General features: G+C 44.0%; 4 protein-coding genes across 5 annotated transcripts; 1 reads left to right on the top strand and 3 right to left on the bottom strand.

Moving 5' to 3' along the window:
* Positions 1–9837: 9837 nt before the first annotated feature.
* On the bottom strand, positions 9838–23576 carry LOC112571141. The gene is made up of 9 exons (XM_025249956.1): positions 21963–23576; positions 21382–21575; positions 20657–21189; positions 17686–19061; positions 17295–17488; positions 16579–17109; positions 12831–14355; positions 11182–11375; positions 9838–10980 (listed from the first exon to the last, which is right to left on the bottom strand). The coding sequence occupies exons 1-9, from the start codon at positions 23352–23354 to the stop codon at positions 10458–10460; spliced, it is 6462 nt and encodes a 2153-aa protein (XP_025105741.1). The 5' UTR covers positions 23355–23576; the 3' UTR covers positions 9838–10457.
* On the bottom strand, positions 15896–19145 carry LOC112570726 (toll-like receptor 2). 2 transcript variants are annotated; one of them, XM_025249306.1, is made up of 3 exons: positions 17686–19145; positions 17295–17488; positions 15896–17109 (listed from the first exon to the last, which is right to left on the bottom strand). In XM_025249306.1, the coding sequence occupies exons 1-3, from the start codon at positions 19075–19077 to the stop codon at positions 16575–16577; spliced, it is 2121 nt and encodes a 706-aa protein (XP_025105091.1). In that variant the 5' UTR covers positions 19078–19145; the 3' UTR covers positions 15896–16574. The 2 variants fall into 2 exon arrangements, with proteins under 2 accessions (XP_025105091.1, XP_025105092.1); XM_025249307.1 differs by having other exon boundaries at positions 16972–17477.
* Positions 23577–23898: 322 nt separating the features above from the next.
* On the bottom strand, positions 23899–27157 carry LOC112570725 (toll-like receptor 2). The gene is made up of 3 exons (XM_025249305.1): positions 25355–27157; positions 24759–24952; positions 23899–24563 (listed from the first exon to the last, which is right to left on the bottom strand). Exons 1-3 carry the CDS (start codon positions 26744–26746, stop codon positions 24029–24031), a joined length of 2121 nt encoding a protein of 706 aa, XP_025105090.1. The 5' UTR covers positions 26747–27157; the 3' UTR covers positions 23899–24028.
* A 1874-nt stretch (positions 27158–29031) lies between these two features.
* Positions 29032–58622, top strand: LOC112570647. The gene is made up of 25 exons (XM_025249186.1): positions 29032–29659; positions 36580–36660; positions 37225–37346; positions 37467–37575; positions 38780–38866; positions 39254–39361; positions 39588–39659; positions 43503–43575; positions 44690–44784; positions 45139–45303; positions 45491–45575; positions 45708–45844; positions 46783–46884; positions 47098–47176; positions 47307–47578; positions 47947–48090; positions 48383–48542; positions 48899–49053; positions 49425–49586; positions 50109–50142; positions 50414–50562; positions 53157–53255; positions 54819–54894; positions 56953–57065; positions 57407–58622. The coding sequence occupies exons 1-25, from the start codon at positions 29573–29575 to the stop codon at positions 57530–57532; spliced, it is 2892 nt and encodes a 963-aa protein (XP_025104971.1). The 5' UTR covers positions 29032–29572; the 3' UTR covers positions 57533–58622.
* Positions 58623–70407: the final 11785 nt, after the last annotated feature.

Below are 70407 nucleotides of genomic sequence, written 5' to 3'. Positions count from 1 at the left end.
GAGTGCCAATGCCAGAATCCCCAGCCCTGCCTTCCAGCCAGGTGGTGCTCTGGACCTGGCGAGGGTGGCGGTGACCACATGCCAGAAATCCCCAAGCCCTGCCTTCCAGCCAGAGGCTGGTCTCTGACCTGCGAGGGTGCGTGCCATGCAGCAATCCCCCAGCCCTGCCTTCAGCCAGGGGTATCTCTGACCTGGCGAATGGGTGCGCGTGCCATGCCAGCAAATCCAGCCCTGCCTTGAACAGCCAGAAGGTAGGGCTCTGGACCTTGCGAGGGTGCGGGTGCCCATGCGCAGAAATCCCCAGCCATCAGACTTCCTAGCCAAGAGGTTGGTGCTCCTGGAACCTGGCGAGGAAGTGCGGTACGATGCCAGAGACACGCCCAGTACCTGAAGCTTACCAGACAGGGAGGTCGTCTCATGGACCTGCGCGAGGGTAGCGGTTGCCATTGCAGAATCCCCAGCCCTGCCTTCCAGCCAGGGTGGTGCTCTGGACCTGGCGAGGGCGTGCGAGTGCATCCAGAATCCCATAGCCCTGCCTTCCAGCCAGGGTGGTGCTCTGGACCTAGGCGAGGCGGGCGGTCCATGCCAGAATCCCAGCCCTGCCTTATCCAGCCAGAGGTGGTTGCTCTGGACTGGCGACGGTGCGTGCCATGCCAGAATCCCCAAGCCTGCTCCCAGACACAGGGTGGTGCTCTGGACCTGGCAGGGTGCGGTGCATGCCAGAATCCCCTCAGCCCTGCCTTCCAGCCAGGTGGTGCTCTGGACCTGGCGAGGGTGCGGTGCCATGCCAGAATCCCCAAGCCCTAGCTTCCAGCCAAGGGTGGTCTCTCTTGACTGGTCGAGAAGGTGCCGGTGTCATTGCCGAATCCAGCCCTAGCCTTCAGCCGGGTGGGTAAGCTCTGGACCTGGCAGGAGAGCGGTCCAGGCCAGGTTGCCATGTCCAATCCCCCTGCTTGCCACCAGAGGGTGTGCTTGGACTCCGTGCAATGCATCCAGCCCTGCTTCCCAGCGTGCGTCTGCCAGGGTGTGCTAACCTGGCGAGCGTGCAAGGTGCCATTCCGATCCCGCTGCTTCCTTGAGCCTGCGAGGTGCGTGCCATCCAGTGCGCTTCGCAGTGGACCTGCGGTCCGGTGCATGGCGGTGCTTAGACCTGCGAGCGTCGCCGTTGCCATCCAATCCCCACCCATCCTTCCAGCCGTGGTGCTCTGGACCTGGCCCGAGGGTGCAATGCAGCAGACTTCCCCAGCCCTGCCTTCCAGCCAGGGTGGGCTGGAAACCTGGCGCAGGTGCGGTGATGCCTTGACGATCAGCCCGCCTTCCCTGCCAGGGTGGTGCTCTGGACCTGGCGAGGGTGCGGTGCCTATGCCAGAATCCAGCCCTGCCTATCCAGCCAGGGGTGGTAGCTCTGGACCTGGCGAGGGTGCGGAGTGCCATGCCAGATCCCGCCCTGCTTCCAGCCAGGTTGTTCTCTGGACTTGTGCGAGCTGTGCATGCCAGAATCCACCCTGCCTTTCCACCAGGTAGTGATCTGACCTGCGAGGTGCTCGTGCCATTGTCCAGAATCCCCAGCCCTGGCCAGGGCCTGGTCTCGACCTGCCAGAATCCAACAGCCCTGAGCTTCCAGCCAGGGGTGCCTGGACTGGCGAAGGGTGGCGGGCCATGCAGAATCCCCAGCCTGCCTTCCAGGCCAGGTGTGCTCTGGACTGGCGAGGGTGCCATGCCAGCCCTGCTTCCAAAATGCCAGAATTCCCCAGCCCTGCCTTCCCAGCCAGGGTGTGCTCTGGACCCTTGGGCGAGGGTGACGGTCGCCATGCCAGAATCCCAAGCCGCTTTGCCTTCCAGCCAGGGTGAGTTGCTCTGGACCCTTGCGAGGGGGGCGGGCCATGCCAGAATCCCCAGCCCTGTCCTTCCAGCCAGGTGTGGTGCTGGAACATGACCTGGGAGGGGCGGTGCCATGCGGAATCCCCAGCCTGCCTTCCACCAGGGTGGTTGTGCTCTCCTGGCGAGGGTGCCGAGTGCCAAAGGCCAAGAATCCCCAGCCCTGCCTTTCAGCCAGGTGTCTCTGACTGCGAGTGCGGTCATCCGATCCCCACCTGTCAACAGGTGGCTCTGGACCTGGCGAGGTGCGGTGCCATGCCAGAATCCCCACAGCCCTGCCTTCCAGCCAGGGTGGTGCTCTGGACTGGCGAGGGTGCGGTGCATGCCAGAATCCCAGCCTCTGCCTGTCCAGCCAGGGTGTGCCCTGGACTGGCGTGATGCGTGTCATTGCCAGATCCCCAGCCTGCCTCCAGCCAGGGTGGTAACTCTTGGAACCTGGCGATGGAGGTGGCGGTCTACCGCCAGAATCCCATCCCCCGCTTCCACCAGGGGTGGTGAATCTGACCTGGCGAGGTGCGGTGCCTGCCAGAATCCGCCAGCCTGCCTGTCCAAGCCTAGGTGTTGTGGTGCTGGACCTGGCGAGGGGCGTGCATGCCAGATATCCAGCCCGCCTGCTTCAGGCCAGGGTGGTGCCTGGACCTGGCGAGGGTCGCTGCGAACAGAGATCGGGCTCGGGAGCCTTCGCCGCGTCGGCTGAGCGCGCGGCCCCCGCCCCCCAAAAAGGGTGGAGATCCGACCCCACCCCCCTATACATAATAAAAAAACTAACAATAGGGACCCCCCCCCGCCCCCCTGCATTTACCTAGTTCAACATCCCAGCAGGGTGGTGCTTCCTGACCTCGAGGGTGCGGTGCCATGCCAGAATCCCAGCCCTGCCTTCCATGCCAGGTGGTGCTCTGGACCTGCCTGGCGAGGGTTGCGGTGCCCATGCCAGAATCCCCAGCCCTGCCTTCCAGCCAGGTAGGTGCTCTGGCCTGGCGAGGGCGGTGCCATGCCATAAAGATCCCCAAGCCCTGCCTCTCCAGCCAGGGTGGTCTGCTGGACCTGGCGAGGGTGCGGTGCGGTGCCATGCCAGAACAGCCCCCCAGCCCCTCAGCCAGGGTGGGTCGTGGACCTGGCGAGGGTGCGGTGCATCCAAGATCCCAGCCCTGCCTTCCAGCCCAGTGTGGTCTGGACTGGCGACGTGGTGCCGTGGCATGCCAGAATCCCAGCCCTGCTTCCCATGCGGTGGTGCTCTCGAGGGCGGTGCCATGCCAAGAGATCCCAGCCCTGCTTCCAGCCAGTCTCCGACTGGCGGGCTCGTTTCCATGGACACAGATCCCAGCCTGCTTGCAGGTGGGTGCGGTGATGCATGCCAGATCCCCAGCCCTGCCTTCCAGCCAGGGTGGTGCTGGCTGGACCTGGCGAGGGTGCCTGCCATGCGAAGAAATCCCCAGCCCTGCCTTCCCACCAGGTGGTGCCTCTTGCCAGCGATCCCCGGGTGCGGCCCAGGTGCGTATGCAGAAACCCAGATCCCACCCTTGACCTTCCAGCCAGGTGGCCATCAAAGTCCCCAGCCATTGTTTCAGCCGACTGACCTGGCGAGGGTGCGGTGCCATGGTCAGACATCCCCAGCCCTGGCCTTCCAGCCAGCTGGTGCTCTGGAATGCGAGGGTGCGTCCATGCCCAGAATCCCCAGCCCTGCTTCCAGCCAGGGGTGGCTAAACCTGGAGAGTCTGGAAACGAGAGGGCATCCGAATCCAGTGCCTTCCAGCCAGGCGTGTGCTCTGGACCTGGCCAGAATGCGGTGTTCTCCCCATGCCGATCCCCAGCCCGCCTCCAGCCAGCCCAAGTGGTTCTCTGGACCTGGCGAGGGTGCGGGCCATGTCATTGCCAGAATCCCCAGCCCTGCCTTCCAGATCCTGGCGATGGGTGGGTGCCTGCCAGAATCCACCATGCCTTCAGCCAGGGTTGTGCTCTGGGACCTGGCAGGATGCCGGTCATGCCAGAAATCCCCACTTGCTTCCATGCCAGGAACCATGGGCTACGCGTTAGTGCCATGCCCCCCAGCCGCCTGCCTTCCAGCCAGTGGTGCTCTGGAACTGGCGAGGTGCCCGGGTGCCATGCCAGAATTCCCAGGCCTGCCTTCAGCCAGGGTGTGCTCGGGACCTGGCGAGGGTGCGGTGCCATGCCAGAATCCCAGCCCTGCTTCAGCCAGGTGGTGCTCTGGACTGGCGAGGGTGCGGTGACAAGCCAGCCTGTTGCCAGAATGCCCAGCCCTGCCTTCCAGCCAGGGTGGTGCTCTGACCTAAAAGGGTGCGTGCCACCTGCCCAAGGAAGGTGCTCCCCAGAGCCCGCCTTCAGCCGGTTGCCTGGACCTGGCGAGGTGCGGTGCCATGCCAGAATTCCAGCCCTGCCTTCCAGCCAGGTGGTGCTCTGGACCTGGCGAGGGTGCGGTGCCATGCCAGAATCCCCAGCCCTGCCTTTATGCCCCCCCTTGCCATCAGCCCTTCCTCGCATTGGTAGGACTGTGCCATCATGGGCTGGTAGGAAGCCGGTGACCGATCTGACTTACCATACGTGGTCTGAGGTGAAGGGTGTTAGATTCGGGTTAGTCTATGCGATGATATACACATATATACGCATATACACATACCTCTGTACAATATTTTTGATTATACCTTAATAAGAAATAGCATTGCAGCCAGGGTTTTGCTCTTGCCCAGTGGTAAAGCTAGGCCGACCCACCCACCCTGCCTTCTTATGCCGATTCGCTGCGTTGACAGTCTGGGCCATCAGTGGTGTTTGTGTATTACAATTGAAAACTAGTGTTGATGTGACGGCCATCCCTTGCACAATCATTGCAAATGAGCGATTAGATATCGAAAATAGAAAATAGAAAATAGAAAAAAAAATTTGATTAAAGACATCATTGTATCTGGTGTAAACGATACTTCTTCTTTCAATAGAAAAACTTCAGAATGAAAACGAAAGGACTAAAAGACTAAATGAACACAAAAAGTCATTTCTTCCATTCTTTAACTTTCCTCTGTGATATATTTGTGTAGTAAAAGTTACTTCCTGATCCATCTTGTTAAAGATAACAAAAACAGACACATTAAAATAAATTAAAAGTAAGAGACTTACAATTTTTTTTCTTCTTTTTATAGATTTAATTGTTTACATCTGTATCGAGAAAACCGTTGATTGCAAATAAGCCGAAGCCTAGAACCGTGAAGACCATTATCCAAAGACAGCCTGTATTTTCAATGACAACATACTTTAAACGCTTTTTATCTTGCTGGGATACTATCAAGTATTCTATAATGAAACTACAATGTATTGCACAGTTTAATAGTTTTTATCACACTGTCTCGTGCGGCCCGCAGCACCTGGACTACAGTGATTTACACCTGTACAACTCCTGTGTGTATTGTTATCGTCACGAAGAAGAATCTTCGTCGTACAGACTCGCCCACCTGTCAGGTAGAACTCCCTGAGTGGGGGAGATGGAGAGGTGGCACTAGAAAGCTCGGCACAGCAATCAGGTGGTCCAGATGCTAAAAGTTCTAGCAAAAACAAGACCTTCCGACAAACATACCATCACGCAAAGTGAATCGTTACAGTCCGCTAGTCTTCATCACGTGACAGAGACGCTAGGTGTGGTCTGTAGGTAGGGCAACGGGTAAAAATATGGCTGGATAAGTTTGCCACTGCTTTAGTGTAAAAGTAAGGAATTTCACACGTTCGACGTGTTAATTTGTCATTAAAAAGTTTCTTTACAAATCGATTGGCATTGTCACATGACTCCGTATGACTGCTAAATGCTTGGGCTGCATGTGTGCTTGGGAATGTTAGTCCCCAGGCAGAGCATGACAAACATTTATTGGTAATATGTAAGCCTATCTAAGTCTATGTTTTGAAGTTCCAGTTAAAAAAGAGAGCTGAGCTCAACGTGCAATATTTTTGTTTATAAATGGTTCACTTTTGGAGAGAGAAGGGGGCGCAGTGTTTGTCTTAAGAATTGAAGAAATGGGAGGAGACTTAAAGAAACCAGAGAAGACTTGAAGAATTCAGAGGAGACATGAAGAAATAAGAGGAGTCTGGAAGAAATCTGCGGAGACTTGTAGAAATCTTAGGAGACTAGACGAAATCAGAGGAGACTGGACGAAATCTGAGAAGACTTGAAAAAATCATAGGAGACTTGAAGAAATCATAGGAGCCTGGAAGAAATCTGAGCAGACTTGAAGAATTCAGAGGAAACCTAAAGAAATCAGAGAAGTCTGGAAGAAATCTGAAAAGGCTTGAAGAAATCTGAGGAGATTTAAAGAACTCTGAGGAGACTTGATGAAATCTGAAGAGACTTGAAGAAATCAGAGGAGACTTGAAGAAATCTGAGGAGACTGGAAAAAATCTGAGGAGACTGGAAAAAATCTGAGGAGACTGGAAGAAATCAGAGGAGACCTGAAGAAATCAGAGGAGTCTGGAAGAAATCTGAAGAGACTGAAAGAAATCTGACAAGATTTAAAGAACTCTGAGGAGACTTGAAGAAATCTAAGGAGACTTAAAGAAATCAGAGGATGCTTGAAGAATTCAGAGGAGACCTGAAGATATCAGAGGAGACTTGAAGAAATCAGAGGAGACTGAAAGAATTATGAGGAGACTGAAAGAAATCTGAGGAGACCTAAAAAAATCAGAGGAGATTTGAAGAAATCAGAGAAGACTGAAAAAAAAATCTGAAAAGACTTGAAGAATTCTGAGGAGAATTGAAGAAATCTGAAAGGACTTGAAGAAGTCTGAGGAGACTTGAAGAAATCTGAGGAGACTTAAAGAATTCAGAGTAGACCTGAAGAAATCAGAGGAGTCTGGAAGAAATCTGAGGAGACTTGAAGAAATTAGAGTAGACTTGAAGAAATCTGAGGAGACTTAAAGGAATCTGAGGAGACTTGAAGAAATCTGAGGAGGTTGGAAGAAGTCTGAGGAGCATGGAAGAAATCTGAGGAGACTTGAAGAAATCAGAGGAGACTGGAAGAAATCAGAGGAGACTGGAAGAAATCTTAGGAGACTTGAAGAAGTCTGAGGAGACTTGAAGAAATCAGAGGAGACTTGAAGAATTCAGAGGAGACTTTAAGAATTCAGAGTAGACCTGAAGAAATCAGAGGAGTCTCGAAGAAATCTGTGGAGACCTGAAGAAATCAGAGTAGACTTGAAGAAATCTGAGGAGACTTGAAGAAATCTGAGGAGACTGGAAGAAGTCTGAGGAGCCTGGAAGAAATCTGAGGAGACTTAAAGAAATCAGAGGAGACTGGAAGAAATGTGAGGAGACTGGAAAAAATCTGAGAAGACTGGAAGAATTATGAGGAGACTGAAAGAATTTAGAGAAAACTCGAAGAAATCAGAGGAGACTTAAAGAAATCTGAGGAGACTGGAAGAATTCAGAGGAGACCTGAAGAAATCAGACGAGTCTGGAAGAATTCTGAGGACACTTGAAGAAATCTGAGGAGACTGGAAGAAATCAGAGGAGACTGGAAGAATATAGAGAAAACTCGAAGAAATCAGAGGAGACTTTAAGAATTCAGAGTACACCTGAAGAAATCAGAGGAGTCTGGAAGAAATCTGAGGAGACTTGAAGAAATCAGAGTAGACTTGAAAAAATCAGAGGAGACTTAATGAAATCTGAGGAGACTTGAAAAATCCAGAGAAGACTGGAAAAAAATATGAAAATACTTGAAGAAATCTGAGGAGACTTGAAGAAATCAGAGGAGACTGGAAGAAATCCTAGGAGACTTGTAGAAATCTGAGGAGACTGAAAGAAATCTGAGGAGACTGGAAGAAATCTGAGGAGACTTGTAGAAATCTGAGGAGACTGGAAGAAATCTGAGGAGACTTGAAGAAATCTGAGGAGACTTGAAGAAATCAGAGGAGCCTGGAAGAAATCTGAGGAGACTTGAAGAAATCAGAGGAGACCTGAAGAAATCAGACGAGTCTGGAAGAAATCTGAGGACACTTTAAGAAATCTGAGGAGACTAGAAGAATTTAGAGAAAACTCGAAGAAATCAGAGGAGACTTTAAGAATTCAGAGGAGACCTGAAGAAATCAGACGAGTCTGGAAGAAATCTGAGGAGACTGGAAGAAGTCTGAGGAGACTTAAAGAAATCTGAGGAGACTAGAAGAATTTAGAGTAGACCTGAAGAAATCAGAGGAGTCTGGAAGAAATCTGAGGAGACTGGAAGAAGTCTGAGGAGACTTAAAGAAATCAGAGGAGACTGGAAGAAATGTGAGGAGACTGGAAAAAATCTGAGAAGACTGGAAGAATTATGAGGATACTGAAAGAAATCAGAGGAGACTGGAAGAAATTTGAGGATATTTGTATAAATCTGAGGAGACTTGAAGAAATCAGAGGAGACTTGAAGAAATCAGAGGAGTCTTGAAGAAATGTGAGAAGATTTGAAGAAATCTGAGGAGACTGGAAGAAATGGCGGCACAGCAATCAAGCGGTCCAGATGCTAAAAGTTCTATCAAAAACATGACCTACCGCCAAATATTCCATTATGGAAAGTGAATCGTTACAGTCCACTAGTGTTTATCACACGACACACGCTAGGTGTGGTCTGTATGCAGGGCAACGGGTAAAAATCTGCTTTAGTGTAAAAGTAACGAATTTTATATGCTATACGAGTTAATTTGTCATTAAAAAGTTTCTTTACAAATCGATTGTCATTGTCGCCTGACTTTCCGTATGACTGCTAAATGTTTGGGCTGCAAGTGTGCTGGGAATGTCCGTCCCGAGGCAGATCACGACATTTATTGGTAATATGTAAGGCTATGTAAGTCTATGTTTTGAAGTTCCAGTTAAAAAAGAGAACTGAGCTCAACGTGCAATATTTTTGTTTATAAATGGTTCTCTTTTGGAGAGAGAAGGGGGCGCAGTGTTTGTCTTAAGCCAAAGGTGCAGCCCTGATCAGATCAAAAGAATTCAGCTATTATTAACACCATGGTTGTGTCCCTGGAAACAGTCGGGAGCTTTTCATCTGTGATTAACATCCGACAGGTAATGCTCCCCTCCCCCTCCCTATCTCCCTTCACGCTGGACTCTTGGTGACTCGGCTTCCTGCTGATCGGTGGGTTCAAACCCCGAGCCACGCACTGTGCAGGGGACGTCATCGACAGGTGGAGCCTGTCATCACAACAATAAAAGGTCGACAACTTACATTAAAGTCTATAGGTGTCATAACCCTCCTTCCCCCCATGCCTCGCGTGCTCTCTTGTTAACTTTCTTCCCTAGTCTGGGATCTATGAATATTGTTTTCTTTTGTTTTGTTTTCGTTTATTTTCGTTGTTTTTTTTTGTCTATAAATTTGATTTTTGGTTCTTTTTAATTTTTTCCCAGATTATATAAGGTCTCCATGTTCTAAAGTCCATGTTTTCTAAATACTGAGAACGTAACCTGTGTCTTTATATATTGAAAACCATATACTGCCTTTATTTACATATCTCGTAAATATATACATGTATATACTTTGCAAGCACTGCCTGCCCCCAACAGATGTTTGACTGGCAATTGCTGATGGCTGAACAGAAAAATACCCCGTCGAACAACTGAAAAGACTACCTTGTTTTTTCCAAAATTGAAAAGTGCTATTGACAGTGCACTTGTGCTTCTTCGCTTTTCTAATTGTTTATTAAAACTGTCAACAGCAGGCAAAAGTTCATTCTTATTATTTTCAATTTCTTTTAAAAGTGTGTCTATGTTGTTTTTAAATTGTTGTATTACATCCTTATTCTGTCTGTTAGTGGTAGGGATGTCAAACTCGTCCTCGGAGTCATGTTCCAGTATTTCAGTAAAGATTAGATGTCTGTCGATAAGACTATATACACAGCTATTCCTGACACACAATAATTGAAGTTGGGGTTAGGGCTAAAGTAACTCAGCAGAAAGGTCAGCAAGGTCAAAAGTAAACTGTGACAAACGTAGTTTTTTTAATTTTAATTTGAAGCCAGGCTAATATATATAATGAGTAAAACAACACAATTATCTACCTTATAACTTTTAGATGAACCAAACATTAATACTTTTTTGGGTTTTAAAAAAAAGACTCTAAAATGGCGGGTAATGTTAACAGCGACAATAAAAACATATCTAGCATTATTATCGTTCTAGTCAATGAATGAGCAGAAAAAGAGACGAGTGACAAATGAAAATTATTTACAATCTGTTGCTTTGACTGCTGGAAAGACTGCAAACCAGTGTACCAGGTGCGCGATCTGACAAATCCGCATTTATGACTCAACCATGGCTGCCAAAACTCGCTGACATGTATACTGTTAAGTAATTTTTAGATATACATTATAGCTATGAGGTTATCAAAAGGTGTACTCTTGTGCCTTGGAGATTGTACTTTTTTTAACTATTCAGACACATTATTTTATTATTGTGAATGAATTCGCTGACAGCCACTTCGTGATACCGTCTTGTAACGATAAACTATGGTAGGCCGACGCAGACGTATTTTGAAAAGATCCCTCCGTACTGTCACAAACATCCGAGGTACTGTATGAAATTTTATAGAGGATCAAACAGCCGTTACAATGATGCTCTCTCACTTCCCGGGGATGACACGACAAAGGTTTCTCCAGAAGCTCTCGATCTCTGTGCTGGTGCCCCTGGCAGGCCAGGCGATGTATGTCGTTGTGTGCAGCAGTGTGCAGACGAAGCTGTCCACCAAAGTCTTGTCCAGGTCTTCCAGCAGAACTGGAACTACAACCAACTTTTTCTCAGCCAGTCCAGACTTGATGCTCATGAACATCTCGAAGCGGCACCACTCGCTTTTCAAGAAGGAGTTGGACAGGACCAGCAAGATGGCGCGACTTTCTTTCAGTCGTTCGATGATGTTGTGGCTGATGAACTTTCCGGGGGTAAAGTCGCGCTCGTGCAGACACAACCGGAAGCGTCGGTTTTTTTCTAGTTCTTGCTGCAGCACCTGATGCACCCACTGGTTGTCGTTGCTGTCGTAGGAGACGAAAACGTCGTAGATGAAAGTATTATCGATGTCTTTCGTTTTTCGTCTATTTGATAGTCGATGCTGTAGCGTGTAAAATAAGAACCGGCATTGCCAGCGGAACCTGCCAACAAATATCAATAGCAGCCATTAGTCAGTGTATGTGAAGTAATCAAAATGTTTACGGACATCAAGGCTGACTGGTTTCGTAGTTAATTAACCCTCTTTTTACTCGTTTCATGAGCTTTACAAAAAAGAAGGAATTGAGAATTTTTCGTTTAAGAAGAAAACAAAAGAGGTATATAGCCTTATTGTCAACTCTTACCTGTAAACGAGAGCACCTACAAGAATGAAGGCAATGGAGAGGATACTGATGAAGAGAACGGCGATGTATATGTTGTAGTTGAAGATGCAAGCCTGGTCCGACAGCGACACGTTGGCCAGACTCACCCCGATGACACTCGCTGGGTTCGTGCAGATGTACCAATCTTTGTTCAGGAACTCCAATCCGTCTTCACCCTAAAATTGTGCATTTCAATATTTACAAAGTTTAAAAAAATGATGAGAGATTATCATTCCTAAATTAAAAAAATAAATTTATCATAATGGAATATTGGAATGACTCTCAAACTCTTCATGTCAAGATTGTTGAGGATGTTAACTTGTTTAAATTGGTAGTGAGCTGGTCTTTAGTTAATTAACATACTGCTTGGGTTTTTTAACAGTTATAGTCCTTTCTGTCTTTACTTTTTATTCAATGATTTATGGTGTTCAAAAATTATCTTTTCGTCTCATGGCATCTGATGTGGCATTCATTGAGTTTACAGTTTCTAAGGAGGCGTATAGATACATGGCGAAATCTCTCTCCATACAGTAAGGGCAACTTCCTTATCAAATGGAGAGGATTAATTTTCCCTCTACTATTACCTATTTTTTATAATGTATGTAAGCAGTAATACAATTTACTTTTTAATGCGTTTTGAAATTTAAATTACTTCCCTATCAGTCCTTTCTTAATATAATTCTCGAGCAACTTTTATTGTTTATTATTTTAACATCGATGAGAACTCCCCATCCTTGGCGTGGATTTCCGTCCAGCAAAAAAACAATATGAAGACTGACGTGTGAAGGAAAATACAATTATTGTTGAAAGAAGAGATGGAATGAAAACGGCTGAGAAGCTAAAGTTTGCAAGAATGAAGGCGGATAAGAGGAAGCCAACACGAACAATCGCAGTAGTGAAAGTTTCGATTCGTTTTGAGATTGTCGGCTCTTATCACCGTCCTCGACGATCCCACGAGGGTGAGTTGCAATTACACCGACTGAGGGATGTTTCCCAAGAAGCTTTCTTAGTAGCAAGGAGAGATCAATAGTTTGCATCATTGAACACAGAGGCCAGTGAGTCGACAGGGCAAAGTGGGGTTTGGTAGAGGGGCTACGGATTCTGAGTTGACATTATAAAGAAAGGTAGGGGTGGGAGGGTGCAAGATTCAAGATTTAAGTTTTTTTCAAGAAAACGATCACCTATGTAATTTCATGCTTCCTGTATGCTTTGGTATTATCGCCATCTTACGGTTACAGATAACCATTCTGGCTTTGCAAACAGGAAATTGCTTTCCACGTCCGTCCTCTCAATTATAAAATTTCTGGTGCCGACAAGAACAGAGTTGTTTCTTTAAGAGTTTTGTCAGTGTAACATGTAAAGTAATATTTTATACTTAATCTTTTGATAGTAACTTGTTGAAATCAAGCAATTAAATAAAGCAGTCGTGGAAGAGATTATAAAGACTGTACTTTTCTCATGATGTCTCAGTTCAAAAAAACATTCTACCATATTTAAACACACACACATTCTTTAGCACACAAAATAAAAAAGTGAACATGAAAACCCAGACTTTATCAGACCTGTTAACACATAGCAAGTGATATTTTAGGAAAATAAAAGTATAAATACCAAAATTCAAATAATCATACCTTTTGCTGCTGAAAAATGTTGATCATCCACATTAAGTCACACACGCAGGAGAAGGGGTTCGAGCTGAAGTCCAACTGAACGGTTTTGTTTTCTCCTAAAAGTGGTTTCAATAGAGTCTCACTAACTGTTGTCATATAATTGTGACTCATATCTAGTCTTTGTAGACCGGTTAAGTTCTCAAAAGTGTTATCTGGCAAATACGGTATTTCGTTAACAGCTATGTCCAGGTAAGTGAGGTTGCGAAAGCTTGTACGGATCACCTGTGGGATCGAAGTCAGGCCAACTCCTTCCAGGATAATTGCTTTGACATGAGCAAGTGGGGACATGATTCTGACCATCTCACTTGCCTCGGTGAAATGAAAGACAGTCCAAGACATGTTTACTGACTGCAAGCATGGCATGTCACGAAAGAGATCATGTCCGATGCCTTTGCCGTAGAAGTGGTCGAAGAACCACACGTTCTCGCTGACGTCCAGGTGTTCCAGGCCAGAGTGGTTGAAGGCATAATTGTCCACGAACCTGCTGGTACACGTTTTGAAATGCAATGTTCGCAGACTGGGTAACCCCTGCAGGAAGTTCTTTCTGGTGTGATAGACAGCATTGCCGCTGAGTATCAAGGTGGAGAGGCTGGGCAAGCATCCCATGTTATTTAAGTTGGTAATCTGATTCCATTCTAAGTTCAGATGGTTTAGTCTCGGTAACACTGGCATGTCTTGGTCTGTGCAAAAATTTGGGAATTCAGTCAGAAAGTTTTCGCTGATATCCAGCTTGACAAGACTGTGGTCCTGCACCTGAATATCTTTCGTGTAAACGTTACTAATGGCGTTGTTACAAACAGACAACATACTTAGGTTGCCGAGCTGAGTCACGTGGTTGAAATCGAGATTGTGGAGGTTGTTGTCCTCGACAGTCAAGTTTTTTAAGGACGTAGCACTCTTGAGAGCGAAGAGAAGAGCTTCAGAATCCTTCAGGTAATTTAAGTCCAAATAGAGAGTTTCCATTCGAGTTAAGTTTTCAAAGGAGTTCGGGTGGACATAAGATAAAGAGTTGTTGCTCAGATTCAGCTCCACCATGAAGGTGGCATTGCGGAGAGTTTTCTCGTCGATAGCCCTGAGGACATTTGAGAAGAAATTTAGGTGTGTGATGCCCTCAGGAAAGGCAGGAATGTAAAAGAGGTTTCCTCCTCTGCAGTCTGCAAAACTGTCATGACAACAGCAGAATCCGTCTCCACAAACACTTCCCTCCTTGCAGCTAAACCTCCGGGTGGCTTTGTAGGATGCCAACACCCCAGCCTGAAGCTTGCCCTCCACCCGTCGTCTGGCACCTGTCGTCTGCACCACTAGCACCAAGAAAATCGTGGTGATCACATAGCTTGCTGTACTGGCAGACAACATTCTCAGTCTACAGGTGTCTGTAGAGGAAGGTGGTCGCATGAGGTCTGAAGTAGAAGAAAGAGCCAGCGTGACTGTGGAGTCAGCGGAGGATGTCCGGAGTAGATATTGCTTCAGAAGAATAGGAGGGTTTGGTTACTTTCACAGCAGGTCGTATCGGATGTGGATTAAACTTCCTCGTCGACATGAATACACGCGAGTTATACATAAATACAAACTTACGCCTTTTCCTGAGAAAGCCACAGCTCAAAGTACGCGCATGTACACAAATATTATATACAGACAACCACACACACATTATATATATATAAATCTCAACACATTGCTCTCACACACGCATGCACACACACACACACACACACACACTTTTCATCATTTTGAACTTTTAATAAACAAAAGTTTAATTAGAATTGCAGTGGGGTGTACTGTTTGTTTACATCCTTTTGCACTTTTAGTAAATAAATCTTAAAAGGTTCAGCAAGAATATCAGTGTGGCGAGCTACTATTCATTATTTTGAGCTTTGAGACCTCGTGTGAACCAACTACGAAAGGTTCAAACAGTTATTGCCTCCATTTTACTGTCCTTGTCTACCATCGCATCATGCCGACAGACTGAACTTTGGACACTTTGGGTTCTCTTGATCATAGCCGACCATCAACAACCTAACTTCTGACTTAGTTCTACCTCAGGCTGACATGCCCAACACTGCTGGAATTCTAGCTGTCAATGAACATATTCTCTTTTGATGAAAATCGTTCTTCATATTTTTTTTTCAATACAAAATCGGTATTTAACAGTAAAGGTGTTGTTAGGTGCAGATTTACTAGTGCGCATGCTCACGACCACAGACCGACGGACCTGCTGGTCTCGTATCATGACTTTCACCTCTTAGAGCTTTGAAACAGAACTAATGGGAGATCGAGGGGTAGACAGGTATTATATGGGTAGCAGTAGCATCCAGACCCAAGGTCTGCTTAGTGATCTAATGGAGTATTAAAGGTAAAAGGTCATCGCCTAACGGTTTGGTCGTCGAGGAGAGAAGGAAGGGGGGGAATCGTTGGAGACACAATTTTTTTCAAGGCAACTTTTTTTGAGTGAGAAAGAGAGAGAGGTGTCCATCTTATCTTCCTCCGGATTTACCTCCCCCAAGTCTTACAGTCAAATATTCCACCCCACAGCTGGGTCAGCGGGTGGAAGTACACGGCGTTATACGGGTACACGCCTGAGGTTGTGTGAGTCGGTGCTTTAGCCACACGATTGTTTGCTTTCCCTGTAAACGGGTACTCAGTGATAAAACTATTTTTCCAGTGAATGTATGATAAAGTGGTAAAAGCAAATACTAATGAAACCTTCGCCATGATAAAGTGTTTGCTTGTGTTCGTATGCACGTGGGCAACTGAAAACAATTCCATTTCAGTTAAAAAAATTCGTCAGTTGTCCAGACCTGTGCCAGGTGTTACACGAATCAATTTCCATTGAACATTACTAACACACAGGTTAAATTATATATAAATATATGACAAAAATTATGCTTAACATTCTTTCTTTCTCTTCTTCTTTTCGTTCTGACAATCACTTCCAGGATGTAGAGCTACACTGAATCATTCGCCAGTAGGCAGCTATACAAACTGACCCAAAGGTCAGGAAATAAAATACATTGTCTGGCTACAGATTCCCCGAAAGGGCAGCAGAGACAATTCATGGAATGACAATGGTTAAAACTCAAATTTGCAGAAGTTCCACTTTTGTGAACTAATTTCATGTCCAGTGTGAGGGAAGCTATCACTTTTCGAATAACCCTTAAAGTTGACATTGATAAGGACGAGATAAAAATACAGCAAAGATGATAACAAGTGCAGACGAGTGAATTATGTAAAAAAAAAAGCAGATAATCTTTTCGGCAGCCAATGCAATATTGAACCTTGTCAAAATCGAATCAGTCGATGGTGTTTTCAGAGTGGAGGAAATATTAAAGTCTTTCGATTGAAATGAAATGGTATTTTTACTGCTGAGGGTCAAAGAATCTTTAGAACTTTCATTTGAGCCTTGTGAAACCAGGTTTAGTCGCAGTTGTCAAACTGAAAACGTAGGTCATGAATCGCCTGACACCTTTACATCTTCATTCTGTGCTCAGTCACACGCGCGAGCGCGCACGCACACACACACTTACGTATGCATATAAGCACATGCAAAGAATAGCAACAATACAAAAATGTCAAATAACAGCTTGTGGTAAAAAAAGAGCGGTTTACAAAAAGACAAGTTAAAAAAATCAAGTCTTGTTTGAATATTGACTGAACTTCCTTTTTTTAAAAAGTTACTACAGGGGTTTAGAGCGGATACAGCAGCTGTTACTGTATTCTTCGTCTTCCAGCTATGACGAGAGAAAGGTTTTTCCAGAAGCTCTCGATCTCTGTGCTGGTGCCCCTGGCAGGCCAGGCGATGTATGTCGTTGTGTGCAGCAGTGTGCAGACAAAGCTGTCCACCAAAGTCTTGTCCAGGTCTTCCAACAGAACCGGAACTACAGCCAACCTTTTCTCAGCCAGTCCAGACTTGAAGCCCAGAAACATCTCGAAGCGGCACCATTCGCTTTTCAAGAAGGAGTTGGACAGGACCAGCAAGATGGCGCGACTTTCTTCCAGTCGTTCGATGATGTTGTGGCTGATGAACTTTCCGGGGAGGAAGTCGCGCTCGTGCAGACACAACCGGAAGCGTCGGTTGTTTTCTAGTTCTTTCTGCAGCACCTGATGCACCCACTGGTTGTCGCTGTTGTCGTAAGACACGAAGATGTCGTAGATGGACGCGGTTTGACCACCTGTCCTACCTTGTCGATCTGACCAGCGATGTTGCAGTGTGTAAACTAAAAACCGACACTGCCAACGGAACCTGCCAGAAGATAATCAATCCATCAATCGACCAAACCAACCATCCATCGAACCAGTGTATGTAAATAAGACGACAGAAATATCTATGGTGAAGAATATAGCATGAGAATCGTCAGAGACCTCTCCCAGACGCCTCTGTAAAAAAAAAGTAAAAAAAAAATTTGTAACTTTATCCTCCACTCGTACCTGTAGATGAGAGCGCAGAGGAGAGTGATTACAACTGTGAAGATGCTGACGAGGAGAATGGCGATGTAAGTGTTGTAGTTGAAGATGCAAGCCTGCTCCGACAACGGCACATCCTTCAGACGCACGCCAACCATCGTTGGTGGGTGAGTGCAGATGTACGAATCTTTGTTCAGGAAGACGAACCTGCTCCCAGACTGACAGTGTAAACAAACATTTGCAATATTTGCACAGCTTGAACCAGATGATTACACAATATTATAGTTACCGGCGATTCAAAAGATAGCTTTTTTTAACATTATTTTTGTTCTTCTTTATGAAAAATTTTCATGTGTGTTTGTTAAAGATTGTTAAAGCTTAGAAGCACATATGATTAGCTTTGATGGACTCTTACCTTTTGTTTTTGAAATTTTTTGATCATCCACAGCAAGTCGCACTGGCAGGAGAAGGGGTTGCCACTAAAGTCTAATGTAATTACTTGGTTTCCTTTCATAAGCGGCTCTAACAGAAGTTCGCTGAATGTTGTCATGAAATTGTAACTTATGGTCAAATTTCGAAGGTTGGTCAAGTTTTCGAAAGTGTTGTCTGCTAAGTACGGTATTTCGTTAACACCTACATCCAGGTAAGTAAGGTTTGTGAAGTGACGCATCACTATCCTCGGGATGGATTGAATGCCAGTCCCTTCCATGATAAATTCCTTCACGTGAGTAAGAGGAGAAAGAACTCTGTGCATCTCGCTTTCGTTGGCGAAATGAAACGTAGTCCAGGAGATGTTTATTGTCTGTAAGTTCGGCATGAAATGAAATACATCCAGATTAATACCTTTGCCGTAGATGTGGTCGAAGAACCACAGGTTCTCACTGACGTCCAGGTGTTGCAGGCCAGAGTGGTTAAAGGCAGAACCGTCCACAAACCTGCTTGTACATGATTTGAAATACAACGTTTGAAGACTGGGTAACCCCTGCAGGAAGTTCCTTTTCGTGTGATAGACAGCATTGCCACTGAGTATCAAGGTGGCGAGGTTGGGCAAGCATCCCATGTCGTTTAACCTGGTAATCTGATTCCATTCTAAGTTCAGGTAGCGAAGGTTCGGGAAGATTGTCGTGTTGTTGTCAGCACAAAACTCCGGGAACTTTGGCAAAACGTTTTTACTTAAACCCAGGTGGACGAGATTATCTTGTACCTCAACATCCTTCGTTACAACGTTTTCAATTGTGTTGTTACGAATATGTAAGAAGCGTAAATTTCGAAGGTGTGCCACGTGACTGAAATCGAGACTGTCGAGTTGGTTGCCGTTGACAGTCAAATTTTCCAGTGAGGTCGTCATTTTCAGGGCCAAGAAAAGTCCCGCAGAGTCGTTGAGGTGATTAAGGTCCAAATTCAGAGCTCTCAATGCAGTGAAGTTTTTGAAGGAGTTCGGATGGACGTAAGCTAAGGAATTTTTCTCCAGAGCGATATTCGTGAAGGAAGTCACATTTTCGAGTGTCTTTTCGTCGATAGCCTGGAGAAAATTGTAAGAAAAATCCAGATGAGAGATGTTTGCAAACTCGAAGAATGCGGGAATGTAAGAAAGGTTTTGTCCTGTGCAGTCTGCCAGGGGCTCGCGGCAACAACAGAGGTCATCGCCACACGGTGTCCACAGTGAACTCCCTCCACGGTCACACTTCGCCGGAGTCGCCAGCCTGTGACCGGCCTGTCGTTCATGCTGAGGACTAAGGGGTACTTCCAGTGTCCCCACCACCAAGTACAACACCATGAAGACATAGTTTGCTGCACCGACAGACATCACTTTCCGTTGACAGCTTCTTGTACACTGAGGAGAGAATGACACTGGGTGAGCTCGGACACCGGAAGACAGTTTGACAATGGCGAACGTCGAGAGTCAATACAATTATCAGGAGAACATTCGTGATCTCTGTGGGAGGGATAAGTTAGGTGGGGAGAGGGTGCTGGGGTGAGAGAGCGCAGTGTATTTGACTTCCTTGTTGTTATGATTGCACGAACATGTAACTCATACCTCACCCCCCCCCCAACCAACCACCCTCCCGATAAGACAAAGGCAGTATCTACGTTTTGGTCGTAGGGGAGGGAAGTGTTAGGGTGTTTATTATCTCGAGGCCTTGTTTGTGTGAGGTCCATCTCCTCTCGTTGATGAGTTAGCTTCTGGATCCTGGTCCACTGAGGGTGGGGGACAAGTCGCCGCGCCTTCCGGATATGAAAGCGCGCACACACACACACACACACACACACACACACACACACACACACACACACACACACACACACACACACACACACACACACACACACACACACACACACATACACGCATACACACACGCGCACACACACACGCACACACACGGGCACACACACACACACACGTACGTATGGATTGTAACGATTCTCGATTCAGGCGAATCTAATTAGATTCATTTTTATTTTGAATTCTCCTTGATGTCAGGGGAGGGAAGTCGCGCGGAGGCTGCGTCAGTTCTAATTCTTTTTACGTCATGGATGGAATGACGTAAATGAGCTTAGCACAGTGTAACTAGGGCGACGGTAGGCAATGGAGAGCCATGTAGTACTCGTGATTGGTTGACACAGTCTCCAAGAAAGACTGTTAGGAGGTCGTCCTAGTTACCTGGTCGCTAAGGGTGCCTGATTGGTCAGGAAGATGAAAAGAACGAGTTAACTTAGGAGATCTAACGTTTCTCGAGACAGTCGGGACCAAGCAGTTGGAGAGTACAGAGCTCCGTGGAGAGTGATCAGTGTGTGGTTAACTGCCTGCCACGTATATACAACGTTTTTTCCAGTGGAGTATTATCTTGTGTATTCCGGTGGTGTGGTAATTAATTCACTAGCAATATAACATCTTCGCCGATACGGCTTTAAACTCCTCAGCTTCACGAACTGCGTGAAGTAATTTATCGGACATAACCTGCTGGTCCAGTCAGTCATCCCGCCAGCCCGCATGAGAAACGTTAGGAGGAGGTTGACGCTAGGGGAGTAGCGTTCTTTTATTTTGTTCCATCCTCATCTCATCGTTAATTAATTTCATAAACATTAAATGTGTTAATCGTTGGCCGGACCTTTTTGTTGAAAAAGGTGAAAGAGTGCGGCGAGCGTGGTTTACATGCAGATGTTTACACGCGCTCGCAGACACATTCAACACACTCTTTCGTAAAAACGTTACATGGATGCACGCACACACAAAGAATAGCAACAATGCAAAAATGTCAAATAACAACTTGTGGTAAAAAAAGAGCGGTTTAAAAATAATCAAGTCTTGTTTGAAAGGAATATTGCCTGAACTTCCTTTTTTGAAAAGTTACTACAGGGGTTTAGAGCGGATACAAACTGTTACTGTATTCTTCGTCTTCCGGAGATGACCCGAGAAAGGTTTTTCCAAAAGCGCTCGATCTCTGTGCTGGTGCCCCTGGCAGGCCAGGCGATGTATGTCGTTGTGTGCAGCAGTGTGCAGACGAAGCTGTCTACCAAAGTCTTGTCCAGGTCTTCCAGCAGAACCGGAACTACAACCAACCTTTTCTCAGCCAGTCCAGACTTGACGCCTAGAAACATCTCAAAGCGGCACCATTCGCTTTTCAAGAAGGAGTTGGACAGGACCAGCAAGATGGCGCGACTTTCTTCCAGTCGTTCGATGATGTTGTGGCTGATGAACTTTCCGGGGAGGAAGTCGCGCTCGTGCAGACACAACCGGAAGCGTCGGTTGTTTTCTAGTTCTTTCTGCAGCACCTGATGCACCCACTGGTTGTCTCTGTTGTCGTAGGACACGAAGATGTCGTAGATGGACGCGGTTTGAACACCTGTCCTACCTTGTCGATCTGAACAGCGATGTTGCAGGGTGTAAACTAAAAACCGACACTGCCAACGGAACCTGCCAGAAGATAATCAATCCATCAATCGACCAAACCAACCATCCATCGAACCAGTGAATGTAATAAATAAGACGACAAAAATATCTATGGTGAAAAATATTGCATGAGAATCGTCAGAGACCTCTCTCTGACCACTCCCTGTGTAGAAAAAAACTTTTAAAAATATTTGTAACTTTTTCCTCCACTCGTACCTGTAGATGAGAGCGCAGAGGAGAGTGATGACAACTGTGAAGATGCTGACGAGGAGAATGGCGATGTAAGTGTTGTAGTTGAAGATGCAAGCCTGGTCCGACAACGACACATCCTCCAGACGTACGCCAACCATCGTTGGTGGGTGAGTGCAGATGTACGAATCTCTGTTCAGGAAGACGAAATTGCTCCCAGCCTGAAAGTGTAAACAAACATTTGCAATATTTGCACAGCTTGAACCAGATGATTACACAAGATTATGGCTACCGACGATTCAAAAGATAAATTTTTTAAACATTATTTTAGTTCTTCTTTATGAAGAATTTGGTGCAAGCCACAGAATCGTGTAACATAATAACTTCAAACATAGATAGCTACTGTAAGTTATTGTTTGTTGTGTGTTAATTATGTTTAGTACGTATAGCTCAGGCACTGACTGTATACAGTTCTTTCTTCGTATATGTGTGTGTGTGTGTGTGTGTGTGTGTGTGTGTGTGTGTGTGTGTTTTGTTTGTTTGGTTTTTTTTGTTTTTTTTTTTGTTGAAGATTGTTAAAGCTTAGATTAGCTTTGGTGGACTCTTACCTTTTGGTCTTGAAAATTCTTGATCATCCACAGCAAGTCGCACTGGCAGGAGAAGGGGTTGCCACTAAAGTCTAATGTAATTACTTGGTTTCCTTTCAAAAGCGGCTCCAGCAGACGTTCGCTGAATGTTGTCATGAAATTGTAACTTAAGGTCAAATTTCGAAGGTTGGTCAAGTTTTCGAAGGTGTTATCTGCTAAGTACGGTATTTCGCTATCACTTACATCCAGGTAAGTAAGGTTTGTGAAATTAGCCATCACTATCCTCGGGATGGATTCTATTCCGGTCCCTCGCATGATAAACTCCTTCACGTGAGTAAGAGGAGAAAGAACTCTATGCATCTCGCTTTCGTTGGCGAAATGAAACACAGACCAGGAGATGTTTATTGTCTGTAAGTTCGGCATGAACTTGAATACATCCAGATTAATACCTTTGCCGTAGATGTGGTCGAAGAACCACAGGCTCTCGCTGACGTCCAGGTGTTGCAGGCCCGAGTGGTTAAAGGCAGAACCTTCCACCAACCTGCTTGTACACGTTTTATAAAACAAAGTTCGCAGACTGGGTAACCCCTGCAGGAAGTTCGTTTTGGTGTTATAGATGGCATTGCCGCTGAGTATCAAGGTGGCGAGGTTGGGCAAGCATCCCATGTCATCTAAGCTGGTAATCTTATTCCATTCTAAGTTCAGGTAGCGAAGGTTCGGGAAGATTGGCGTGTTGTTGTCAGCACAAAACTCCGGGAACATGGACAAAACGTTTTTACTTAAACCCAGGTGGACGAGATTATCTTGTACCTCAACATCCTTCGTTACAACGTTTCCAATTGTGTTGTTACGAATATGTAAGAAACGTAAATTTCGAAGCTGTGCCACGTGACTGAAATCGAGACTGTCGAGTTTGTTGCCGTTGACAGTCAAATTTTCCAGTGAGGTCGTCACTTTGAGGGCCAAGAAAAGTCCCGCAGAGTCGTTGAGGTGATTAAGGTCCAGATTCAGAGCTCTCAATGCAGTCAAGTTTTTGAAGGAGTTCGGATGGACGTAGGCTAAGGAATTTTTCTCCAGAGCGATATTCGTGAAGGAAGTCACATTTTCGAGTGTCTTTTCGTCGATAGCCTGGAGAGTATTGTAAGAAAAATCCAGATGTGAGATTTTTGCGAACTCGAAGAATGCGGGAATGTAAGAGAGGTTTTGTCCTGTGCAGTCTGCCAGGGGCTCGCGGCAACAACAGAGGTCATCGCCACACGGTGTCCACAGTGAACTCCCTCCACGGTCACACTTCGCCGGAGTCACCAGCCTGTGACCGGCCTGTCGTTCATAACGAGGACTAAGGGGTACGTCCAGTGTCCCCACCACCAAGCACAACACCATGAAGACATAGTTTGCTGCACCGACAGACATCTCTTTCCGTTGACGGCTGCTTGTACACTGAGGAGAGAACGAGACTGGGTGAGCTCGGATACCGGAAGACAGCTTGACAATGGCGAACGTCGAGAGTAAATACAGATATCAGGAGAACATTCGTGATCTCTGTGGGAGGGATAAGTTAGCTGGGGAGAGGGTGCTGGGGTGAGAGAGCGCAGTGTATTTGACTTCCTTGTTCTTATGATTGCACGAACATGTAACTCATAACCCCCCCCCCCCCCCAACCAACCACCCTCCCGATAAGAGAAAGGCAGTCTCTACGTTTTGGTCGTAGGGGAGGGAAGTGTTTGAGTGTTTATTATCTCGAGGCCTTGTTTGTGTGAGGTCCATCTCCTCTCGTTGATGTCTTTGCTTCTGGATCCTGGTCAACTGAGGGTGGGGGACAAGTCGCCGCGCCTCCCGGATATGAAAGCGCGCGTCACACACACATGCACACACGCACACACACACGCACACACACGTACGTATGCATGCACTCACATACAAAGAATAGCAACAATACGAAAATGTCAAATAACAGCTTGTGGTAAAAAAAGAGCTGTTAAAAAAAGGGAAGTTTAAAAATAATCAAGTCTTGTTTGAAAGGAATATTGCCTGAACTTCCTTTTTTGAAAAGTTACTACAGGGGTTTAGAGCGGATACAACAGCTGTTACTGTATTCTTCGTCTTCGTGAGATGACGAGAGAAAGGTTTTTCCAGAAGCTCTCGATCTCTGTGCTGGTGCCCCTGGCAGGCCAGGCGATGTATGTCGTTGTGTGCAGCAGTGTGCAGACGAAGCTGTCCACCAAAGTCTTGTCCAGGTCTTCCAGCAGAACCGGAACTACAACCAACCTTTTCTCAGCCAGTCCAGACTTGACGCCTAGAAACATCTCGAAGCGGCACCATTCGCTTTTCAAGAAGGAGTTGGACAGGACCAGCAAGATGGCGCGACTTTCTTCCAGTCGCTCGATGATGTTGTGGCTGATGAACTTTCCGGGGAGGAAGTCGCGATCGTGCAGACACAACCGGAAGCGTCGGTTGTTTTCTAGTTCTTTCTGTAGCACCTGATGCACCCACTGGTTGTCTCTGTTGTCGTAGGACACGAAGATGTCGTAGATGGACGCGGTTTGAACACCTGTCCTACCTTGTCGATCTGACCAGCGATGTTGCAGCGTGTAAACTAAAAACCGACACTGCCAACGGAACCTGCAAGAAGATAATCAATCCATCAATCGACCAAACCAACCATCCATCGAACCAGTGTATGTAAATAAAAGGATAAAAATATTTATGGTGAAAAATATTGCATGACAATCGTCAGAGACCTCTCTATGACCACTCCCAAACGCCTCTGTAAAAAAAACTTTAAAAAATATTTGTAACTTTTTCCTCCACTCGTACCTGTAGACGAGAGCGCAGAGGAGAGTGATTACAACTGTGAAGATGCTGACGAGGAGAATGGCGATGTAGGTGTTGTAGTTGAAGATGCAAGCCTGCTCCGACAACGACACATCCTCCAGACGTACGCCAACCATCGTTGGTGGGTTAGTGCAGATGTATGAATCTCTGTTCAGGAAGACGAAATTGCTCCCAGCCTGAAAGTGTAAACAAACATTTGCAATGTTTGCACAGCTTGAACCAGATGATTACACAAGATTATGGCTATTTAAAAGATAATTTTTTTAAACATTATTTTAGTTCTTCTTGATGAAGAAGTTGGTGCAAGCCACAGAATCGTGTAACATAATAACTTCAAACATAGGTGGCTACTGTAAATTATTGTTTGTTGTGTACTAATTATGTTTAGTACGTATAGCTCAGGCACTGATTGTATACAGTTCTTTCTTCGTGTGTGTGTGTGTGTGTGTGTGTGTGTGTGTGTGTGTGTGTGTGTGTGTGTGTGTGTGTGTGTGTGTGTGTGTGTGTGTGTGTGTGTTTTTGGTTTTTTTTTTTGTTGAAGATTGTTAAAGCTTAGATTAGCTTTGGTGGACTCTTACCTTTTGGTCTTGAAAATTCTTGATCATCCACAGCAAGTCGCACAGGCAGGAGAAGGGGTTGCCACTAAAGTCAAATGTAATTACTTGGTTTCCTTTCAAAAGCGGATCCAGCAGACGTTCGCTGAATGTTGTCATGAGATTGTAACTTAAGGTCAAATTTCGAAGGTTGGTCAAGTTTTCGAAGGTGTTATCTGCTAAGTATGGTATTTCGCTATCACTTACATCCAGGTAAGTGAGGTTTGTGAAGTGACGCATCACTATCCTCGGGATGGACTCTATTCCGGTCCCTCGCATGATAAACTCCTTCACGTGAGTAAGAGGAGAAAGAACTCTGTGCATCTCGCTTTCGTTGGCGAACTGAAACACAGTCCATGAGATGTTTATTGTCTGTAAGTTCGGCATGAAATGAAATACATCCAGATTAATACCTTTGCCGTAGATGTGGTCGAAGAACCACAGGTTCTCACTGACATCCAGGTGTTGCAGGCCAGAGTGGTTAAAGGCAGAACCTTCCACGAACCTGCTTGTACACGTTTTATAAAACAAAGTTCTCAGACTGGGTAACCCCTGCAGGAAGTTCGTTTTGGTGTTATAGATGGCATTGCCGCTGAGTATCAAGGTGGAGAGGTTGGGCAAGCATCCCATGTCATCTAAGCTGGTAATCTTATTCCATTCTAAGTTCAGGTAGCGAAGGTTGGGGAAGATTGGCGTGTTGTTGTCAGCACAAAACTCCGGGAACATTGACAAAACGTTTTTACTTAAACCCAGGTGGACGAGATTATCTTGTACCTCAACATCCTTCGTTTCAACGTTTCCAATTGTGTTGTTACGAATATGTAAGAAACGTAAATTTCGAAGCTGTGCCACGTGACTGAAATCGAGACTGTCGAGTTTGTTGCCGTTGACAGTCAAATTTTCCAGTGAGGTAGTCACTTTGAGGGCCAAGAAAAGTCCCGCAGAGTCGTTGAGGTGATTAAGGTCCAAATTCAGAGCTCTCAATGCAGTGAAGTTTTGGAAGGAGTTCGGATGGACGTAAGCTAGGGAATTTTTCTCCAGAGCGATATTCGTGAAGGAAGTCACATTTTCGAGTGTCTTTTTGTCGATAGCCTGGAGAGAATTGTAAGAAAAATCCAGATGTGAGATGTTTGAGAACTCGAAGAATGCGGGAATGTAAGAGAGGTTTTGTCCGGAGCAGTCTGCCAGGGGCTCGAGGCAACAACAGAGGTCATCCCCACACGGTGTCCACAGTGAACTCTGTCCACGTTCACACTTCACCGGAGTCGCCAGCCTGTGACCGGCCTGTCGTTCATGCTGAGGACTAAGGGGTACTTCCAGTGTCCCCACCACCAAGCACAACACCATGATGACATAGTTTGCTGCACCGACAGACATCACTTTCCGTTGACAGCTGCTTGTACACTGAGGAGCGAACGAGACTGGGTGAGCTCGGATACCGGAAGACAGCTTGACAATGGCGAACGTCGAGGGTAAATATAGTTATTAGGAGAACATTCGTGATCTCTGTGGGAGGGATAAGTTAGCTGGGGTGAGAGAGCGCAGTGTATTTGACTTCTTATGATTACACGAACATGTAACTCATACATGTAAAGTTTGCCCCACGGAAACTACAATACATCCCCCCCTACCCAACTACCCTTCCGATAAGATAGAGGAAGTCTCTACGGTTCGGTCGTAGGGGAGGGAAGTGTTTGAGTGTTTATTATCTCGAGGCCTTGTTTGTGTAAGGTCCATCTCCTCTCGTTGATGTCTTAGCTTCTATATCCTGGTCGACTGAGGGTGGGGACAAGTCTCCGCGCCTCCCGGATATGAAAGCGCACACACACACACACACGCACACACACACACGCACACACACACGCACACACAGATGTGAGCGCTGTGTCTTTCTCATGTTTGTCAGTATTGTTCTAAGGGCACGACGGTTGGGTGAACATAACTGCTGCCAGACACTGCTACTTGCATTATATATACACAGTAGAACAGAAGGAACAGAATATATAGAAGAGAAGGAGCAGCCTACAGTCTCTTGCAATGAATACAGAATGAAATGCAGTATGAACCTCGTCTCTTTCTTATTTATATTTAGGCATTTACAACGGACAACTTTTTTAAAGTCAGGATGAAATGTAGAATACTGAGCAATGTCCTGTAGTCGAGAAAGACAGACGACAACAGGAGAAAATCTTGTCAGCCTTGAGCTCTGAAGAAAATAATTTACTTTCGTCACGGACTGAGAATCAGGATATAACATTGCCTGGGCTGGTGTTTACGTGTAGACATGTTCTCATAAATACAGTCACACCGTGTACACACACACACGCTGACACACACACACACACTCAAGGATAGGGGTGGGGCAAGTTATGGCAGTTATTTCCATTTACTCATTTATAAGTAAGGGAACTATCACCAGAGGTGAAGGTATCAAACATATTTGTCCTCATTACAAACAAACAAAAGGTGGGTTAGTAGAAGCTGAAAAATGGTGAATAGTCGGGACGACACCTACACCTACATTGACAACAAGTATTCATGCCAAGCTTTAATCATGATTGCAGGTTCTGTCACTGTTTAGCACTCGTTCTTGTGTTCATTCCAGTGACAAATTCCTGACACGGCAGTGACCTGGCCTCCGACGTGTGTGTGTGTTCTGTATTGACAACACCTGTAGCCAGGTGTAGCTCAGTTGGGCGTGGAGCAGTGTTTGAACTCTGTGTCGCGAGTTCAGTGAGTTCAGCAAGGAATGTTTGTGTTCAGGTACCCGTCGTGTTTCATTAACAGTGTTTGATATTAAAATCCCGCACTTTGGGCTGGTGTATGACAATACATACTCGTTTCATCTAGTATAATATCTCCAGTACCACGAGGAACTCTCCCACCCATATCAGTGGAAGCGGGTAGCCGAGTGGTTGGAGAACTGCCATCCGAACGCTAGTGCATTCCACCCACCCACCAGTCCACCCACCTGTCGGGTAAGGGTACCAGAGTCCACAGAGGACTGAGAAAGTTAAGAGGGAGAGAGGATAGGCACCACCCTCCACAGAAACTCTGGCTCTCAGCACGTTGTGTTCTTTCATTCCTCAGTGTCCGACCCTGTTTCATTGTCCTATCACCCAGGTAGACTATCCCCACTTCTTTTCCGCTCTCACGTACACTCATCTTCCTCTTGAACAAAACAGATGAACATTCCTGTCGCGGATTTTTCTAAACAAGGCAGCGCCTACTTAAAGATTTTTTTACCCCACATTCATTCAACACCCCTCCACAAATAAGGGAGAAAATATTCGGCTGTTGTGTGGCTGTACAATCAATCTCTAGCCATCGGGGTGGGTCTCCCTTTCAGACAACGGGGTGCACGGGTAGATCGATTCCGGCACGACAGCCCACCTGTAAGTTATCGGGGTGGAAAGAAGACTCTTGTTCATGAAAGGACTGTACCTACCCTGGTCTCGCACAAAGCAGAACTGAGAATAGCTCTCTCACTATGGAAAAGCTGGGAGGGAGTGAGGGTGGGGTAGACAATGGCTTTGTGTTAATCAGATAGGGGGGTCGAGGGGTGCGTCAGGTAGACAAGTCTGTTTGAATAAAATAAAAAAGAGACGAGGGATCTTTTGACAGTCCCGCTCGTAGTCTTTCCGCGATCAAAGACCCGCAGAAGGCTGTAGAGACCGTGACGTATATCATTATGTTGGCGACTGGCAGCCGAAGGCTTGCTGGCAGGCCGGGTGATCGGTCGCTTGACAGCCAGTCGGGTGCTGCACAGCCAGGCATAAACACACGCCGGCAGCGGGTACCGTCGTGCACCATTCCGTCAGGGAGACAGCACCCACAACTGTCTGTGAGCTTACATTCTGAGACAAAGCCAAGAACATCTAACTTTTAATTGAGTTAGAGAGAGAGAGAAGAAAAAAAAACCGCTTTTCTGTGAATCAAGTTTCTGTGAACTCCAACCTGTCCGACAAGTGCTGGAACTGCAGACTGTGGTCGTTTGGCAAAGAAAAGTTTTAACACCGTGTCGGACGAAGCCTATAACTTATTCACCAAGCTGCACGGCGAATGAGCCAAGGGGTTCTGGAAGCCCCGGGAGATTTTGCCACTTTGGGAAATTTTCATTTCGTGTGACTTACCTCCCCTTCCTCCCCCTTTCTTCACACCTTCACCACTTTACACCGTTGTGTGGACGTCACCACTGCGGCCATGTCTAAAGGTTACGGTTTTCCGGCGGCCAGCAAAATTCTGAGCCATCAGGACCACGAGCGAGCCCTGAGGCAGCACAGACAGAAGGTGAGTAAAGCTCACGCTCACCCCGCACCTCCGCCACCCGTCGGTGGAAAGTTCAGTGGTGGTAGTGTCGTAATCTAACCCTAGGCTTAGTAGTCAATGAGTAAGCAAAGCTTAGAAAGGTGGTAAACAAGGTAAACAACGATAGCTGTGCGAAAGAAAACATTCCATTCGTACATTCGTGTACACGCCACATAGGGGTTGTGACACGTCACGCGTTGACGTCATTGCTTAGTCGTTAATTAATTAACCTGTAGCAGGTTCGATTACAAGTCCTCTCACAATGAATATTGCGCTTTAGCATAATTAACAAGGGCATCAGTGTGCTAGCAACTAAGGCTATATAAATTATATAAATAGATGCCACGTGCAGAGACAGAACAGCGTGCCCGAACCGAGATCTGAACCCAGGACACTCAATCCCCATTGTATGAGCACTCAAAGAAGAACGTAATGTAAGATCATTGATTTTACACTAGTCTCGGGAGTGATTATTCATAACCAAAATAATTTTTATTCCAACAATGAAAATTACACTTTATTATCAATATAAAAATACTTCTAAAGAAGTTTTAAAGTTATATTTTAAAAACAAAATTATTTTTGCCCGAAGCATGATCGGAGTCAAATATCTGCTATAAACATTATTCCTTTGATAAAATTTGATATTCTGTTTTTGTAAAGGGTCGCATGAAGTTTTTTACGATGAAATACCACTTTGCTAGGGAGAACTCAAGGAAATACGGTAACAGAGCTGAGATGTCATGTCTTAAAGTTCCTTCAGTTCAGTTGGTGGTTTTTAGGTCTCTTATCTCCCTTATTGCTTTAATTGATTCCATGTAATTTATAATCACATTACTGCAGTCATAATTTTTCTAGACACTACTGTACAAGCTGGACTGAAATGCCGACGTGCCGATCGTTGAAGCTAAATTTGTGGATTTCAAAAGAACGGTTTGTTTACATATGGAAGCTGCCATGTTTTGTAGTCGAGTGAATTATTCGACACACGTTCTAAGCGATTGTTCGCTATCATCCTGGATTTGGACATAGTGCTGAAAAATTTAAAACCTGAGCACAATGGTGAACAATTAAGCGCATTGGAAGATACCGGTGTGACAGAGGATTACGTTGCAAACACTAATACAGAGTTTCAACATGGCAACAACGTGTGACAACGACAAATTGGTGATCGTTGTAGAAGTTGCCGGGCCAACGATCTCTGTGTGAAAAATAGATGAATCCATTGCAAAACGAAATGAACCGACTTTTGCTTCGCTTGAGCGGACACCGGAAGTAAGAGACACGTCTTTGTTCACAAACTAAGCGGGTATCCACATGTACCCTGCCTCTCCGTAGGTTGCTACCACGAACTTGTATTACAGGACTGCTGGCAGGCATTTTTTTTTTCCAATTAACTACTAAAACGAGGCAGGTTTGTACACAGCTTCCGGTTTAGTCACAGTAATTGTTAAGGCTCACCGAGACTAATAGCCGAGAACTTCGCAAGAGGCTGAGCGTTGGTCTCGGCAGACAGTCAGCAGTCCACCTACACACGTCCGTGACGCAACTGAGACAAAAATGTTTAAGACCGTTCTTAACTTGCACCCTTGAGTCTGTGATTAATGCTTGTCTTGCGTAGGTGTAGAGAATAAACAAGAACTGAAACCACACCCATCCTACTTTCCTCTACTTCGTCTGGGTGTTTGTGAGTCGACAGGACGTCGGGGTACCTTGCCGACCCCGCACCCAACCTCATATCGCGGGTACAGAACAGGAAACTATCCTCGCAAACGACGACGTCGACATGGAAACGCAAAAATAAGACAACAACCCCGCAGTTGAAAGAAAGGCAGATTATTAACTAGCCATAAAGAGTCCCGATGCCCAGCGGACAAATAATATCCGTTCGCCACCAGCCTGTTAGTGCTCATTCACATGTTTGTCCAGCGGCAGATGAAAATCGTGAAGTTGAAAGCGAGTAACTGGTTTCAGAATGTAGATGACTTCTATATGGATCGATGACTGGATGAAATCGAGAAGTGTCATCTAAAGTGGTTTTGGGGGGACGGGGAATGACATGAAACAAGTAGAATGGAGCGAGTTTTTTTAATGCCATTTATAAAATGTGCGATTGTTGTTCATCTTGCTCCCAAGGGAAGAGAACTTACGGGTTGTTTGCTTAGCCGGTTATTCACCAGTTATAAATTAACCATCATTTCTACAAACACGTTTCATGCTTGATTACGCAAAAAATTGAACAGTTGGAAGTCATTAGAAACTGTCCACTCACACAAGCACCCACGTAGACACAACACATTCTTTTGTTCAAGTCCAAGCTATCAGATGTACGTATTTATAACGTCCACAAAGAAGGTTAGCATGCTTAAAAAAATAAAATAAAATAAAAAATCAACATGTAACGCAGCAAGTTGGAGACCAAATGCAGTTAAAAGCGAAGGGAAGAAAGACAGTTGACCATCTGAACCCATTAATGTTTTGTGAGCACTTAGAACACCGAAGTTTAAATACAGACAGGAATGGGCTAGTCCTGAGAAGTGAAAGAAAGAGTGGATATTATCACAAAATGTCAAGGCTAGCCTAATAAAAAAAGTGGCATCGAATGTAAATGTAAATCTTTTGTTTCACAGTCAACTGAGCCAAACGCGGATGAGAAAATGTATTCTGACCTCTGCCTATCCTGTTCCGTTGTTTACGTGCTCATGCAATTTTTTTAACAATTAATCTGTTAATTTATTTTTTACCGCTGTGTGCATTTTATCGGGTGGCATCATGTGATTTGGAATAGTTAATCCAGCTTTATTTTGTTTCTGTTTTTTTTTTCTTTTTTGTCTGTAGCCGTAGGCACAAGCGGTTCTGTCAGCTAAGAGCGCGAGATTTTGACGAGACTGTGGCGAGTCTCACTTCTCGTTTGTCTACACGTGCTGAGACAATTTAAAATAATAGTATTGTGAGTGATTGAACAGCTGTGACCATAGAAGTTTCTTTTATCGTTTACGAATACGATCTTATTTTCTTGACGATATGGTGTGGGAAGCTGGAATCTCTACCAGCTGAGGTTACTGCTTGTATCAACCTTGCCACATGGTCTGTGCAGCTACAGGTTTTGATTGTGTAAACAAAATGCATGCGCGGCTCGATTAATGCTAATTTACAGGTGAGTGGAAGCGCAGTGCAATTGCAATCATTTCGTACTGCGTTAAGTGCTGAGTTGGCCATTGAGCTTTAATCAATCCGAGTTGTGAATTTTCCCGATGATGATGAGGAGGAGGAGGAGGAGGAGTATGATGATGATGAGGAGGAGGAGGAGGAGGAGGAAGAGGAAGAGGAGGAGGATCCGGTCTTGTTTAGCAATTCCCTTATTAGACCAGTATTGTGCTATGTTTAGCAGTTCTCTTATTTGTCCGGTCTTGTATTTTGCCTAGCAATTACTTGTTGGGCGATCGGTCCTCTCGATGGTGCCTCTGATGATTGGAAAAAGGAGGAATATAAAGAGAAATAGGTCCTGTTTCTATTCTAGGGGAAAACATACTCATTTCATTTTCGGAGCCTCAAAAAAGTTCCGTGTTGTTATTTCTTGTCATTTCCTTCCCGGCCTGAACAAGGGAAAGTCGGAAGCCCGCTCCCTTCCGTGGATGAAGTAATTGTTAGTCATGCTTCTTTTCCGAAATGGAAGGTCTCTAACACTTCACCCCAACGCCCTGAAAAGGTTAGGGTTAGGGTTTGACAACATGACAACAACAGTCAGGAGTAGCAACGACTTCTAAAGAAACGCACGTCAGCGCCGCGTCCTCGGTTGAAGATTGTTTCCACGAATTTTCTCTCCTGTCCAGACAAACAGGTTGCGCTGTAGCTAGTCAGAATGAACATGTTTGCTGCGGCTGCTGGTGTCAGGAGATTTGATGGGGTGGGGGAGAGAAGGAGCTGGGGAGGAGGAGGAGGAGGAGGAGGAGGAGGAGGAGGAGGAAAGGAGATCGTTGAAGCGCATTTGTCGTGACGCAATCATTCCTGGTATCAAGCCGAGATAACGACATTGTCCACCCACCCGCTTAATCTTGCCTAATGTTGCCCAATCTCGATAAAAAGGAATTGGATAAAACATTTATTGGCCTGAGGCTTGACCACCGCTGACCCCCTTCTATCTCTCTCACTCTCTCCCAAAAAACCCAAAACACACAAACAACAACAACCACACACACACCCCGATATCGGAAGTGTTTGCACATAACGAATGACTTTTCTAACCACCCGTTTATTGATCAGTCTTATTGTTGCTGTTCTTTGACGCCAGCAGTTAATGATGTTTTGAAACAGCGAGACCTGGGTGCAAAGAAATTTCTAGAAACGGAGCCGGAAGTGATGCTGTGGTAGAAAAAGGCAGGTAATCTACAGACCGCAAACCACTTCGTTATTGTTGTCTTCCTTAAAGACCTCATTAACCGACCACGTAATGTCGAATCCAGGACTATGCCAGGCACACCATTTCCACCATGACGGTCATGTAACATGTAACAGGCTACTGTAATAGTCGATGTGTATCCGATGAAGAAGGTCCATTACAGTTCTGTCATCTACCTCTGATTTCTTGGTGCTTCCATGCTGGTAACCATGACGTCAGCTGGGTTCATCAAGTTCTACAAACATGCATTGAGGTAGAATGGTAATAAAATGTGTCCAGTTAAAATGACTGGTGTTGTTTATTCACCATTTCTTTCCCACTAGCTTGAGCGGGGGGTCGTTTCCCACACAATTTATTGATGCTTTTTTTTCAGTTGTTTCGCACGGTATTACAAAAGAATGCGGTTGGACTGAGACAGCATCATGTTCTCGACACTTTAATGATCTCGTTTAGCCACTCGTCTCAAGTTTCTTCAACAGTGAAGCGTGAAGTTGGAACCCAAAATTTAAATCGTCGTCGTCAAGTTATGGCCTATGACAGTGCTGAGTAAACCTGGGCTTCTAGGGTGTAAACAAACCCAGCAGGAACAGCAGCAACAACAACAAAACCACAATACAACAGCAAAAATCAAGCAATAATTCCAACAGCCATGCTTATAGTAAGGAGGGGCCATATCTATGGATTAGAGGTATCTAGGCACTCCAGAGGTTATTTTACAACCCTAGGGAGCACCCTTGTTTACTAAAAAGTACAATCTGTACAAATCCTTTGTAGCACCGATCCTGCTCTATGGACCTGAAACGTGGACTCTACTTGCCGATAAAGGTCCCAAAGCATAAAACCTAAACAATAATACACTATTATATTATAGATATCTGCCTCACAATACATGGCTGGAACAATAAAGCAACTCAAGTCAGGCTAGAAGCCTAGTTGACCCCAGAGGTCAATGCTTTACTAGAGAGGACCACAAGATCTCTCCTATGCCAATGAGAAATATGATACCACTTGTGACGTCATAGAGACTAGCGACACCTGGCGTCCAGGAGGAAAATCTGGACTCTGAATAAGGAATGATTAGTTGACATTTGGTCTTCGCCTGGTCCTAAAAGTAGGAGGGCTGTGTAGGTGGTGTTTATGTATCCTTAGCTTTTGCATTTCTCACCTGTAGACATTGCCACCAGCGCCATATGACGTGTCCACATGCAGCCATGCCAGTGCACAGCTCGTCTGTGTTCGTCACGTCATCAACCACGCTGTGTACGCCAGCGAGATAGGTGAGAGCACTCAAACGATAAACAATATTTATGGCCGCCAGCACCTTTATTGCAAAATTCAGATTGGTTTTCTTCCCCCGCCAGGTAGAAATCAATTTCTGCCTTTGTTACCTTGACCGTTTCCTTACAGTTACGCTTTGGAAGAAATCGAGGTCTCACCCACAGTTTGTCAAGATGGCGGTTTTCATCCACGACACACTGCATCCCGTTTACAAGTGCATTGACCATCTCGTAACCTTTGCCCTTGTAGTTTCACAGTCCTGAAGGGAATGGGGTCGTGAAAATTGTTGGGAGGAGGGTTGGTGGAAGAATGTTGAGAACAAAAGAAAGTGTAGCTCTGTGACTGTGGTCATCCGCCATCCATCTGGAATTCTGCTTCAATAAATCCTGGAAGGAAAGAAGACGACGAGAAAGGAGGAAGGCTTTGAAGTGATGGCGTGTTACGTCTGTGTCTGGGGTGTTAAATGTCAAACGCTGAACTCAGATTTGAATCGGCAGCCAATTGATAATTGTTGAACAACTCCAGGAGCCCCGTTGTCTCATCCTGGCGTGGAGGAATCATTTTGCAGCACCGGAAATCACGTCATAAATATGCGCGCGCACGCATAAACACACGTACGCACGCACGTACAGACATGCGCTTGATCAAGAGAATTCCCTCTAAAAACGAAAGATATCGAGAAGTCTAGACCCAGTGACTTAAGCTTTTCTTTCCTGTAGTTAAATACTCTGACTTAGAAATAAATGAACATTAGTACTGTCATCACCTGACGCTTGATTTTGTGGCTTGTATCATTGCCGCTATGTCACATCAATACGTAACAGGCATGACATTTTGTGCAAAGTAACAATATGTGAGGAACATAAGTATTATTCCAGTATTTTATTTGTGTAGCGTTATTTACTACCGAGAGGTAACTCATTGTATCGTTGTCATGTTTAACACCACTGTGTACCACTAGTGGTAGAATTAATGTTGTTGGAAGAGGGATAAGCGGTGAACAATATAAAATCACCTTCATTTCTCCTCTTGTCACCTCCTCCGCCCCTCAGATGAAGTACTTGAGCCACAGACTTCACTGTAATTAGGTCCCTGACTCGAGCCGAGAATTTTACTCAAAAGCAAAACGTTGATCTACAGCCTTGTAGACAATTTTACTGTGTTCTGGTGCAAATTAGTCGCTTCATCTGTGAATAACAGTTACCTTGCCTTGATTTGTCCATAGGTCCAAGATATGAACGCAGGAGTCGACAACTCCGAGCCCCGACGATATCCACATCTCATTGTTCGACTAAAGCAAAAGCAGGTAAAAAAGATTTACTTCGTGTGTCTTGTACTTTGTGACTCGGCGGTTGGGGGAGAAGGGCAGGAGTTGGTTGAACTCGAACGTTTAATGGGTAACCAAACAAAAATGTATTTCAACGGGAACTGTTGCTACTCCGGTTGAACGAATCTGACAGTTATTTCCCTTGTGCCAGTGACTTTTCCCTGAAACGATTAATTGTATTCCTTCGTCCGTCTTCGAAGTTGTTCTTAAATTACCAGTTAATTTAGAGTTCTGCTGATTGATAGCTTTTAATTAGTTAATTTTAATATATTATCATGTTAATTACCACCGTCTGTAGAGTTGTAAGGAATACGACAAAGATTTAGATGTTTGTAAAGCGAAACGTTCGTCCATCTTGTACATCCATGCCATTGGTGTTGTGACATCAAATATCGTTGTGACGCCAAAGGACATCTGCCTTGTGACGCCATATTTATGTGTTGTGACGCCGAATTTCTTACGTGTTGTGACGTCAGTGGTTCGTGTCGTGACGTCAAATGTCGGTGTTATCACTTCCTGTGTTGTTTGTTGCACGTGCTGCAGCTGGAGATGGAGAACCTGACAAAAATAAAGTACGAGAATGAACTGTTGATCAAGAAACGGAAGCAGATCTTCGAGAGACGCGGAGCCAATGTGGACAACAACGGCTACTACAGTCCGCGCAGGTATGGCGAAAACTAGTCTGTCGTCATCAGATTTTAGACAATGAACATGTGCTTTATCTGAGGTGTGATGAACAAAAAGTGTTGTCTATGCATGTCCAACTTCTTTTCTGTTGGCTGCAGCCTGAACAAACCTTACAAGGAGCAGCAGTTGTACAGAATACAGCGAGAGAACTGGGACATAGCGCGGCGCCTGGGACAAGTGAAACCCTACTACAACATACGGCAATGGGTCAGACTGTCTTATCTTATTTGCTATACTCCATGAACACTACTCACGCAAACAGGACATACACGATTACCATACGTAAACACAGGTTTATCATGCACACACACACACACACATATACATACACACACCACCCTCACAACAGAATCGTTTATCATTCTTAAGCAAACGATTACGATGTACTAAATACGTTTATCATGCTTGTAAATAGTTTATTATGTTTATTTTGTATGAGCTACGTTTATCGTGCATGTTCGTCATGATGAAACGCGTTTATTGCAAGTGAACGGCGCGCTTACGTCCTCTTTGCGTAAAAGTAGGTTGTCGGACGTTGGTGATGGGAGGAGAGAGTGAGAGAGGGTGAGAATGAAGAAAGACGAAGGTGCAATGACGAGAGAAGTCACTGACGTTGGGAACGATGCACGAATGAGTGTTGCGTTGGTCGATGAGTGGTTAGATGACCTGGGTGTGGTTTACAACGTTATCCAGGAGGTAAAGTCGTCTGATGTCATGAATGATCGCACAGTAGTTGAAAGGGTTCTTGCGATTGGCAGCGAGAGTTGAGCCTTTGTAAGCAGTGTCGATAATTAATGGATGATTTAATGAATAAATAAATATTTTAAGAAGCAATACAAAGGAATGCCTGCGACCTAATGCCATAAAAGAAAGACGCTTTTGTTAACAGGATGACAATGAAGGATGGATGGGAGGTGGGGCCGGAAGGGGAGAAAGAGAGAGTGACTCAAGGATGAAAATGAATGAATTAATGAACTAGTATCTTTCCACACCACACACTTTAAATATCAGGTCCAAGCACAGTAAGTGAATGGCTGATGGGGATGTTATTAGGCCCAGGCTTTCACGCGCTTAACAAGTCTCGCTGTCGCACGTGTACGTCACGCGAACGCGCGTGACAAGCTTCGCTTCGGCTTTTGCCGACCCGACAGAGCGTGCACTGCCTGTCGGACACGTCTGACAGAGCTTTTGCGAGCTACCCAGCTGAGAATTGGGGAGTCTGTACCGAAGTCCCGTGTTTTATAGTCTCCCCCTCAACTAGGTTATCAGCACGATAAGTTATCCAGCGTTAACAGCGCTAACGAGGCTGTGGTGTGAGTGGTTAGCAAGACGCAGCATGAGGACGACCACTTGTAGAGAGAAGGTATGGGTGAGAGCAAGGTGCGAGCAGACATGATGTCTCTGTGTACAGGAGGACGACCACAAGAGGCATCTGTATTACCTGCAGCTGTGGGCGGACACCACGAAGGATTACACTCCTCGCAGGAGAAAGAAAGAGGTGAGAAGGACGCTGTCTTCTGTCTTTTGTCTATCATGTATGTCCACACAACTTCTGTCTTTCTCTCTTTTCTCTCGTGTGTCAATCGATCCTTCATTTCCCTCAATCCTCCTTGACCTACGTTGGTCATCTTAGAATGAATGTTGTGGGAGTGGAGAGAATGAAGGATGGATTGACATACGAGAGAAAAGAGAGAAAGACGCAACGATTAACAAGCTCGTCGCCTGAGTAAAACTCAGTAAAGTCACATGACAAATCAGCAAAAAAGTTCAAGCATTAAGTATTGTTTTCGTATTAACAAACAGTTTTCAATTTTTAAAAAAGTGCACGTCATCAGTCACAAAACAACAATAACAACGGCGTTGTGTTTTGCCTGTCTGTCCTCAGAAAGACCATGACGACGATGGTGATGAGTATGAGTCGGACTTCGAGGGTGATGACGAGGAAGAGAGAGAAAAACACAAAGACCGTCTTCCACCCTTGAAGAATTCCAAGGCAAGATCAGTGTCAACTACACTTATTCGTAAACTTTGGTTTTAAAGTCGAGCGTGACAATATTGTTGCATGTCTTCTTGCCAAAGCCGCAAATATTTTAGCAGCGAGTTACTAAAACAAACTTTTTATAGTATTCTCTAAGTACTAAAGGTGTATTTTAGATTGATGATCCTTTTTCAAAAGAGAACCAACGTAATCTATGATGGTGTGTTCTGTCTACTTTCAGAAGTCAAATCCTGGGGGCAGAAAGAAGTCAAACAGTCAGTCTCAAACTCTACCAAAACTCAAAGACACAAAGGTTAGGACTAGTATCGCCATCATTATATATCATACTCTATCTCCCTCTCTCTCTCTCTCTCACACACAAACACGCACTCGGACGTACGCATGCACACATACACAAACTGGAATACTTAAAGATGATGAATGTAGAGGTTAATGACGAGCTGAAGTTGAGCGTGAACATTTCCTAAACAAGATTGGAGAGAAGTCAGTTCTAATATCAGTCCGATGCCGATTTCGCCTGCCACGACTTCTGGCGCCTGTTTCATAACGAACCACGTGAGTATTTTATAAAATGTCTGACAGTGTGGTTTGCTGGAACATCGGTCAAACACGATGCCCAGAACAGTCACGTGACCCTTTTACGTGATCACCACTTAAAGCTTTCGCAAGACAGAAACTTGCATCCCAAATAAGAAATAATAAATTTTGACCAGAATGTTTGTAGACGATTCAAGACCATGATACATAACATCTTAATAATCTTGCGGTGAGATTTATTTTTATGTAATAACTGTTACATTTCATTTCTCATGCAGCGATTTCATCAGTCGCACTATTTAAAAATGTGCCTTTGCACAAAAAATAAAGTTTCTTATTCATAACTGTGCTTTTATTACTCACCAAGGAACATTTAATCGCCGTAACTTATCGTGTTTAAACGAGTTCTGTAAACCGTAAATAATCCATTTTACCTAAACATGTGTGTATCATACCTAAACACGTGTTTATCGTGCGTAAGCAAACGTTTATTTTGCCTAAAGGTGTGATTTTCTCCGAGTAAACACAAGCTATCCGAGAAAGCAAGTTTCCATAATTATACTAAAATAATTCGATAATTAAGACCACATCAAGGGGAGAGCATTTATAGTTAGTACGATGGTGAGAGAATTGTCTCCCTTACTTCGTGATCGCGCTTCATTGTGACAGAGAAGATGCGCGTTGTGTATCTTAGCGAACTTGTTCTACAGACGAATTTATCTCTCGTACTTTTTTTTCTTTTTTTTTTTAATTTTATTTTGTTTTTGTCTACACCCGATATTTCTTGTCCTCCTGCCTGTCTTTGTCCTCAGGTCGTTATCTTCCTCTTATCTATATTTCCTTCTTTGTCTTAGAAAAGTACTCAAGTATAAAACCCCCTGACTTTGCAGAATGAGCAGATATAAACCCACAGACGCAAACATTCCCCTTGAAGAGGTCCCAAGCACCAGAGAAGTGTGGGAACAATTGTGTACACATCCTTTTGTGACTGTTTCCCTCAGCGGCCGGAGCAGCGATTGAGTGCCTCGTGAAGAACTCTCGGCCTCTGGCCTGCGACCAGTTCTAACATTTCCATGCTTTGTGTGAAGATAGTGTGTGAAATATTGCCTGCTGTGTTGCACCCATAGTAGCTATGCACGCGTACGTTGAATTGAACAATCGCACTTATCACGGAGTGAGAGCTCGGATAAGAAAGTATAAACTGTCAACTGTGCTTGGAGAGACTGTCAAAGGTGTTTAAGGGGGTGGAGCTTGGGTAGGGGGGAGAGGGAAGGTGAGCTGGCGTTTGATTTAAGCAAGAACAGTCTCTCAATCTCATCGATGAAACATTATCATCGTCGTCGTCATCATTATTATCATCATGAATTCACAAGACCCCCAGTTTGTGCAGAAGCTTTCACTTTGTGAGAGTTACAAATTTGCAATGCCCGTGAACTCGTAAAAATAAATGCATCAGAAAATACAAGAACAGATAATTTAAACACTCTGCATTGTAAAGAACATGATTACATTCCAGACCGATCGCATTTTGTAGTGAAACTCGAGGCGCGGCACAAACTTTTCAGTTATGTTTCAGAGGATTCATCGGTTAGTGATTAGCATTCGATGTAGAGGACTAGAAGTGCGCAATGTTTGTGCGCATGTCATTCGCGGTTTTTTTATTATTATTTCGACGATGAAGAGAGCAGTGTGTACGAGGTTTGAATATTCATGAACTGCTGATTGCTTCGTCTTGTCTCCTTCAAAGAATGTTTTTCGATGTCTTTTATGAGGCAACGAATCGACCATCTACTTCTTTTCGCATCCCTGCTCATGTCTGGCAAAATCCACTTGTGATAGAACGGATGTTCATCTTTTTCTCAGTCTTCCCTGAAGAAAGCAGCATTAGCCTGAATTAAATCAGAAAATCTTGAGAAGGACCTAAAGCTCGGCGCGTGAGACATCGGAAACGTTAGTGGGTGAAACTCCTCGGGAAAATAAATCAGGGTTAGCTGACTACTCCGGGGCTACTTTGCTTTCCCCAGTCTTGCAATGTGTTGTGCTGCTGGTCCCAAATGCTGCTCATTAGCTGCTAAAACAGCTTAGCTTATTGCTTGGCGCTTGCAATCCACCTGCATCCGGGTCCCTGGCCAATGATAGCTAGTGTGTGCTGGTGTTTAATGACCATACAATGGCAAACACAAATTTAACTCATCAGAAAATTTGGTATATTGTAAATTAATGTATATATATGTAATTAAATATTGGAATTTAACCAAGTATATGTATTTTCGAGTATGTAGAACACAACTTCATGTGGCTGTTTATATTCCTAATACATATCAGGGATTTTTTAAACACCTGTATAACAATTTTAAAGAAATGTTTACATGAGGCCCATCGAATTTTAGAATTGTAAAGACTCATCGAACTGCTAATTTTTTTTTATTGGGGGCTGTTTAAAATAGTTAACGGTTTTGCTTTTGTTTTCTTTTAGACGTTTTTTGTGAGAAATCAAGTAACAAGGAAGTGAATTCTTGTTTTTCGTAAAGTCACTTTATATGGAAACTGTTGCCTCTGCTTTATATCAGCTGTGTGGCTTTATGCCTGCTGTGATGGACTGAAGGCCTTAAAAAAATAAAAGTATTCTGAGCTTTGAGTTGTTTGTTTTCTCCAACTCTGATGTATTCTTCCGAATTGGGACACGTGCTTTAAATATAAGAAAATTAGAATCAAGACGCATGCTCTGAATATTAAAAAACTTTAGAACTGATTGCATGTCTTTTTCTTTCCTTTTGTCTAATAGTGGTTCATCTTCATTTTCTTTTCCTCCGTTGCCTTGTGGACTGCACCCTCCTACTCCCTATAACTCTACCTTTACTCCTGTTCCTCTCCTTTCCTGCCAACTATTCTCTCTGTGTTTGTGCTTCTTTCTCTCTGTAACCTTCCTTCTCTCTTTCTTAAACACACACACACACTCCACATGGCTCGGTGACAACCATTATTCTATTCTATTCTAGGCAAAGGAAAAGTAGTACTTCTTAGAAAAAAAAATTTGGAGGCACATTGAAAGAAAATGATTAGCTGTAACTATTCTTTTCTCAAGAACACTTAAAAAGTTTTCCTGACTGTGCGCCAACCAAGATAACTTGTCGATTTAATTGAAGGTGATGAAGCAAAAGAAATTCTCAAAAAAAGGAGAAAAAGTTACTTCCGGATGATCAGAGAGACAAACAATCTCCAAGTTTCAGAAAGGACAATAGTAACGTAGAAGATGTATTTCTCACTCCCTAACTGTAGCTTAACTGCAAGTATTCTATTCATTGACTAGGAATTTTTTTAAATTCATTCTTTGGTATCTATTAAAGGAAATATGTTTAGAGCTAATAAAATATTTCTTTTTTTTTTTTAAAGAGGGTTTATTAAAATAAAACGGAGAAATTACTTTCGTAGGTTGAAATCTTGAAATTGTTAACATTAACAGATAAATGGTGTATTAATCAAAAGGTATTCAGAGTCTTGTCAAACATTGAATGAAGGGAGGGTGGGAATGGGGTGTAAGGCTGACAGGGTGTCGAGGCAGTTTCCACACAAAATGTACAGACATCATCTTTCGCAGGTGGACGATAAGGTCAAAGTTGACCAGGCCGAGGTCGACGCCAGACATCTCTTCAGAGTTGCAAAAGTCCTGGGTAAGAGCAAACACGTCTTCATTAAAATTTATTTAGCTATCTCGCGAAGAGAAAATTATAGACCACCCGTACTTTTAAGGTTTAATAAACTATGTCCACATACCTACAAGAAAACTGGATGGCTGTGGTCTTCTTCTAATATTTTTTAGCGCTAATTTCTGTCACAGTTGACAGGCTAGAGCCAGCGGTGGACAAGGACATGTAGTCCTGGAACTGTTTTTGTACCATTCTGCCCTCACAACCTGCTTCTGTAAATTGGCAGCGGCTTCCTGACAGCATTCTTGAGAGATAATGCTGAGGTCCACAGGATCTGAGCTGTGGTGTAGGCGGGTGGCACCAAAAAGCTGTGTAGTCGCGATGTGTTTTCAATCTGTTTGCGTGTTGAAATTGCTTCTGCTTTGTCCTTACTTGCTTGGATCATCACTTCCCTGTTATTTAGCAGTAGGATAAAGTGTTTCTTTCTGCCAAGTTTTTGGTGTTAATTAGCATTTATTTATTTGTTTATTTATCAAACTGAATTACGTTGATAGCTTCATTAAACTGCTCAAGGTGTTTAGGTTTTTCTCATTTTAATTCTTATTAATAGAGACTTCCTATTTTCTTTCTGAGACCAACTGAAAATTAATGAGCAGATGCTAGGTTAGGTAAGATTTCAAGAAAGCACAATTGAAACTTTGCAAAGGGATGACAAATCTGATGTAGCCTTAGTTGCTGGCTCGATGTAAAACACCAATTCCCTTCCCACCCACTCCCTCCAAAGATCCTTCACACGCAAACATCCAATCCCTCCCCCTAGCCATGATTATCATTGGATTCCTCTGTTTTAGAAACCATTCGTCTTGTCAAACGTTTTTATAATAAAAAATTGACATAAATCCCTCCTTTGTTTCCACAATGACAAGGAGCGCACAACCACTTAAAAAGCAGGATGCCTGTGTGTGAGAGAGAGAGCGCATGCGTGCGTTACTCCTCTCTCTCTATATATATACATACAGAAAGAGTGTATATGTATATATATATGTATGTCACAGCTAAGTTCCCGCTGATCACGATTCAGTATGCCCGCTACCATGTAAATTTTACATATCGGTCATTAAATACAAATTTCTTGCAGCCCCACCACATGACATCTTCATCCGCACTCTGGTTCGACGAACGCCGGGTCAAAGGAGTCAAATAAAGAAGAGGTTTAAGCAGCTGTACGAGCTGGTGAGCAATGGGGTCAATGATGATTTATATATATACATGTATATGCTTCTTAACGATAACAATCTGGGTATGTAGGATGTAGGTATGTAGGATGATCAACTGTTCTATGATACTGTAACTGATTTATTCGCCATCAGTAACATGTCTTTAAAGTATGCTCTATGATCTGACGAATAAGCGAGCTGCTTCTTTTACTCTTGTTGTATGCAGCTGGGCCTAAATCATCTAATCTTATCGCTGATGATAATAACCAGCATATAATTTTTTTTATGAGTGTATTCAAAACAGAACGATAGACCTGGTTCTCTTTACCGCAGAGTGTTCTCATTGCCCTTGTTGCCATTGTCTCACAAGGATCTGGTGGATGAGCTGAAGAAGGGTCTTGGGAAGGAGTGGCACGTCCTCATCGACGCTCTTCTTGAGAAAAACGGCGAGGATGCTGGCAGCAGTGCGGAGGAACAGAGGGCAAAGCGAGGGCCTGATAGTTACAGTCCTGCGGCCATCCACACAGCCTTGCAGGTAGGTCACTTTGCAGACTGCCTGTCAACATCACGTGATGCTGGTAGCTCATTTGATAGTTAAGAGGTGTGTTGGTCTAAACGAACTATGGCATGGAGGTTGATAATTCGGACTGCTGGTCACTGGGGAGATGATGTGACTGGTTCATTGACTCAGTAACAGATCTTGTCTCTTTTCTCGCTCGCAGAGAGGAGATGTGCCAACAGTCGTGCAGGTGCTTGTCACCAAAACAGACCACAAGATAGCCAGACTGAGGGAGTCCTATACAAAAGGTAAAACAACAATTTAATTAAATCATTCTAGCTCATTCCAAGACAGCAAATTGATGATGATGATCTTTTAACAACAAGATAAAGGAATGATTAAATAATGGCTTTGATTGTACGTGTCTCTGTGTATGGAAGAGTACTCAGTCAGCCTGGAAGCAGAAATCAGCGAGCGCATCCCGGAGCCCGAGCGGCTGTTCCTGCTGACTCTGCTGAAAAGGAAGAAAGATCGAGGCAAGGCGGACGTACACCAGGACGCCCAGGACCTCTTTGAGGTGATGGATGAATTCTTGTTCAGTAGTCGTGGATGCTAGGGTAAATTCTGCAGCTGTCTTTTCTTCAAGACCTTTATGTTATCTCCAGATGAGGGAGGGGAAGATCTATCCCCATATTTTGGGAAAGAGTATTTTTAACTGCGTTAAGCCCAAACATTGAAAAAAAAATGTTGCCCCATCCCAAACTTAACTTTTTCGGTTTTCTCGGTCTGGACAGCACGGGGAGCACGTGCATGCAGACCCCGGACTCTATTCTGTCCGTTGGGAACTGTCGACATCACGCGACACGCAAATCGCTGTTACCGAGGGTTCTCTGCGCATGCGTGTCCGTGGGACGCAACCCATCCTACACTGACAAGCGAATTCTTGACCTCATCATACACTGTGTTTTTTTACCCTCGTCTGACCTTACCCCCACTCCAACACTCGTCGCCACAATGCACACTCCTCCGCTCGTCCACTTCTCCACAATGAAATCTTTATAACGAATGCCACTCGCGAAGACTCGGGTTTACAACTGTTCAGTTATCTGCCCTTCTGTCGGAAAATGGCATTCGTGGCCTGGCAGTGAAGGAAATTAACCCAGGTCAGGAAATCTCTAGAGCAATCGCCGAATCGCAAATTTCTTCCAGAAGTATGGACAGTCTCGTTTACGAGAAGCTTAAGGTACGGACAGGAGAAAGGAGCCGAGCCCCAACACTGCTGACTGTGCATCTTTGCTTCTGTGGCATGGCGTCGATATGTTAAGGACACTCTTCTCTATGATTTACTCCTTATGGAGGGCTGGTCCCTTGCTAAATATACCTATGGTACTTTGTAAGGATGCCATAATGTATTTTAATTTGAAGCTAAAATAAAAAATTGTAATATGTTCGTTTGTTCTCGCGCACGACAAAAAGAAAAAAAGGAACCCTAAAATTTCGTTATTTTTCTGACAGTATGGCGAAGGTAGATGGACGTCTTCTAGTGGTCTCTTCTTAAAACTTCTAGAAGAACGCAACATCTCTCACATGAGGGAGGTTTTGTTGACATACGAGCAGGTTTGTTACATTTCTATATTTACTAATTTCTCAACCACCAATCCCCAAAGACCAAAAAAATCCAACTTGGAATAAAGGGAGTGAATACAATGTCACTTCCCATGCCCTTGGGATGCTCGAATGTTTGACAAACGATTTTGTAAGTTTAATGGTGGACAACAGTGTTTGATGTGTAAGCCGTTGCCCTGGGAGTTTGTTTCGTGTCTGATGCAGGTGTCGAGTGGTGTCAGTGCACTGCAGGCCATCGAGCAAGACATCTCCCCGTCCTACGCCAAAGCCGTGGAAGCTTTCCGTGAGTAGAAATCCGTTGCGCAGCCAAACGGCGGCTTATTTTTTCTGATGTTCTTGAACGATGCATCTGGTGCATGAGTCTGTCACGTGAACTGAGCACTGAGACGATTGGTCTGTGTGTGTCCTGACAGTGGGTCCGAGGGGAGAAAACAATCAGCGAGAGAAGAGCTCCAGTGGGCGAGGACGTGGGCGAGGGCGTGGGCAAGACATGGACCCTGGTGGCGCCGGAAGCGGAAGTCGCAGCCCCAGCCGCGACGGGTCGGTGGGAGGCGGAGGACAAAAGGAAAAAGACTATAACAGCAGCAGCGGGCATCCGTCTGCTGGGGAACTAGCGACCTTTTGCTACAGGAATCTCGATCCCAGCAACGCCAGTTTCGTTAACACCATCGTCAGAAGAGCTGAAGTGAGCATGGCTGTTGAACGACGAGCAGCCAAACACGTGAAATCAGCCAATATGTATTATAGGGTTAAACTTACTCTTCCTTCCATCAGCCACGTTCTAAATTCATACTTCCTTACTGTTCTGCCACAAAAGATTTCTGGACACAATCATAAATTATTAGAATTAAAGGGATTTGTCCTGAGCTGATATTCATTTTTTCCAAGTTGAAAGAAACTATTATTTTTTGGATCCTTTAGGAAACTTGGTATTTCTTATTTTTAAATAGTTAGCAATGGATTCGTAGCAAGTTAAACCGATCTTTTTAGAAAGATTTTTAGGAGATGGATTTGGTGATATCGGTTGGTTTTTTTTTTTTTTTTTCGTTCAAGACCGACATGCGGACAATACGAATAGCATATAAAAAGAAATATGGGAAAGCCCTGGAGGTAGACTTGGAAGAAAGAAGTAGACATCCCACTGTCAGCATTCTGGTCAAGCTGATTCTCAAAAGCCCTGCCAAGGATGCAAGGAAGGTGAGTATTAGGTAGTGAAATATTTTAAAGAACAGTTTGTCTGAAATGAAAGGATACGGAGGACAAACAAGACTTGAAGATCCCCAGTTCACAAAACGGTCAACAGTAAAGCTCAGACAATAAGTCAAGTATTCCAGAGACTTTGAAGCAAATAATAGAAAGAGGGTGAATCATTCAGCTGCATTTATTCTGTCTTCTCTCTTGGTGCCATGCACACACGCACGCACGCACGCACTCAGACGCACTATTGTTCATACCAGTCATGATAGTCACATAAAGAGTCCTTGACCAGGACCAGCACCAGGACAGTATCCCTCAACGGCACGGGGTCAAAGATGGAGACAGGAAGAACCAGAACGACAGACAAGAAAGTGGTCATGGGAAAGGTCACAGAGAAAGACACGACGAGGGCCAAGGACACGATCTGACTCAAGGCCGCCGTGATAAGAAAGGTGAAGGTTAAGATCTTAGTGAGCAGAAAACTATTTATTACTCAGCATCAACATCATTGTCGTCGTCATCCTCGATTTTAATGACCCAGGGCTTCTGCTTACGCAAAGAATTGCGTACAGTACGCATTAAAAGTTTGGAGGACCCCTTCAATTTTTGTCAATGGGGTCCCCTTCAAATTTGGGCCAAGAACAGGGACCCCTTAAAAATCTGAAGAAGGGGTCCCTGGGACCCCAAAGAATTTAGCCTTAGCAGAAGTCCTGATGAGATTCTATATTTTTGATTAATAAAGTTTCTGTTGAATGTGAATTGTAAAGATCTGTCGTCTGACAAACTCTTGATTTTCCAATTTCACAAGCCGCTGATCACAAGTCCGAAGATGAGGCTAAGCGACTTCACGAAGCGATGGACGGACTAGGGACAAACAAGAACACCATCCTGGACATCCTCGTCGGCAAGTCGAATGCCCAGCGCCAGACTCTGAGAGCCAAGTACAAGGAGATGTACAGAAAGGTGAGCGGTCTTCAATCTTGGTGTACAGTAGATGCGAGTGTTTGTTTCTTATCGGATACATTTGATTTTGTAGTCTACATCATGATAGCTTACTCCTCAGAGGCTTAAGTGTGTCATCGGGTGTTATGTAGCAATGTTGAATAACAGTTTTATATATGTATGTATTTATTTATGATGTTATTGTGTATATGTGTGTATATATGTTTGTAAGATTATACGTGTGAATGCTGGTGTTATATATATATTGTAAGTAGACAGGAGGAAGTTGAATGTGCATGTATGTGTTTGTTAATCTGACTACGCATTATTGCTAAGTACAGTCTGTAGTGCCAGACGAGGTTTTTAGTTCCTTAACTGTCCTATACATCAAGGAATTGGCTGAAGATTTGAAATCCGAGCTGGGTGGAGACTTGGAGGAGACAGTTACAGGTCTGCTGATGCCGCCTGTGGAATACGATGCTTTCTGCCTGCACTCGTCTCCTGGAGCCAGCGACAGTGTCATGCTTGGCATTCTGTGCACGGCCAGCCCAAAGGTCACCAGAGTTCAAACAATCAATAGCATGCTAGCTTTAAACTGCAACTTTTCTGGAAACATTTCAGACTTACCTCACAAAATATCTTCGATCGGAAATCCTTTAGGAAAGTTTGTTTTGTTGTTTTTGGAGAAAGGGGAGGAAGGAGTAATAGTGACATCGAAGATGTCAACTCAGATGTTCAGGACCTTGTCTTGCTCTAAAAATAGTTGCTCTAAATGTATACAGTACACTGGTGTTCGTTTCCTAAACTTTCCTTCTGGCAGATAATCGACAGTTTTGGATTACATGGAAACTCACAATATGACAGTGAATACCTGTTACGAATAAAAGTCATCATTTGAAAAGATTTTTTTAACTTACAGCAAAATTATTACAGAAAAAAATTAATTGTTTCTTGACAGTAATATTGTTAATTTGAAGAAAATAAAAATGCAACATTTTATTTATTGTTTTATTATTATTATTTTATTTATTTATTTTTACTCTTTTTTTTTTTTTTTTGCTTTCATTACAATGCAGGAATTGTCGCTGGTGAAGGAGCACTACAAGAAAAGTAAGATTTTTTTTTTAAAACACAGCTGTAGTTTAGTACTATGTTGTACTCACAGTACACACACACAAACAACAAGGAAGAGCGGGTAGAGCAGACACTCCCGATGTGCCCTCTACAGATGCTACAGCCAAACAATACAATGCTCTCTGGTTCCCCAGCATCATGCGGAACCATAATATTTATGACAAAGTCCCAGAAGCCCGCTACAAAAGGATTTTGTGTGGCTCCATCGTCAGCGGATTTCCAGACTTAAAGCTTCTTTGGCTTTCAGTGTATGGAGAGGACTTGGATGCCGTCCTCAGGAGCAAAGACAGCAGCGGGTACATGGAGTTACTGTTGGGGCTGAGCGACAGTCACCGTGACCCGGGGTCAGCCGTGAGTCAGAGGGAGGCTCGAGAGGATGCTGAGAAGCTGTACCGGGTAACAGACCTTTTCTTTATTGTCCCTGCTTCTTTCTCCTCTGCCTGCCACTCGAGCTTTCGTCATCTTTTCTCCGTTTGTTTCCCTCTGTTTTTTTTTTGGTTTTTTTTTTTTGTTTTTTTGCGCATAACCATACACCACTGTTCCCACTGGTTCCTTGTTCCTTCCATCTCAGCATTTGAAGCTTTTTACTGAATCCGTTTCATTCCCCTAACCCTTCGTCAAACACGCAGAATAAACCCGGCTACTTTAACAATAGCAAAGACCATCTGGCCCACCAACACTCTTGCAAGACATGGCAAGACGAAAGATTAAAGTCAAGCACCTTGTCGTGCAAGGATTTGCTGGAACTTGCGTGGCGGCTCCCTCGTCTGCCAAACTCCGAGAAAAACAAAATTTCTCCACCTTCCCTTAAAGCAATCTTTGTGACACATGACAAACAAAGGGGTATAATGTGGCTTTCTCAAGCTTGCCTTGCCACGCCCCAACTCCACCACCACAAGAGGAAAACATCTGAATTGACAATTACCTCCACAGGAAGTCCTTTGAAAACCGCACATCCAGGTGAGCTCTGCAATGACTTAGAAATTCGAAAAATAAGGGAGAAGGTCGTCTGCACTGTGTAACCTCCGAGAGGAGTGTCTACTCTCACAGAACGACAGAAACCAGACAAAACCGGAGAGACCCTGACAGGATACGGACGACAGCTGCGACAATGGTGAAACTTCCGGCGGAAGAACGACCTCACGCATGCGCTCTGTTGTCCACAACGTTTAATTTAAAACTTGGTTTCTTGTTTACCCACTCCACGGAACGACAATCAATCGTGGTTTGAAAATTGTTTTTCCTACGAGGATGACTGCTCCGAGGCGACATGGTGGAGTCACAAACTCGCGTGCAACTGTTCAGTCACCAGCCGCTTACATCACAAAAACGTTCCCAATGCACTTGATTGCAAAGTTTTCTCGCAGAATTATTACATGCAAAAATACGAAGATGAAGATTTGCAAAAAACAGAAGAAAGAAGGAACGGATGAAGGAAGGATGAAAGACGAAGAAAGGAAATGTAAACAAGGGAAAGAAAAAGTAGCGTGTAGTAATAAGTTTGAGACCGTTAGAGAAACACAACAGTCAACACACAATCGGAACTTTTTAATGAGTGATCGACTTTGGGTTCTTAGTCTGGACTGTTCCTGTTGATCAGCCGCAAATGAATGGATCAAGTGAGAGATGTAAGGGGTTAATGAAGGCCGTTTGGTATCCAGTCTGTCTAACAAGTGTCTTCACTGATGCACGTAAAGTCAATACGTCCGTCTGAGTCTGTAGATACACCCATACTTGTCTTTCTCTCTTTCTTTTCGCCCATTCTTTCATTCTCTTGACTGTTTCCATGGGTCCTGTTTCTTTGCTGTGTATCAAGTCCTCGGATGTTTACAGGAGATTCAAAGACACTTTTATTGTTCACTGGTGTGAAATGTTTCGATAGTTCCATCAACGTTTTAGACAAGAGATGAAAATGAACATCATACAGGCAAGGGTGATAGTTCGTGAAGAGTCACAGTGAGTCTTCTTACAGAACCCAAATGAAAAATTCAATGAAAAGGATGATGTTTTGTCTGTTTCTTCTTTATCTGATACTAAAAGAGGTCAGCAAATATATTGGACAGTGTCAACATACGGATGGAGAGCTGAAAATCAACAAGACCTCTGCTTTATGTTTAAAAGTACACTATCATCATCAACAACATCAATATCCTTGTTGTTGTCAGCATCTTCAATAGCATCATCTTAATTTCTTATATCGCTATTATCTCCGGCAGCATAATCGGCATCATCTTCCTGTTCATCATCTTCGTTTCAGAATTGTCCTTGTGTATTGTCGAGGCAAGGGTAAGCAAACTGCGGTGTACACCTCGCCCAGTCACATTTCTGCAGACCGGAAAATACCGCCGACCATCTGAAGTGGCGTGCTGGACGTAGATAAATTGCCGAATCCCTTCGGAAGGTTTCTCGAGATTGGAATCATTGTGCAGTCTTCAAAAGGGAGACAAATCACTGGGTTTCACGTGCACCAGACCGGAAGCTTCTCTTGGTAGCAGCAACAAAGCTCTGGCTCAGCCAATACCTCAACTAATTCCCTTACGGCAGTCCCCAACCTCTGACCTTTGCGACTTCTTGTTTCATCTGATGTCCACCGTTACTGCGTTTCCCTTCCAATTTCTGGGGTTCATTTTACATCGGTTAGGATAGCAGATGGAGAAAGTAATCAAAAGGGTCACAATCAGTATCATCTGTCTGGAACTTGGCATTGACCAGCCTGCTACCTATCTCTATGAGTAGTGAGCATCATGGCGGTCAGTGTGTTGTTGAGCTTTGCACTCAGGTAATGTCTTGTTGAAAACAATATCTTCAAAAACTTTAGTTGCAGCTTTTGAATTGAGCACAAAGATGGTGTGTGGTGTTCCGATGTTTTAATATTGACTACTTGAGTATTGTTGCGTTAGTACGTGGATGTATGACTATCCACATGTGTGTTTGTGTGTGTGTGTGTGTGTGTGCGCGCGTGAGTATATTTTTGTGCACGAATTTTTCAGAACGGACAAGGACCCATAGTCAAAGACGAAGTGTTCAAAACACTCCTGGAAAAGCGAAACAAAGATCAAATTAAAGCTACTTTAGCAGAGTATAAAAAGGTGAGACACATTCACAGTACATAAATTCGTTTCGTAATTTACACAAAAAGTTCGAACATTGCTATAATATTTAACTTTATCTTCTAGATTTCTGTCAACCCACAGTTGTAGTAGCCTGTCTTAAGGCAAATACGATAACAATAAAATACAGGGTAAGAATGTCAAAGATGATGAACGATAATTAGACCGCTTGAGATGGAATTCCAGTCAAGTGGTATGGTGCCAGACAGAAGGCCTGCTTGCGCCTGAATTTATTCCAACACCTGCTGCACGAGCGGTCGAGAATATTAAAGGTTGTCACACAGACAGACAAGGGCGGAAACCGCCCTCATTAACTGGAAGAAACCTTCAAGCTCTTCTGGTAGAAGTTCTAGAAGCACCCAGTCTTGATTCTCAGGCCACAGGTCACGTGGGAGACCACAGACATTTTTGTTTTCTCACTCCCAGAAAGCCGCTCTGTCTTATAAAAAATACAGCAAAATCAACATGTCTGAGGTTTGACCAAAGGTCAATGACTGTGAACTCTGCTCACACACATCAGCCAGGTACCCGGAGAGTGTTGCACAAATACTTGCAGCATAGTCAAATCCACAACTGCCATTTGGCGCTCAGTCTGGGTACCAGGGGCAACAGCACAATGAATAGCCTGCAGCTGCATCGACAGCTGTTACGTGGCGACTGGCCTGCAGTCACGGTGCATTCCGAAGGGTGTCGCTAGTGTAGGCCGTGTGTGGTGCATATCTCTCTGAACAAGTCTTTATTCTTCTTTTGCATTTTATGGCGGGGTAGGAGTGATGGTGGGTGTGATGATGCTGTGATCGATACTCGACAGTTCGAGAAATAAGAGTTTTTGACAGTTTGTGATGCTGCAAGCGGCCACTTGTATCTTGTATCTGTGCAAGTGTTCATAATGTGAACTCTCTCTCTCTTTGACGAATGTGTGCGTGCGCGCACGAATGACTGCGTGAGTGACGAATGTGAATGAATGACGTGCGTGATCCTGTGTGTGTGTGTGTGTGTGTGCGCGTGCACGCGCTGTTATAGGTGTAGACATGATATGAGTCTGGAAGGAGGAAGAGAGAGGGAAGAAAAGAGAGAGAGAAAGAACAAAGTCGTACAAAAACACAAGAAAAAGCAAACCTGACTTTGTCCTTCCTTCCGTTAACACATACGGTCGTCTGTCTATCCTTTCATTCCTCTGTCTGTCCATCGATCACATCCTCACTGCGTTAAGCCTCCCTTCCTCATCTTTACTAGCATCTCCCTCTTAACTCCCCTTCTCTTCCCTCTCACTATCCCTCCCATCAGATCTGCTTTCTCCCTTCTACTCTCCCCACCTCTACCTCTCTCCCTCCTCACGTTAAATCTTGTTTTCTCAAACTGCCATCTTGTTCTAAGACTCAGGACTTACACTCTCCTGTCTGCAACAGATAATTTCACTGGGTCAAAGGACCAGCTATTCTATCCGTCTCCTTCTTTCCCTTTCTCTCTTTTGAGCAACATTGTGGATGAACCCGGTAGCTTAAAGTTCTCGGTAATTTTAGCCGTTTTTCCCGCTTCTAGCTTTCAGGAAGAAGCTTAGAAGACGACGTGAAGGCAGTGGACGCTGGTGACGAACAGGAGCAATACGTCACGTTACGTAAGTCTTGTTTCTCTGTCTCACATCATGTAACTAGTTAATGTCAGTAGGATGTCCTTACACCTGTAAGGTCTTAGTTATGGTTTAAAGTTTGAACCTGGACCTGGCAAAACATAAAACTATCTGTATTTACAAACCCGAGATTCAAGAAGATCGAAGACAACATTCTGGAGTAAGTGGTACAGTGTGTCAAGGTATCTGTTTCACGAAAACCAAATTTTCTAAACAGCATTTACGAGACCAGATACGATTAGCCACTTCCCTCAAAAGGAGCCTTACTTAAAAGGTTTTCATCGTTGTCGAAAAATATTTTTTCAGTTTCCTTTTTTCGTAGCAAAGTGTTTACGAGCTTTTAGTATTTTAGAAAATCCAGTCCCGTTAAAATTGTTCCTTAACAGCTTTTTCCAAGATGAGACGTGCAGCAATTAGGATATTTTCTTGGCTGGCCTTTCAAATTTCCTGACAAAGAACTGATCCACTTTAAAGGGTTTTTGAAGGCTGAAAGGTTTGTGAACACATTTCACTCCGGAAGTTTCGTGGGAGTTAGTTTATCTTTCTCCACCTGCTCAGTCACAACAAGAGAAAGAAAGGGAAAGAGGAAAGATGGACATGGCTAACAATACATAATGTTGATGTTGTTGTCAGCTAGACACCACACCTGTATGTGGGATGATGTAGGATTATTTGTTAGTTTCTTTCTCAAAAATCGGGTAAAGGAAATGATGAGAGGGAGATTTCTGTGCAAAATCGCACGTGCACCCCGGTCAGAAACAGTGAGGGAGGTCGGAGGAAACTAAGGCAATGATGGATTGCACCTGTGGGCTGACTCAGAAAATTGCCTTCATAGCGGAAGATTGTCATTAAATCATTTCAACCGTTTTCCACATTGTCCCTGGCATAAAGCCTTGTCAAGCTCGTTTGCTGACCTTCCCCTCTTGGCTTGGAGGTCTTGCCTCCCCCTTCCTACTTCCGCCTACTCCTCCCGAGAATGTTTAAAGAAGCTGTTGTCGTTTCCTATAATTGCAATTGCTTTAGAAAACATCCCGTCTTCGAATTGTGAGGATGTCTTTGTTAGCTGTCCATTAAGGAATTAAACAAATTGTGATCATGTCCAGGACCAACACCATGAGCGCAAAACTTCCAGAAAATTACAGCGTTTGCTTTTAATAAAATTATTTGTTTCTCGAGAAACTATCTGCTGCAGAACCATGTTAGCCAATGAGAAGAGTAATGTGTCGCAATCTGTCGCAATATGTCGCAATATCATGCAAAATACACGGGAGTGGTTGCTGCCAATTCCATCATCCTTAACCCTTTATTCTTTTTCAAGAGGAGAGAAGCAGAAAAAGAAACGCCGGCAGTTATCACTTTTTCCTCAAAGTTTCTACAAAGCTCCCCCCAACTTGCTGGAGGTAGCAGCGGTGTAAAGAGAGACGATTTCTCAATCATGGCTGTCAAACCAATAGATTTTGTCGATCCTGGCTGTCAGCGATTCCAGCGCTAAATATCTGGGCACGGCGATCGCTGATTACAGAGGATGCTTCCCATGAAGCCTGAAGTAATTCAGACACCCCGGTGGTAGGGGGGGGGGAGTGAGGGTGGGAGTGGGGAGCTGGAGGTAATGGTCGAGGGCTGCAATCTTTAGAGAGGCCGGGATCGTATGGCACGTCTGACAACAATCATCGTGTCATCTACCTCTCCTTGTTTCCAATCATCACCTCATCACAAAGGTCATCGACCTGTCCTACCCCGGACCTGATGCGTGCGACTCTTTTGTGTCACCAGCTGCTAGACCTTGCTAGATTGGTACGTGAGTGTCGCCAGCACCATTGTCATGAAAGTCCTCCATATCTCTTTCCCGTGAGTTCATCAGTCCAAAACGTGAACTTGCGGAAAGAATGAGTTGTTCCTCAGAGTCAGGTCACATGACCAACATTTTTATCAAAGACTAGAATCAGGAACCTATATCAAATCGGCCTAAGCTATATCCGCTAAGTATGGTTCCTCCCTCCAGTTTTCACACTGACATGTTTTTTCTTGCTTCTATGTTTGTGCCAGTGGCAGCTCTTGGCGATCACGTGACATTCTATGCGGACAGTCTACAAAATGTCTTCAGGGGACCGAAGACCAGCGACAGCACTCTCGTCCGGATCGTTATTTCACGCTCGGAGGTTAGTGTCAAGTAAGCCATTTGGAGGTCGACAGCTTAATGCTTTCACCGACTCTGGCTTTGTTTTCTTAATGCTTAACAGTGGAAACGAGGGAAAGGAACTGTTTATATAAGACTGGAAGAAAGACAGCTGTGGCTATGTCTGACCCTTACAGGTCCATGGCGTCCAGCTGCAAGACATTTTGTCTTTCTTTCATTGCTGCTCGTTCCTTGTCCTTTTTTTGCCCTCCACGCTTCGTTGACTCCTCTTGTCTGTCTTTTTGTTTCGTGCATTTGCTGACATTTGTCTTTCATGTCCTTCATGTCCTTCACCATTTGTTGATTCTTCTTCTTTATTTGCAGGTCGATCTTCCGGCGATCAAAGCAAAGTTCCAGGAAAGACACGGACGCTCTCTGCGGGAGGCCATTGAGAAGGAGACAAAAGAAGACAACAGGGAGGCTTTGCTAAAAATACTCGACAAGAAGTGAAGCCTGCGGTGTGGGCACGTGGGAGACAACCACACATGTCACTGAGTCCTATCATTATTCGAAAAATCTCCTGAGGGTTGTGAAAAAACTTCTGGTCTTGGACTGGAAATCCTCTTTTGAGAAAGAAACACCGTGAAAACCTTAAGCTCCAGCCCTGCCCCCAGGTCACTGTGCACCCGCAGACCCCGTGCATGACCCCAACATCTTATGACGTGTCTCTAGCAACAGGAAGAGGGACGCTTCTGCTTTGGGCTGTTATGAACTTCATACAAGAATACTCACCCAAGTTGTTCTTGCTAATGAATGTATCAGTTAATGGACATGTAATTAATGGCTATATATACATATACACACTAATAATACTCTATGTACACAACACATATATCTACATCTGTAATATATCTAGAAGTATAATCATGTCAACTCAGTTTCCAAATCCATCTTTCTCAAACAGCCGCATCAGACATCTCTTATATTGATGCCACCAAGCAGCTTATGTCGACACTCGTGTTGTCCAGACTTGACTACAGCAACTCTCTGTTCATAAAACTTCCTGACCGCCTGCCTGACAAACTCCAGAGACTTGACAACAGTTCTGACTTTTGTATTCTGTAAGAGGAAGGTGGGCCATGCCACACAGCTTGTCTTTCTCCACTTACTTCCAGTTCGGGGTCGAATTGAATTCAAGATCGCCATTCTTTGCTATTGTGATGTTCATGGCCTTGCCCCAGTCTCTCTGTCCGAGCTCGGGTGGCCATACTACCCTCGCAGGTCAGTTCACTCGACTCAAACTGGATTTTATTCCACGAGTCAGACTGGAGACGTTTGTCCTTCGCTCTTTCTCCTTCTCCGGCCCCAGGATTTGGAATGGCCTGCCTCGTGTCTTCCCACAGAGGAGTCAGTATATTCCTATTATTATTATGATTATGAATATGATTATGATGATGATGATGATGATGAATATTATTATTATATGCACATATCTGAATGACCGATATAAAGAGATGTCTTTCCCCACGACTGTGATGATAGTGTTAAAACCTTTATAATGCCCTCAAAACATTAAAATAAATTTTCTTATAATTTTCAATGTTGTGCAATCTTTTCCTCGTTAAAGGGATTAGTTCAGCGATAATATTTATGTGAGCAAAACATCTAATCTGTTGTTGCACATTGTTACATGTTTTCTTTTACATTTTAATGGTCTAGCGGCTAGCCGAACGATAATTATTATTAATTTTTGTTATGACTTTCTAAAGCTTGGAGAAAAATGCTACTTTCCCAAATCTTGTTCAGTACCTACTTTCTCTCTCACGTTCAGCAGACGACACTCTCTTCCACTCTGTCAGTCATCACACAACACCATCCTCGCTGTGACGTCACCCTGTCACACATCCTCCCCTCCTCGCGCTCACAGCAACGACACTCGGGAACGAGGTCAGCCACCTGGTCCGTGACAGCTCCCTTTAGAGACATCCTTGAGAGACTCGTGAAGAAATTACCTATCCTTCTTGTCTATTGTCCCCAAACATGAACGAGAATTTTTTTTCTTGACGGAAATTTCTTGCTTCCATTACTCCACCCACCGCCCCTCCTGCTTGTCGATCTGCACCGGCTGGTGGGTGCCGACCTCATTGGGGAATCTTAGAATTCCTCCCACCCTGTGAGTGATTTCGTCCATTTCTGCAGAAGTGATGTATGTTTACGACAAATCATGTTATTGTACCTCGTCATTCTCTCTCTCTCTCATCCGCTTCTTTTCTATGCTTCATCAGCGGATCCCTGAGAGCTCTTGTGTTTAGTAACAGGTCTATTGCGAGACAGCATCTCCGGCTGCTGAATCAGAGTTGATTTTCCAGACTGACTTTTTTTTACCGTTATGAAAGTCTGTTAAGAAGATACATCATCTGACATTTTCTCTCAATTTCTACCGCGAACTTTGTCATTATGATAAAAGACTTTGCAGAGCAGCGCACACCGGGCACCTGTCTGGTAGGTAATTTTATGGCCTGTCTCTTGTTGTTTTCATAAAAGGCTATGCTTACTTCATCTTCGTTTTGATACACTGATGCCATAAGACGATTTCTCTCACCCGACCAAAATGTTATCTTGAGTGTAGAGTGTGGCATCTGTTTCATCTAACCTGTGCCGTCATCAGGATGGTCTCCTGGGAGATCGCATCTTAATCTGATTGGGTTTTGCCATCGAGGAAGTTCTTCATGGGATCGTTAACCATCTCATTCTTGATGCCGACATTTTGAAGGAAACATTACAGCTCAATCCGAACTTTTAATGTTGCCAAGAAAATAATTATGAAACCTGCCCATCATTAGCCTTTGTTTTCATCATCGTTGTGGACAAACTTTATCACATGTTCTTGATCTTTGATGCCTTGATGGTCTGACATGACACATAATATTCCAGAATTATGTTTTGCATTGTCATTTTCCATTTTCATCACCATCTGCACAAACAAGCCGATAAATCAACAACCGGTCAGGTTGACATACATTAATATTTATTATAGGTCTATTCTTCTCTTGACCTGGGTGGCGAAAACCATTAACATAATAATTATTTTCTGTGACTGCTGTCTCAGCGTTCTAACATCTATAACATCTACAAGACAGCGTATTGGCTGAAACCAAATAGCCGGAAGCGGAAACACAGGAAGATGAAGCGGACTCATCGGGTCAGATGCGGGGTCAGAGAGGTTAAGAACCATCCTCCCTGATGTGAGTCTTTTAGCGACTTTGGGGATTCACTTGTACTACGCATGCGCGAACATTCAAACGTAGCTGGAACTTTCACAAACGTCCACCTTGATTCGTTCAGTCCTTCTGTCTAAAATAAAACACTTGCAAGTTTTATTAATTGTCGTTTTCATCAACTGTCGTAATTATCATAAACTACTGAGAAACTACAGTGTAACAAGGATAAGAAGTGAAAAATATCACGTGACCTTCTTATGGAAAGAAAAACTACCAGCCCCTCACTCCTGTGATCCACTCCCCCCACACATTTGTAACTGCTCGACCAACTGTAAAATATAAACGTAAATTTTAACAGGTGTGACCTTTACGGAAATGACCATTTGTTTGTGGCAGAATTTTCCCAAAACAATATTTTACAACAGAACAGCTATCATGGCAGTGCGACTGAAGTACAAAATTAACACAAAAAAGAAAGAAACAGGAGCACGCGACATATTGCATGCTTCTTTGTTTTTCTGTCTTAATTGCTTGAATTTCTTAAAGTGAAAAAATGTTTAGTTCGTTGAGAACTTTTAATTTCCTGATTTTTTAAAAATCTTTCACGCACCTGATAACATTAAAGCTTCGACGAGAAACAGCCACCATTTAAACTATTTAAAATGCTGCATTTTCATTGGACATTATAAAAGTACAAAATAATAGTCGGTGTACACATATGTGGCAGAATTCTGTAAAAATAAAAATGTCGGGTCCTGGGACACAGAGGGTGGACAGGTGACCGTCAGAGAAAAGCATTCACTCTCATCAAGCGCTCGACGACAAAGAGACTTTAGCAATCCAAGCGGAAACTACCTGTAAGGCGATTTTTAAAATGTAGGAAATGAAGAGGAAAGCCTCATCGAGAGAGGTTCAAAAATCTTCAAAGGTCATCTGCGAAATAGATTCTAAATTGAACTCGGCGACCGGCAGACACGAAATGGAGAACACGAGGGAAAAAGGTCGCACTAAGTAACGAAGGAAGTCATCAAGGACAAGAGAAACATTTTTCCTTCACTGATTCGATTTGTCTCTATCTCTCAGTTTTTCTCTCTGTCTCCTCTCTCTATGTTTTTATTTCTCCGTACCCCTGACACACATACACATTATCTCACTATTGTATTTTTTTTTAATTTTTATTTGTCCATACTGTTCTGTCAATCCCCCTTTCCCTTGCTCCCACCACTAACTCTCATTAACATTTACCATCAATACTATCAGTGTGAGTGATGATGTCCATACCAACATCGACGTAAACAAGTTCATCTTCCAGGTGTTCCTTGTATCCACCATGCACTAACCATCAAAGAGCGCGTGCGCCGTGTAAACAGGAAGACAAACAAACCTGGGGAGGTAGGTGAGTGGCCTTGCTTGGACAACTCCTGCTCTCGATTCTAGACACAGACGGAAATTTTGTCTCAACACTCGTAGAGAGTTCCAGACCTACACCCGAGTGAATGTTGACACAAACTGTTGTTTGTCCAGTGTTGTTGATGTTGTATGAAAGCTAATGTCAAAGGCTGAGTCGTGAGATATTCGGTTTTGTTGGAACAAAACAGTTTGGCAGTGCGACTGTTGCTGACTGTTTGTGATGGGAGAAGGGGAGGGAGTGAGAAATGGGGAGATATGAAGGCAGTGTGTGGAGGTGGGCTTAATTTATCGTTTATTCACTGGGGCTTTTAGGGCTGCATATCTGACCTTTGCTATCCATCATGGAGGCCGCAGTGGAGTCGTTCAGTTAACGATGCTGGGGTGGGCTACATGAACCGCCTTGCCCACATCAACACCTCATAAATTACATCGAGGGAGAGGACTTTGTGAGCCTAAGAAGATGATACATTTATGAAAGCCAACCCTTGAAATTGTAGATTTTATTCATCTCTCTAATATACATATACATGGTCAAAGGGGGAGCAGTCCGGCTTTTCCTTTGATGAATAATTAGAAAACTCATGAACTAGTGGTTAGAGAATTGAAGTGCGAATGAGAAGGCACACAGTTAGGAGGTTCGATACCCGTATGGCGCAGCATACTTTTCCTTAATTTATGCTGTTGTGGAGTGGGTACCAGGAGTAGGTAAGGTATCGAGGGTGAGAAGATGAACACCACCCGAACAAAATCTAGTCCCGAAATAAGTGCAGTTTAAGTAAGGTCACATGACTACTTTTGATTGCAGTGTCAAGTGAGAAATTTATTAAACTGACATGGTTTTTTTTTTTTTGGTTTTTTTGGCATATGGCTTTTGTCTCTATTGGCTGTTCAAAGTGAAACATTTGTCCATGTTTATCTTTAACCATCATGTAACAACTTCGCAGGATTTTTTCAAATGTTTGTCCATATTTCCTCCCTGTCTAGAATGGCCTTAAGGAGAAAACCATTCATGTAACCGCTCACATTGTTGCAGAGGCAGGTTGTAGGTTTCTTTGAATGACACGTGACGTCTCTTCGTGTGGTCGCCAAGGGAAACCAACGAGCAAGTGGTTGCCCGGGCGAGGATGGCGATCCCCTTGGCGACTGACTGGTGGAGGAGAGCAGTGGAGGGCTGAAGTGTTCATGTCGCAGCCAATCTTGGAAGCGTTCGTCACTTGCAAATATCCGGCAAAAAAAAAAAAAAAAAAACCCTGAACGGAAGTGAGAGCAGACAATGAAAATACTTTCCTGTTTCCTCACACCCTGGAAGATGAGATGGAGGTGAAGGGTTTTAGTACACTGCCAAATGGCTGAGACTTTCCTTCCTTTCCAAGTGTTAGTGTGTGTACTAACACGAGCTGTACTAACATGTTTGACTTATTGTGCAAGTAAGCTCTTTCTCCCTCTCTCTTTCTCTCTCTCACACACATACATCTTGAACATTTACAGTCCTGAAAGCTCATCCCTCGAAAACACAAGTCCCTCCTGGCTAAACCTCCGCAGTAAGCCGATCTTTAGTCTGTAGTCGGCAATTTCAGAGCGGAGGTTCCAGACCCTCCAGTGCTTGACCTCATGCGGTTGCCAGAGCAACGAGGACGGCTATGTTTCGTTTGGCATCTTGTGACGTGAAGACCTGTCCTCCTTCGCACGTCACCCTCCAGCAGGAGCGACAACTCGCAATATCGTACAAATCACTGGAAAGGTCACGTGCATCGTTTGTTGTCTCGTGGAGGACCTGCGCATAGTCTGTGTCATTTCTCTTGACAGCCTCCTGGACTACAAGACTTTAAAAAATCGTTTGCAGCATCGAGCTCCAATTTTTTTTTTTTCGCTATGTAGAATTATGTGCTCACAACTCCTCTTCGATTTTATCGATTTTTTTCTTTTACTTTATTGCCCTTGAGGGGCAGAACCTCGTGGAGGCAATTCACACAGGTTCCTGTGTAAAACTGTTTTTTTTTTTTTTTTTTTACTGAGCCGCCATCTGCTGACTGAAAAGAGGCGGAAGTGACGCACAGACAAAGACTGTTACGTTCGGTAAGCGTCACACAGGTTTCTGAGTCCAATTTTTTTTTTAACTGAGCCGCCATATGCTGAGGGAAAAGAGGCGGAAGTGACGCACAGATAAGGATTGTTACGTTCTGTAAACGTCACAGCTCACGTGACATGTGTCTTCCGTCAGCTACTTCTGCAGACACTAAACATCCTTCATTAAAAAATTAGCGAAGTGTTTACGGCTTGTACAGTGATAAATGTGAAATGTCCCTCATTTCAAAAATAATGAAAAAAATCATGGCGTTACACATGATAAGCTAATAGCATCAAGTATTTTGTTTATTTGTTTATTTAGTCTCAAGGAGGTTATTTCTCATGTTTACTAAATCAATTGGTACTTCTTTGTACTTCTGGAAATGAACTAGCAACAATTGACAGACGATGGCACCCTATGAAATAACTTGAAAGTTGACATCAGATAAAAGAGAAAAATACTTTAAAGGAAAATTAATGCAACACAAGAGGGGAACAGATGAAGTAGTAAATAATTTGTAGAGAAAATAAAAATGGATGAGCAGCCTATTAAACCATACTACTTATTTCTTAACAAAATTATGTGACAGGAAAACGATAAAATTCTATTCATTTGTTTTCATTCCTCTTTTACACTCCTCATCTCTCTCAGATTTTCACAGACTCATGCCTGCAGCATCACCTCGCAGGAGCCATAGAATAAACTTGCTCTGTACCTGATTTTAGGAAGTATTCAAACATATTTTTAGCTTCATTAGCATGAGAAAAATCTCGGAAACAAGTGACAATGTCAGGGCGCAGCAGCTGGAGGGACCAGAGAAAGTCCTAATATTTCACTGTTATCAGATGGTCATCAGATGGTCATCGAATAAGGACAGACATTATTTGTCTAGTACCAGGCCACTTAACTGCGACAGCCTCTGGAGAGAAAGAAAGTTCGGGATGAACAGAACTGCCAATCAACACGTGGACCGTGGAACTAATGATATTCTTCCTCCTTACGGGATCTGGTGTCTGAACAAAGTTCACCCAGACTCGTATACATGACATCAGGGCGTTTCCTTGGGGTTCTCCGGGGGCTTCAGTGAAAGAATAACTAATCACAATCTTTAAAAAACCATCGATTTTTGGAAAAGGCATTCAGAAACCAGTCTGTAAACTAGAGTTTGAAGTGGTCATGGCTGACCTTAGCACTAACTTGAACTTTCTGTCCATTTGGACAACTCGTTACACAACATCAAATATTATAATCGAGTTCAGTTTCTTTTAAATTTAATATCTCGTCCAAGCCCGACATTTTCCCGGAGATGATCTGGAGGTGAAGCTGCAAGCAACCATTACAGTGTTGCATGCTGGGTGTCGTGTCTTTGGGAAATATTGCAACCTTCCAGCGATGCTTGACACCCACTGTCCTTAATTGTCATGGACGAAATTTATTTATGGCCACATTTTACATTTAAAGCTGGCCGATGGGGTTTGCTTTCTTAAATAGTCTCGCTAATGCTCCCCCCTGCAAGAGGCCACAAATCACGTGATGCAGTCGGTGGCTCTCGCCCACTTCTCAAGCAGCGCGAGGCAGTCGTCTCAAATTCTACATCCGCGCATGTCCTTTTACTGCCTTCCTGTTTCCAGTCTTTAGAAGGTTTGAGTAGAGGTCTGTTGCTTATGGAAGAAGGGTTCATACCTTTGCCATTTTTAGTCATTAGCAGGAGAAGGGAAGCTGGCAGGAGATATCTCAAATTGCATGACAAAAATAAAACTGATCTCGAGACGTTTACGTGCTGACCATTGTTGTGGGATGTAGTGATGGGGATGTTAAGCCATGGGAGCAGCCCCTACTAACTTGTGAACATACCTATTTACAATAATGATAGAAAGACCTTCATAGCCTATTTCTCTACAGGAAGGCGAGCTTGATATTGCGAGGGAGAAGAAAGGACAGGAAAAAGTCCGGAAGACAAAGATGGACGTCACGTTCAGGTTAACATACACTTACATTGTTAGTTAACAATGCTTACCTATTAACGTACCTATCTGTGACGATCTCCTGGTGTGCAAATACGGTTATCTCCCTCCACAAAAGACATTTTATAAATGTAAGCTTATTTGAAAAAGGTGAACACTTTTAAGTCTGATTATCCACCAAGGACTGAATATCTTCCGCTGGCCTGGTTTTTGTACGATCTTGTAACTGTTTGTTGTCGCGTGCAATGTCCAAACATTTTGCCAAAAATGCAGGCATGAACGTTTCCTATGGAATGAAAAATAGTTAAAAATATTCCAATCAGCTAGTCAAACCTAATAATATTTTTAGGATTATTTTCCCTTTTTTCAAACAGCATCAAGTTGGAACCGCAGAATACGCCATCGGCTTTGACCAACATATTCCTTGACCCTAAAGAAAATGTGTCTTCAAAGATTTCAATTATTTATTTAATTAAACATTGAAGGCTTTTTTAATGTTTAGACCAAAGTTTCGACGCAAAGTAGAATCAGGTCGTTAAACTGTGTTTGGCTTTTGTCATTGCCCGCGAGCGAGTTCTGTAAACAGTGGCTGTACTTCCGGCGCTGAGCTCCTGGTCTGCTGTGTCTCTGCTTTTTGGCTGGAGTTTTAGCCCTTGCTATTTTCTCTGCTCCATTTGATCATGAAAGTGGATAACACAAAGCCGCAGGATGTGTCTGTGTGTCTGTTGTTTTCTTGCTGTTATCTACGCCATTGATGGGTGAGTTGTCGGTCTCTAGATGTACCACCTCCAGTAAGCCTTACTTGCCATCCGCCATGATCGAGAAAACCCAGTCGCTTCGAAACAAAATGGATTATCTGCACGTACGGTTAGTATTCTGTGCTTCTCAGAAACCTGAAAGAAGGAATAACTGACTCTCAAGATTACTCTGAGGCCAGAGACTGGAATGTGTTTGTTGACACTTTGTCTGATGTCACCAAGCCGGCTGCGAGGCTGACTATATTAATTCTATCAGATTACATCAATCTATATCAAGACGCGGCTGTAACCATCAGAGTTTATCCCACCAAGAAGCTTTGGGTAACAGCTACTCACATGGCTGTAAAAGAAGTCAAAAACGCCTGTTGTAAACAACAAAATTGTGTGACTTTTGTCCGGTTTCAGTAACACCTGGTGTTGACGGTTAAACGCCCACAGTTTCCGGCCAAACGTCTGTAAAAGCAGCACAGACGATAAAAATAGTAACATAATCAACCATGTGACATCGATAAGAAAGATCAGCAGCTCGACACAACACCTGAGAAAGATTGAATTGTAAATATCAGATGGATCAACATGGGAACTAATCATTTAAAATAAATGTCATTTCTACTTTTCCTGTTTGTTTGTTGTTCGCGATTTTCTGAACGCCATGTTAATATAACGTGTTGCAGTTCGAATAGAAATCTGATTTTTAGTCGTTGACCGGTCATTTTGTGTCTAAAATGTGTTTGACATCCAGTGTTTGTGGCTAAAGTGTGTTTTAAATCCAGTGTTTGTGTCTACAGTATGTTTGAGACCCAATGTTTGTTTCTGAAGTGTGTTTGAGATCCAGTGTTTATTTCCTTTTCTTTCACTTTCTTTTTTGTCTTCCACACTTGATTTATTCTTCAGTTTTATTTCTTCCATTTTTCTGTTTATCTGCTCTTTCAGCTGTCTCTCATTTATTAATGTTTCCTTATCTACTCCACTGCATTACATGGTCTTCTTTTCTCCATCCTTTAAAGATATTTCCGATAAAAGTTTGTGTTTAGAAAGATAAAGGTCCTTTAAACACATCTGGCCTGAAAGAAATCGATGCTTCTCACAATGTTTTTTAAAAGCTAGCCTGTCCATTTTGTGTGTGTTTTTTTTTTTTTGGTGTGTTCCAGTCCCTATTTCAGAGGCGTGATGAGCAATTCCTGCAACTGCAATTTGTAGAGTTACTCCCTGGAAAGTTAAAGGTCGTCGTTGGCTTCAGTTGCGTCTTTTCCTCTAACGAGACACGAACACGGGAAAAAAAAACCCAACACAATTTACATTTTTCTTTACTCAGGGTTAAAAAATATTCTGCTTTGTTGAGAAGTGGTGGTAGGATTCCCACAAAAATAGAACCAAAGATCTACATGTTTGCACAGTTTTTATTGAGTTTTTTTTTTTAAATAGTATTTTTGGATGCCTCCTGGTGGAATAGTTCTTGTCCACTGCGACCATCTTTTTACCTGCCAGTGCACCTCTCCACTCGCTCCTCTAGTTTTCATTATCTTCATAGCCAACTAGTTCCATAACCTCCAGCTTTTATAGCCAACCAGCAACACAATTACATTAAGGTGCGGTTTATAATACCGAAATCTGTTCCCCATCACAAGTAAAAAGAAAAAAAAAGAGGAAGAGATATTAGGTTACATTAATTTTACATCCTTCGGCGCGGCCATAATTCTCACTGGTTTCAGAACACTGCTTTTGCACTGGGGTCTGACAGCATACTGTGAGACTGGCTCTGCTAGCCCCAGGCTTGCTGTTTCACAAAATGAGTAAGCCTGGCCATCCAGTCTCAATACCCAGGTCGAAAATTGCAATACTATGAAATCCCACTTCGTAAGAAATACATCGCCTGGAAACATATTCCCTAAAACCACATGGCTGTCCTGTCCTTACATCAGGGTGATTGAGGACATGGCCTCAGTTTACCATAATTTCTGAAGCCTGCAGTCTGAGCAATTTTGATATTAATTTTGCAAACAGCTATATTTAAAAACCGACATTTTTTTTAATCTGTGTAATTGGATAAACATCTGTGTAAATCATATGTGTAAATATCCAATTATGTTAATAAGAAGAGACCTGTGTAGAATTTGTTTGCTCAAGTATTTATGTTAAAAATACTCATCTTGTGGGGATTTTTTGTTTGTTTGACCTATTCAAAGTACTCTGGATTTGAGAGAAAGATTGGAGAGTAAACAACTTGTCCATCAGACAAGGAGACTGGTCCTGCTAAGAGTACATCGTGACACGTGGACATCTGTACTTTAACAGGCTGTGCCCGTGGCCATGTCTGCACGTGCATGTCGCCATGGTTTCCTCCAGACTTGACAGACTTCTTGTCAGCTGCGATTGAAGTATCCACTAACCCCTGGTGCTCACACGCAAGCTATTTGTTCTCGAGTGGGTGTCCGCTGATGATACAGGAGAGTGGTTTCCGCCGAACACTTCGATAGGAACAGCTTCAGAAGCCTCACACACTCAGACACCTACTCGTACATTCATAAGTTATGATGATGGTGATGATGATGGTGGTGATGGTGGAGGAGGAGAATGAATGTTGAGAATAAATAAATTACGATGAATAATTATGTAATTCGTGATCACATTGCAAGTTCTGGAGACCACCCACAGCAAGGTGCAGACTGTCTTCTCCTGTAACCCTCCTCCACTCCTCCGCTCAGAGACATAGTCACGTGACCTGGTGGCAGTTCAGGTACAGCGGCGAGCCATTGATTTTGTGACAAGAAAACTGCTGCATCTGGATGGCTGCTCTCTAAACGTCAAACAAATTTGCTGTAGAGCTCTTTAGTGACAGGCCAGGATCCGCACACCATCTGTGTTTCTTTGTTTATTTGTTTTGCGCTCTCGGCAGACGACGTTATGTGACTGAGGTCACGACTGGGTCACGACAAGGTGTATGGAGCTGTGAGAGCATCCACTTTGCTGTACTCACGATTCCCTGGTCAACTTCCGGGAATGAATTATTTCTCGGATTAGAAAACGTTCGATAACAAGATTATCCAAACGGGTTTTATTTCCGTGTGGAGGTCAGTTAAGTAACGAGCGTGCTACTCGTGAGAACAGAGAGAACAGAATTTTAAAAAATACGAAGAAAACATGTTTATATTATTTTTGTTTTGTTTTGTTTACTGGCATTAGAGGACCTGAAGAATGGTGCTGATCCTTTTACCACAGAGGATTTTCTGGGGGAGTAGGGACCATATTCAATCCTAACGAATCTCTTTGATGTGAATTGTTTTCTCTCAACCCTAATATTGAAACCGGAAATAGCTTTCAATTTACGAGCAAAGACAATTTTTCACGAAATGACCCACGCTTTAGAAAATACAAAAGCATTATTAATCAAACAAAACCTCCATTGACAGAAGAACCTGTCTTTTCAACATTCACAACGACGTAGATGATGACGATGATGACGACGACGGTGGTGGTTGTGGTGGTGGTAAAAAATAATTAGTAAAAAATGAATCCGCATTTAGGAATAAGTACATCGAGGCACATTTCTCCACCATCCATGTCTCAACCTCATCCCTGAACTGTCTTTGAGCTACTCAGTCCCTGGATCATTGACAGACACGTCCTGTGGTGGTACCAACAGCACCGGAAGTTTATCCTGGGTTCCAGCAATCGAAATCGGTCATCCTCGTCACCTCTCTCGCCGGCTGAGCTTATGAGCAGACGACTCTGGTATTCACAGCGTCCATTCATCTGAAGCTTGTCTCGCGCTTCACAAAGGGAACTAACTGCATTTGTCGATGCAGTAAATTGCCTGGACGTCCACCGACTCCCAAAGATTTGGCGGTCACGGTGGCTGATGTGCCCTACACATCGAATCAGGGAAAGTGCCTCTGCCGAAAGTTTATTCCCAAGGGGGGATAAATCTGCGTAATTACGGCCATTTCTCGGAAAGGGGTTCAAC

This window comes from Pomacea canaliculata, linkage group LG8 (assembly GCF_003073045.1).
Source record: "Pomacea canaliculata isolate SZHN2017 linkage group LG8, ASM307304v1, whole genome shotgun sequence".
Taxonomy (NCBI): domain Eukaryota; kingdom Metazoa; phylum Mollusca; class Gastropoda; order Architaenioglossa; family Ampullariidae; genus Pomacea; species Pomacea canaliculata.
Note: the sequence above shows the minus strand (reverse complement) of the source record. Positions and strands in the feature narration are given on the sequence as shown.

Bases quoted from the DNA above. Each gene is read 5' to 3' on its own strand.
- LOC112570726 (XM_025249306.1), bottom strand. From the start codon at position 19,077: ATGTCTGTCGGTGCAGCAAACTATGTCTTCATGGTGTTGTACTTGGTG. The intron at 17,489-17,685 runs GTAAGAGTCCAT...TTACACTGTCAG, and splicing joins AAAAATTTCAAAAACAAAAG to TCTGGGAGCAGGTTCGTCTT. The intron at 17,110-17,294 runs GTACGAGTGGAG...ATCTTCTGGCAG, and splicing joins CTCTGCGCTCTCATCTACAG to GTTCCGTTGGCAGTGTCGGT.
- LOC112571141 (XM_025249956.1), bottom strand. From the start codon at position 23,354: ATGTCTGTCGGTGCAGCAAACTATGTCTTCATGGTGTTGTGCTTGGTG. The intron at 21,576-21,962 runs GTAAGAGTCCAC...TTACACTTTCAG, and splicing joins AGAATTTTCAAGACCAAAAG to GCTGGGAGCAATTTCGTCTT. The intron at 17,489-17,685 runs GTAAGAGTCCAT...TTACACTGTCAG, and splicing joins AAAAATTTCAAAAACAAAAG to TCTGGGAGCAGGTTCGTCTT.
- LOC112570725 (XM_025249305.1), bottom strand. From the start codon at position 26,746: ATGTCTGTCGGTGCAGCAAACTATGTCATCATGGTGTTGTGCTTGGTG. The intron at 24,953-25,354 runs GTAAGAGTCCAC...TTACACTTTCAG, and splicing joins AGAATTTTCAAGACCAAAAG to GCTGGGAGCAATTTCGTCTT. The intron at 24,564-24,758 runs GTACGAGTGGAG...ATCTTCTTGCAG, and splicing joins CTCTGCGCTCTCGTCTACAG to GTTCCGTTGGCAGTGTCGGT.
- LOC112570647 (XM_025249186.1), top strand. From the start codon at position 29,573: ATGTCTAAAGGTTACGGTTTTCCGGCGGCCAGCAAAATTCTGAGCCAT. The intron at 48,543-48,898 runs GTGAAGGTTAAG...CAATTTCACAAG, and splicing joins AGGCCGCCGTGATAAGAAAG to CCGCTGATCACAAGTCCGAA. The intron at 50,143-50,413 runs GTAAGATTTTTT...TTTGGCTTTCAG, and splicing joins GAAGGAGCACTACAAGAAAA to TGTATGGAGAGGACTTGGAT.